The sequence below is a fragment of the Mytilus trossulus genome, chromosome 1 (assembly GCF_036588685.1).
Source record: "Mytilus trossulus isolate FHL-02 chromosome 1, PNRI_Mtr1.1.1.hap1, whole genome shotgun sequence".
NCBI lineage: Eukaryota > Metazoa > Mollusca > Bivalvia > Mytilida > Mytilidae > Mytilus > Mytilus trossulus.
In genome coordinates this window covers 89,169,852-89,241,940 of record NC_086373.1, presented here as the reverse complement: position 1 = coordinate 89,241,940, position 72,089 = coordinate 89,169,852, and the positions used below count along the sequence as shown (strand labels likewise).

At 32.9% G+C, this 72,089-nt stretch overlaps 3 protein-coding genes across 6 annotated transcripts; 1 reads left to right on the top strand and 2 right to left on the bottom strand.

Annotated features, from left to right (window-relative positions):
* Window positions 1–10,225: 10,225 nt before the first annotated feature.
* LOC134689431 (uncharacterized) lies at window positions 10,226–12,438 on the bottom strand. The gene has a single exon (XM_063549519.1). The coding sequence runs from the start codon at window positions 12,427–12,429 to the stop codon at window positions 10,486–10,488; it is 1,944 nt and encodes a 647-aa protein (XP_063405589.1). The 5' UTR covers window positions 12,430–12,438; the 3' UTR covers window positions 10,226–10,485.
* Window positions 12,439–43,306: 30,868 nt separating this feature from the next.
* Window positions 43,307–68,660, top strand: LOC134689353 (uncharacterized). 4 transcript variants are annotated; one of them, XM_063549512.1, is made up of 2 exons: window positions 43,307–43,440; window positions 66,188–68,660. In XM_063549512.1, exons 1-2 carry the CDS (start codon window positions 43,425–43,427, stop codon window positions 68,398–68,400), a joined length of 2,229 nt encoding a protein of 742 aa, XP_063405582.1. In that variant the 5' UTR covers window positions 43,307–43,424; the 3' UTR covers window positions 68,401–68,660. The 4 variants fall into 4 exon arrangements, with proteins under 4 accessions (XP_063405582.1, XP_063405584.1, XP_063405585.1 ...); XM_063549514.1 differs by lacking the exon at window positions 43,307–43,440 and adding an exon at window positions 57,673–57,929; XM_063549515.1 differs by lacking the exon at window positions 43,307–43,440 and adding an exon at window positions 61,983–62,165.
* On the bottom strand, window positions 54,170–57,833 carry LOC134689415 (uncharacterized). Its single transcript, XM_063549518.1, has 2 exons — window positions 57,738–57,833; window positions 54,170–56,653 (listed from the first exon to the last, which is right to left on the bottom strand). The coding sequence occupies exon 2, from the start codon at window positions 55,868–55,870 to the stop codon at window positions 55,013–55,015; it is 858 nt and encodes a 285-aa protein (XP_063405588.1). The 5' UTR covers window positions 55,871–56,653; window positions 57,738–57,833; the 3' UTR covers window positions 54,170–55,012.
* Window positions 68,661–72,089: the final 3,429 nt, after the last annotated feature.

Below are 72,089 nucleotides of genomic sequence, written 5' to 3'. Positions count from 1 at the left end.
ATATAAAGTTGAATTCTTTGATTCGTCGTTTTTACGTGATGACGGCTGACAAATTGGACCTCGTAATTTTAGTATTATAGATATGAAAACAAGAATGTGTTCCAAGTACACGAATGCCCAATCCGCACTGTCATTTTCTATGTTCTATGGACCCTGAAAATGTGGTAAAATCTCAAATTTGGCATTAAAATTAGGAAGATCATATCATAGGGAACATGTTTACTAAGTTTCAAGTCGATTGGACTTCAACCTCATCTAAAACTACATCGACCAAACACTTTAAACTGAAGCGGGACAGACGGATGAACACAATAACGAACGAACGAACGGACGGACGCACAGACCAGAAAACATAATGCCCATAAATGGGGCATAAAAAGTCATATGAAGGGAATGAAAACATTCATAATCAAACCATGACTGAAAAACTTACAATTATTTCTTACGTCACACATAATGTAGGTTAGAAGTATTTTGTCTTTTTTTTTGTATCATAACCAAATTCAGTGATCTTAATTTTAATGTGCACACTTGAATATTTTGATGCTTATCATACTGCTCAATTTATATTTATTATGGAAAGCCATGACTACCCTCATTATATGCAGTGGTCACAGCATTATATGCAATGGTCACAGCATTATATGCAGTCGTGAAAGACTAGTCATAGTCATAACATTATATTCAGTTGTCGGAACATTATAGACAATGGTCACAACATTGTATGCAGTGGTCTATAACATTATATGCAGTAGTCATAAGATTATATGCAGTTGTCGGAACATTATAGACAATAGTCACAACATTGTATGCAGTGGTCTATAACATTATATGCAGTAGTCATAACATTATATGCAGTTGTCGGAACATTATAGACAATGGTCACAACATTGTATGCAGTGGTCTATAACATTATATGCAGTAGTCATAAGATTATATGCAGTTGTCGGAACATTATAGACAATAGTCACAACAATTGTATGCAGTGGCCTATAACATTGTACTTGCTTGTTGGCGAAGGTAATGATCAGTGATAGTGATAGTGAATGATAGTGATGATGATGATGAGTTATTCTAGTGATGGTGGTGGTCCAGTTCGATAAACTTCGCGTAAATTGTTAACAGGAAATTGCTAAATTCATTCATAATTGAAATTTTTGGGTTGTCTTCCTTTATTGAATATAAGACCTTTTGTGTGGGTTGTCTCTCTTTGTAGAATATAAGACCTTTTGTTCTATCAGTTTCTAATTTGAGTTGCAATTTTATACAATGATCACAAAATCTATTAAACATCTGTTTTGTAGATGTTCACTGCTCGCGGCAAACATCACATATAATTATAACATATTTTTTTTTTAAATACTGTCCACTGCGTTCAAGGTCGTCACTATAATGTAATAACGTTGATACCAAGTAAATTTTTGCCTTCATCAAAATGCTGTAATTCATTTTAAAATACAAATGTATTGCAGAAAGAGCAAGGAAAGATTTTCTCCCAGTGTTTTAAGAGCATTATGCGTTTGAAAAACCTTGCAAGAAATATGGTATTTTTATTCAACAGTAGAATTTCTTCTGAGCAAATCTGAACAATTTGGTAATAATGTAACTTTAAGCTCATTGTTAAAGAAAGGTTAAATAGTTCTATAAGTGTGATTATAACTTCAAAATCAGAAAATCTTTTTTTCAATAGAAGATTTAAATGTATATTTCACTATAAAATAACATGCTATGTCAAGTGCAGCATGCAAGCTTTTTCTCCAAGCATGTCTGTAAAAGGGTTCAATAAAAGCAAGTGTGGATAACATTATAAAGTATTGGACAATTTCTGAATAAAAATATTCATGAAACTTTGAGAACGATAAGAAAGTATAAACTCTAACTCCAAAAGTAAAGGAGGAACATTTAATACAGAATCTGGGAAAAAAAACAGATATTTTAAGACTCTCATTGATCCCTGTAATTTGTGATGGTAATCAAATTATAATTAGTTAGCATATATTGTTAAAATATTAACCTATTGAAAGACAATCTAATTAAAATGATTGAAAGAAAGCTGCTGACAAATCAATGAGGATAAAAATATGTTCAACATGTACTTTTAAACCTTAATATGAAATTTGTCGAGCAGAACAGATATATTTTTCCGACGTAGTCGGTATAGTTTCGGTTTGTGCCCTTTGAACTTAAGGACACTTAACCATGGCACCAGAATACGCATGCTCGAAAATCCTTTCTGTGGTTGGACAAAATGCTGTCATGGTGGGTGATATGGTTGTGTTTGTAAAAACGTCTCGTAAATGAGAGATTTCTGCGGGATTTAAATAAAGAGGTCCTGCATCATTGTGCTTCTGAAGGTTATCGAAATGATAGTTTTAAACATATACTCAAACTTAAATATGTACGTCGGATATCTTTTTTAAAGATAGTTCTTGTTTAGGACATTTTTGATAATGCACACAATTGCAAATAAAAGAAACTTTACTACAAATATGAATCTTTTAAAGACTGTAATTTTTAGCTCACCTGGCCCAAAGGGCCAAGTGAGCTTTTCTCATCACTTGGCGTCCTGCGTCCGTCGTCCGTCGTCGTCGTCGTCCTGCGTCCGGCGTTAACTTTTACAAAAATCTTCTCCTCTGAAACTACTGGGCCAAATTTAACCAAACTTTGCCACAATCATCATTGGGGTATCTAGTTCAAAAATTGTGTCCGGTGACCCCGCCAACCAACCAAGATGGCCACCATGGCTAAAAATAGAACATAGGGGTAAATGCAGTTTTTGGCTTATAACTCAAAAACCAAAGCATTTAGAGCAATCTGACATGGGATAAAATTGTTTATCAGGTTAGGATCTATCTGCACTGAAATTTTAAGATGAATCTGACACTCCGTTATTAGGTTGCTGCCCCTGAATTGGTAATTTTAAGGAAATTTTGTTGTTTTTGGTTATTATCTTGAATATTATTTTAGATAGAGATAAACTGTAAGCAGCAATAATGTTCAGCAAAGTAAGATCTACAAATAAGTCAACATGACCAAAATGGTCAGTTGACCACTTTAGGAGTTATTGCCCTTTATAGCCAATTTTTAACCATTTTTCGTAAATCTTAGTAATCTTTTAGAAAAATCTTCTCCTCTGAAACTACTGGGCCAAATTAATTGAAACTTGGCCACAATCATCATTGGGGTATCTAGTTTGAAAATTGTGTCCGATGACCCGGCCAACCAACCAAGATGGCCACCTCGTCTAAAAATAGAACATAGGGGTAAAATGCAGTTTTTGGCTTATAACTCAAAAACCAAAGCATTAAGAGTAAATCTGACATGAAGTAAAATTGTTGATCAGGTCAAGATCTATCTGCCCTGGAATTTTCAGATGAATTGGATTATCGGTTGTTAGGTTGCTGCCCATGAATTGGTAATTTTGAGGAAATTTTGCTGTTTTTTTTTGTTATTATCTTGAATATTATTATAGATAGTGATAAACTGTAAACAGCAATAATGTACAGCAAAGTAAGAACTAAAAATAAGTCAACATGACCAAAATAGTCAATTGACCCCCTAAGGAGTTATTGCCCTTCATAGTAAATTTTTAATAATTTTCACAAAATTTGTAGATTTTCACTAACATTTTCCACAGAAACTACTGTTATAGATAGAGATAATTGTAAGCAGCAAAAATGTTTAGTAAAATAAGATCTACAAACACATCACCATCACCAAAACACAATTTTGTCATGAATCCATCTGTGTACAATGTTTAATATTAACATAGACCAAGGTGAGCGACACAGGCTCTAAAGAGCCTCTAGTTTTTTCTCTCGATATGGTTGCGTAAAAAATTGTTAAATCGTGCACAGAAGACTAAGTTTATGATACACATCTATACTATTAAACGAGAAGACATCATTTTGGGTGTCGCTTCTCTTCTTTTCACAATAAATTAATTAACACGCCTCTGTGTCCTATAGGTACAGTGCATAGTGCCATTTGTCATCCATTCATATGATTATTCAGATTGAGTTATTTTTGGAGAAAAACGAGAAAAAAGGCATCCTGATATTGTCCCGTCATTGGACGAAATTTTAAGTCAGATTAGACTTCCGGTTTGCGTTTTTCTGTATACTTTGAACATACATAACACAAAGAATAAAGTGTTTTTTCATAATTCTATCTGCTATCAATTTTAAGTTTACTATCCACGGCAGTAACATAGTTTATTAAATAGAGAGGGTCTGTATGCTATATCAATGACCACTATGGATCGATTAGTAAACCTAGAATTGAAAGTTAACACACTATATTTATATAGTAATGAATGTTCATAATAAACAGATAAGCGCTATAAATATTCTTGTGAACTTTTGATACCTTTTCTGAAATTCTCCAGTCATTAAAACTTTTACAAAATTCATTGATTACAAAAAAAAGAAGATGTGGTATGATTACCATGTTGAGACAACTCTCCACAAGAGACCAATATGACACAGATATTAACAACTTTAGGTTACCGTACGACCTTCAACAACGAGCAAAGTCCATACTGCATACTCAGTTTGAAAAGGCCCCGAACTGACAATGTAAAACAATTCAAACCAGAAAACTAGCGGCCTTATTTACGTACGAAAAATGAACGAAAAACAAATTGAAACACATACATATAAACAAACAACAACCACTGAATTACAGGCTCCTTATTTGAATGTTCATAACATAGTAAATGTATGTTCATATCGAAATTGATAGAAAACCAAAAAATGGGAATATTGGAAATAAAGGAGGAGGGATAAAAAAAAAAAAAATTTCCTGTCCCCAATAACGGTACCTATGACTTATGATACTTTTGCTGAAATTCTCCAGTCATTCAATATTTTACAAAATTCTTCCAACAACACTTCACATACTTTAAACTAAGCTCTGAATGCCCGCGATTTCGCGGGTGTGTTCTAGTATGCATTGATCATCAAGAATAGGATAAACATTATATATTATAGTCTGACTGTACTTTTATACAAAGATAATACATTAGGCTGTAACATTTATTAAATTGAATTACAATGTACACATCGATCTATTCATTAAATGGTTCGTTCGGAAACATCACTTTTTTTAAATGGTTCGTTCGCAAACATCGCTTTTAATGGTTTGTTCAACAACTTGGCTTTTCTCCATAAATGCAAAGTCGTTGTATAATTGTAGAAGTTCCATCATGGCATACGTAGATTTGTGAAAAACCAACCCTTTGCGACAAAAACCAGGTTTTGAATATTTTTTGTTAATAGCATGAGAAATTTCACCGAAATGTACTATTCTGTTGTTATCCGAAATAAAATTAACCTTATCACTGTATCTAGACAGCCATTCTGCTAGGGAAGTATCCCCAAAGTCTATGTCAATTAAGTCATCTTTATTTTTGCATTTTGCCTGACCACAGTAATGTCTTTTGGAAATACTTGACATGAGATCGCGTCCTAAAAATAGAAACATTTCGTCTACTCTGTTGTGCCTATTTATTTTTCTAGTTTTTTCATGCCTCCAGCCATAGTACAGATTACTCGACTTTATGCTATCTAGTCTATAGAATACTTGTGGGACACACAAAAATGCATCGTCGTCTATTCTACCTCCAAGGAGAGCATCAGGATATATTGTATGAACATATTTAAACCATGTGTACATCTTTTCCCCAAATTTTACCGCTCGTCCATGATTTGTTACATTCAGATATACAATGTCATGATTTAATGCATTTTCTGCAATTGACTCAGTAGATGGCTCGTCTAGTAAAAATTTATAAGTTATTTTAAATGGCAATATATGTTGCATACGAAGCATTGGTTTTATCCAAGTTTTTCTTTGAGTATCTCGAAAACGTTGTTTCCCATTTGCACTCAAAATTCCCATCACAATATGATCACGGTCTTCTTTTGGATATTTAATTTGCATAGTATGTTGTTCAACAATTACATTGTCTAATTTGATTTTTTGACGTTGAAATATCTGTATGCGATTAGTGGGAGAATATGTTATATAGAGCAAGAGAAATCCGCACATAATATACGGAATCCATATCGTGTTCGCAATTTTCCGACATGTTGTTGAAAAACACATGGCTCGAACCAAGTTTGGTGGATTGAGGTTTTCAAAACAATTGTCCTGCTGCCTGTACGTCTGAAAATCAAATTAGATATTTATTTTCTATATACAAGAAATGTTGCTAAAACTGGAACAACATCCTTCTTTGTAAACACAAAGTTAAATCAAAATTTTTTAAAAGGTTGTTCGCTATACTCTGTTTCATAATAACAAGCTTTTAAAAATACTGTTGATAGTATGTAAATTAAGAACTGAACAAAATTAAGTGTCCGTGTGCTTGTTTTCGGGATAAAAGCCATTGAAAAAATTCTATCTAGAATTTTCAAACTTATGATATTGGAAGCCTTCCTCTTAAAAAAAAAATAAGGAGAAGATAACAAGGATTCTATAGGGTTTTCGAATATGTTTATTTTTTAATGGAAGGAAAGAAGGGTAAGTGGGGAAATATTTTTAATGACATTACATGGATAAAACCAGAGGATTTCGATTATCTGAAGAAAATTCAAAAACCAGGAGCAAACATCCTTAATAGCTACAGAAACTCAGGGTTCACCACATAATGAAAATCAAGGTTGTGGGAGAAAGTTCCACTAATTAGAGTTTTTGTGTTGCGTTGTCGAATTATTTGAGCATTAATTATGAATTATAAAATTGAGAATGGAAATGGGGAATGTGTCAAAGAGACAAAAACCCGACCATAGAAAAAACAACAACCAGACTTTAATAAAATATTGAATCTATGTCTCTCCTTTCGGCAGAAAATTCAGCAGACGATAATCTGATGGACAGCACCATTGAACATAGAGGACAGGGCATCACAATAGTCGTAAAACTTATATGTTCTATTGATTGAAGGTCTCAGGGTTCGAAAAAAAGTTGTCAAACTGATATCAAATGACAGTATTTGATAGTGGGTCAGACTGATTTTAGCAGAAAACTTTTTAACATTTGATGACGCCATCAAATAAGCAACACGTAGGTTTCCTCGCCTGCGATACAAAATTCCTACTTAATTATTTGTTTAATTCCATCACTTTTTTTCATTTGTAATAGGTTTTAACTGCATTCGTGTACGTAGATATGTATTTACTTTTTGTACTTCATTATCCGTTTGTCATTTACTAATGTCTGAATACTAAAATGCCAATGCCTTCTCCATATTTTACAACGGTCTTTAAATCATGTTCCCTTTTAACTAGCTATGAAATAAAAATGTCTCGCCTTCTTAACTTATCATTGATATTATGCTAATGGTCCTTATAATAAAGCAAACTGACAACTGTCACATAAACTTAACATTCACAAAGAAAACTAAGAATTGACCAATGAACCATGAAAATGAAGTCAAGGTCAGATGAAGCATGTCAGGCATGTATGAACAGCTAGTAATTCTTCCACACAACAAATATAGTTAACCTATTGCATATAGTTTCAGAAAAACAGACCAACACAAAAAAACTCAGCACTGGACTGTGAAAATGAGGTCACGATCAAATAAAACCTACGTGACTGACATATAGATAATAAATATATCCATACACCATTGCATATAGCACTAAAAAATGACCCAAACTCAAAAAACTTAACTTTGACAACTGAACCATAATAATGAGGTCAAGGTCAGATGATACCTACCAGCTAGACATGCACACCTTACAATCATTCCATACACCAACTTTAGTAGACCTATTGCATACAGAAAAACAGACAAAAATGCAAAACCTTAACTATAACCACTAAACCATGAAAATGAGGTCAAGTTCAGATGACACCTGCCAGTTGGCCATGTACACCTTACAGTCCTTTGGTACACCGAATATACTGGACCTATTGCTTATAGTATCTGAGGCATGGACTTGACCACCAAAACTGAACCGTGTTCACTGATCCATGAAATGAGGTCGAGGTCAAGTGAAAACTGTCTGACGGGCATCAGGACCTTGCAAGGTACACACAAGTATAGTTATCCTATTACTCATAATAAGGGAGAATTTAACATTACAAAAAATATTAACTTTTATTCAAGTAGTCACGGTCTGAATCATGAAAATGAGGTCAAGGACATTGGATATGTGACTGGCGTAAACTTTGTAACATGAGACATCCATATACAAAACATGAAGCATTCAGGGCTTCCACCTTCTAAAATATAAAGCTTTTAAGAAGTTAACTAAGGACGTATCGCTATCCCTGTATCAAGCTTTCTGCGACAAAAGTCGCAGGCTCGACAAAAAAATAGATCGCAAAATGTTTCCTTTTTTGTGTGTGTTTGTTATCTTCATTTTGGTTTTTAAGTTTACCTAGTAACATGATACATTAGTAAGTTTTATTCACAATTAATTTTGAAGTACTTTAGTGTACAAACCTAAAAGAAATATTTCCCTAAATAAGTTAAGATTTTTAAGACAACACAACAGACGGAAGCACTTTTATATCAGTTATTTTTGTGCTTCGTGTCAATCTGGTGGGTCGAGCAATTTCCAATTGATTTATATAACTTGTTTTTATTTTGTGCTGTTACACCATTATCGCAATTGATGGGAGAGACAGATACATGTTAAGCCCTGTCCAATTCTAGAAGTCCCTGTCCTAAGTCGGGAGCTAATAATTCAGTGGTTATCTCTGATTGCTTTCCGCAATATGTGATATGCATTTACTGTTTGTTATAAATGAGACCCTGTTTTCTTTCTATAGCTCACTTTGCATTGTGAGATTGCTGAATTGTAAAACGCCATTTGACGGCCTAAAATAATCAGCAAGTAAAAGGTAGAGAAAAAGTAATTACAATATATATAAGAAAATGTGTAATGAGTGCTAATGAGACAACATTCTATCCAATAGAACTGCATAAGATTCAATAATAATGACCAGTCCACAGGAACACAAGTGTCAGGGGTAAATTTGATAGGGTAGAATGGCATTCTTTTAAAAGGAGATTTCTTGTAATAACGACAAAACAATAATCAACACAAGAGTGCACACGCTGAATCTTCTCGCCTTCATTATTAACCATTGATATTATGTTGATAGTCCTAAACATAAAGCTTTACTACAACTACCACATAAACTTAACATGACCCAAGAAGATGAGTTCAAAATCCTATAAAACAAATGAAAAATACATCTGCACCTTACAATCATTCAATAGACTGCATATAGTTGACCTATTGCTAATAATTTTAAGAAACAGACTTAATAGTTTTGCATTGGTATTATGGGGCCTTTTATAGCTGTATATGCGGTATGATCTTTGCTCATTGTTGAAGGCCGTACAGTGACCATAGTTGTTAATTTCTGTGTTATTTTAGTCTCTTGTGGAGAGTTGTCTCATTGGCAATCCTACCACATCTTCTTTTTTTTATATTAACAAAGAAAACTAGACATTGACCAATGCACCATGAACAAAAGTTCAAGGTCAGATAAACCATGTCAGGCAGACATGTACAACTTACAATCCTTCCATACAACAATTAAAGTTGACCTATCGCTTATAGTTTAAGAAAAACGGACCAATCCACAAAAACTTAACCCTGAGAAATGAACTGGAGACGAGGTCAATATCAAATAAAACATGCGAGACTTACATGAGGATCATAATGTATATTTCCATACATCAAATAAAGTAGACCTTTTGTTTGCATATAGCATTAGACAAAAAAATAAAATTCTTATGACACCTGCCAATTGGACATGTACACCTTATCATCATTCAATACACCAAATATAGTAGACCTATTACATACAGTATAAGAAAATCAGACCAAAACTCGAAAACTTGACTACAACCATTGAACCATGAAAATAAGGCAAATGTCAGATAAGACCTGCCAGTTTGACATGTACATCTTACAATTCCTCCATACACCAAATATACTAGACTTATTGCTTATAGTATCTGAGATATGGACTTCACCACTAAAACTTAACCTTGTTCACTGATCCATCAAATGAGGTCGAGGTCAAGTAAAAACTGTCTGACGGGCATAAGGACCGTGCAAGTACACACATACATGCAAGGCATGCAACATCCATGCATTCTACCTTCAGAAATATGAAGCTTTATAAAAATTGTTTACGGCTCCACAAGCTCATGACAACAAATGGGACCAAAATACCAAAACAATAATCTGTATGCATGTTATTCACATTTATTCGAAAATTCCTTCTCCTTGAAGAACACAACGGTAATATATCACCTATCATTTGCACTTTTAATTGTACTTGATTGTGTGATGAATTCGAAGTTGATAGCGTTATATCTGTTCGTTCACTTTTCAAATTTTAGAATATTGTTCTATCGTTAGGATGACTGCTAATTGAGTCTGTATTTTTATACAACGTAAATAAATTAGGCTTTACATTTATCAAAATTGAAATACAATGGACAATCGATCATACATTACTGCCAGTGACCTTCAGAAATGTTTCCATCCATACCTTTATAAAAGTAAGGTCACATTTTTCAATAAAATTACTACTATAAAGATTTTCATAAACGGAAACAAGATTGTCATCTTTCATGTTCATCACAAGATTAAAAAGAGCACCCACTTTTTCATAAATATCCAGCTCTGCATTAAAATCTCCAGATATTGAATGAATATTTCTCTCTTGTACAACATATGGCACAGAAAAGGCTAGTCTTAAGTCAGACCGATAAAAAAAATATTGTGCTATATAACTCCTCCATATATCGCTAACACGTCCATTTATACTTATCGGTAACGCCATATATTTAAATGCGGACGACGTCCACAGCGTGGCTTGCGCATTGAAGGGAGAAAATGTTTGTTTTGGTACAACAAATGGCTTATGCGTTTCTTTAGTTGCTGAAAAGTTAAATGGCACATTTCGAGTAAATCGAAAAATAGCATCAACATCCGGTTGTTCGTTAGCAAGACACTGTATTGCACCAACTTTTACGGAAACTTTTGTGTCGCATATCTGTGGTATCGTTTTGTTATCTTTGATGGACTCCAAGGGGAAACCTCTTGGCCATACACGTGTTTCAGATACTCCAAAATAAGGATATGGATTGAATAATTTACTTCCTTTGTCATTACAAACTGTGACTGATTCTCCTTTGGATAATCTTTCAATTTCGTTTAAATCAAGTACTCCATTATTGTCGTCGTCAAAGTCCCAAATATACTTTGCTTTGTGGTGAATAGCGTACATGTATCCGATATTTTTTCTCCCAAAATGTTTTACTGGGATAACTTCTGATAATAACGGATACAAAGTTTTTTGTTTGTTAATCGATAAGTATATAACTTTACTTTTATTTTCGTCATTTACAACACTTTTCAAATAAGCGTCTTCTGATGGCGTCGTCACATCTGCTACAATTACGACACACCAGGAGGGGTGTTTTGCTATATTTCGTACCGAGTTAGATGGCTGATGAATGGTAGTAACCACAGCCCAATTATCACAGATCTTAGAGTCACTTTCGTTTGAAAATAGTGTGGTCTTCTCATCTATACTAATTTGAGGAGCTTTTCTTACCACGTCTCCAGAAAATATAGACCCAGACACACCACTTATAATTGTTCGTTCATGAACATCCATTTTAATGGATTCTTCAACTTTGCTTTTCTCCATAAATTCAAAGTCGTTGTATGATTGTAGAAGTTCTATCATTTCATAGGTCGATTTGTGAAAAACCAACTGTTTTAGACAAAAACCAGGTTTTAAATATTTCTTGTAAATAGCGTGGGAGTTTGCTCCGCACTGTACTATTCTGTCATTGTCAGAAATAAAATTAACCTTATCACTGTATATAGACAGCCATTCTGCAAGGGAAGTATCCCCAAAGTCTATGTCAATTAAGTCATCTTTATTTTTGCATTTTGCCTGACCACAGTAATGTCTTTTAGAAATACTGGACATAAGATCACGTCCTAAAAATAGAAACATTTCGTCCACTCTGTTGTCTCTATTTATTTGTCTTGATTTTTCATGCCTCCAGCCATAGTACAGATTACTCGACTTTATGCTATCTAGTCTATAGAATACCTGTGGAACACACAAAAATGCATCGTCGTCTATTCTACCTCCAAGGAGAGCATCAGGATATATTGTATGAACATATTTAAACCATGTGTACATCTTTTCCCCAAATTTTACAGCTCGTCCATGATTTGTTACATTCAGATATACAATGTCATGATTTAATGTATTTTCTGCAATTGACTCAGTAGATGGCTCGTCTAGTAAAAATTTATAAGTTATTTTAAATGGCAATATATGTTGCATACGAAGCATTGGTTTTATCCAAGTTTTTCTTTGAGTATCTCGAAAACGTTGTTTCCCATTTGCACTCAAAATTCCCATCACAATATGATCACGGTCTTCTTTTGGATATTTAATTTGCATAGTATGTTGTTCAACAATTACATTGTCTAATTTGATTTTTTGACGTTGAAATATCTGTATGCGATTAGTGGGAGAATATGTTATATAGAGCAAGAGAAATCCGCACATAATATACGGAATCCATATCGTGTTCGCAATTTTCCGACATGTTGTTGAAGAACACATGGCTCGAACCAAGTTTGGTGGATTGAGGTTTTCAAAACAATTGTCCTGCTGCCTGTACGTCTGAAAATCAAATTAGATATTTATTTTCTATATACAAGAAATGTTGCTAAAACTGGAACAACATCCTTCTTTGTAAACACAAAGTTAAATCAAAATCTTTTAAAAGGTTGTTCGCTATACTCTGTTTCATAATAACAAGCTTTTAAAAATACTGTTGATATTATGTAAATTAAGAACTGAACAAAATTAAGTGTCCGTGTGCTTGTTTTCGAGATAAAAGCCATTGAAAAAATTCTATCTAGAATTTTCAAACTTATGATATTGGAAGCCTTCCTCTTTAAAAAAAATAAGGAGAAGATAACAAGGATTCTATAGGGTTTTCGAATATGTTTTTTTTTTAATGGAAGGAAAGAAGGGTAAGTGGGGAAATATTTTTAATGACATTACATGGATAAAACCAGAGGATTTCGATTATCTGAAGAAAATTCAAAAACCAGGAGCAAACATCCTTAATAGCTACAGAAACTCAGGGTTCACCACATAATGAAAATCAAGGTTGTGGGAGAAAGTTCCACTAATTAGAGTTTTTGTGTTGCGTTGTCGAATTATTTGAGCATTAATTATGAATTATAAAATTGAGAATGGAAATGGGGAATGTGTCAAAGAGACAAAAACCCGACCATAGAAAAAAACAACAACCAGAAGGTTACCAACAGGTCTTAAATTCAGCGAGAAATTCTCGCACCCAGAGGCGTCCTTCAGCTGGCCCCTTAACAAATATATACTAGTTCAGTGATAATAAACGCCATACCAATTTCCAAATTGTACACAAGAAACTAAAATTGAATTAAATACAAGACTAACAAAGGCCAGAGGCTCCTGACTTGGGACAGGCGCAACAATGCGGCGGGGTTAATAGATATAGGAAGATGTGGTGTGAGTGCCAATGAGACAACTCTCCATCCAAATAACAATTTAAAAATTAAACCATTATAGGTTAAAGTACGGCCTTCAACACGGAGCCTTGGCTCACACCGAACAACAAGCTATAAAGGGCCCCAAAATTACTAGTGTAAAACCATTCAAACGGGAAAACCAACGGTCTAATCTATATAAACAAAACGAGAAACGAGAAACACGTATATATTACATAAACAAACGACAACTACTGTACATCAGATTCCTGACTTAGGACAGGTGCAAACATTTGCAGCGGGATTAAACGTTTTAATGGGCCCAAACCTTCTCCCTTTTTCTAAAACAATAGCATAACATCACAACATATAAAAACATACGATAAAATATCAATTAGCAGACTTAACTCAATCAAAAAACGTATGATTACACAAAGAACGAATAAATTTGATCTGCGATATCTGAATACAAATGCACAGTTAATTAAATATTAGAGACAAACAGTTTTTAACATGTTTGTGAGATCTCAACCCTATCCCTATACATCTAGCCAATGTAGAAAAAGTAAACGCATAACAATACGCACATTATAATTCAGTTCAAGAGAAGTCCGAGTCTGATGTCAGAAGATGTAACCAAAGAAAATAAAAAAATGACAATAATTCAGAAATAATTCATGGGGGCTTGAATATATCGTGATTTTACCACGGGTTGGCCCTTTATGACAAATATTTTACCCTGAGCGATAGCGAGGGGTAAAATATCGGCATAAAGGGACAACCCGTGGTAAAATTTAGATATATTCAAGCCCCCATGAATTATTTCGATTCTAATAAGACAAATACGGCAATTCTTTTGGATCGAAGCGCTCTAGGTGGAGGCACATATTTGCCGTTCCCATAAATAAACGCACTTTTAGATTGGCGGTAAAGAACGGGAGCAAACAGAATTAGTGACATGCTCAAACTATTTACAATAACATATTTAGATAGATTTGGATGAATTTTAATGATATTTTTTTTTTAAATATCTTCTATGTATATAAAAAAGGGCTTATACCACATTTTAGCATCGTTTGTTTACGTTTCCTTGTTGTGATGATTTTCGGTATCAGAAGCGTGTATTTTCCCGTAAAATGCTTAAATTATTACGTCATCATTCTATGACGTCGTGAACTTCATTCATAAACAATCATATGACGTGGGAGTACAATCGGAACAGCCAATGCAATATATTCCGATGATATTTTACCACGTGTGTGTACTCAAAGCGTTTGAAGGACGTCATGTTAGAATACATGCATAACATCAGACTACTAACAGTTAACTGACATGCCAGCTCCAGACTTCACCTAAACTGACTGAAAGATTATGATTTCATTATATGAACATCAGGCACAATCCTTCCCGTTAGGGGTTATATGTAATTTAAAAAAAAAGGTATGGTATGGTTGCTAATGAGACAACACTCCACAAGAAACCAAATACTAGTAACACAAAAAAATTAACAAAAGGTCACCGTACTACCTCTAACAATGAACAAAGCCCAAAACGCATAGTCAGCTTAAAAAGGCCCCAAAATGACAAATGTAAAACAATTCAAACGAGATAACTAACAGCCTTATTTATGTACAAAAAATGAACGAAAAACAAATACAAAAATGTATGTAACACATCAACAAATTTAAACGACAACCGCTGAAATACAGCGGGCTCCTGATCTGGGACAGGCACATACATACAAAATGTGGCGGGATTATATATGACATGTATTAGTCATATATATATAGCTTATTTGGAAATGGGGCCTCATATACATTTTGTAGTTGGTCCTATAAGTGGTCAACAGCTTGTACACTGTCTAAACTACACCAGCAAACGATGTTTGAACTCGATCGTATCCAACTTCCTGCACGGTGATTGAACATCAGAAGACAGAGAAAAGTTTCTGCTTATCTTTTATTTATTTTTATGATATTGAAGAATATACAATGTATAAAAATATACAACTATTTTCTATTGTGTGATGTAATATTTTCTACAACCGTTCAGATTAACGGAGAAATAAGTAAAAATGCACGTCAACATAACGAATTGAGTGATCCTTCGGTTTTTCTCGAATATGTTTAATTTCTCGTAACATTGTTTACACTGCACGAAAAGGGTACTAAAAGCGGACCGATATAAAGAGGATAGGTGAGATGAGGTAAGGTGAGGTACGAAAAGAAAGATACTGACATGGAGATTGCAAGACAGGTCACTTTGAGCACCTCAATACTTGTATTTCTGTGTATGGAATGAAAGAAATGGGTCATGTCAAAATGGAAAAATTCGGTTTTGTCAATGTGTACCACCCCGTTTTGTCCTACAGAATTTAACTTCAGCGTTAAAAAGGAGTTTGGTGGCTCGTTGGAAAACGAATTGTTTCACATGACAATGGCTTACTATTTAGCTGAATTTGTAAACACTTGAATTCCTACTTTATTAGAACACATATTAATATAATTTTGTTTTACTTTATATTTAAAAAAAATGTTAAACTGCGAAATAAATAGAAATGAAAGGTTATGACGCAAATTGTAGTTCAAGCTCTCTATAAGTTTTTCACACTAGGGTTGTCTTTTTTCATATGATCGTTAAAAATAAATCTTTCATTGAGAAAGCGCAAGGGTGAGATTTTTTTAATTTTCATTTATTTTCTACAAGAAATGCACTTATAGTACGAAATAATTGTGGTCTCGGATCATATTGTCAACTTGACCATCGTCAAAGTACGATAATCATAACACATGGAGTGGAAATTTTATTTAAGAAATCGAACAGCAAACTATAAAGGGCCCCAACAATTTCATAACACATGGAGTGGAAATTTTATTTAAGAAATCGAACAGCAAACTATAAAGGGCCCCAACAATTACTAGTGTAAAAGCATTCAAACGGGAAAACCAACGGTATTATCTATATAAAAACGAGGAACGAGAAACACGTATGAACTACATAAACAGAAGACAACTTCTGTACGTCAGATTCCTGACTTAGGACAAGTGCAAACACTTGCAGCGGGATTAAACGTTTTAGTAGTAGCAAACCTTCTCCCTTTTCCGAAACAATAGAATAAAATCACAACATAGAAAAACACACTATAAAATATTAATTGGAAGGCTTTTATTAGTTAACTCAGTAAAAAAACGCAAAATCTGATGTTCGTTAGCGTATAGCATAGTAAAACGTTATAGCTTTACTCTTTAAATAAATTAAAACGATGGCACAATCATATCACATCCTCTTATTTTACATCTTTACATACTAGTATAGAAACAAAGAGACATCATCTAATATTTCTATCTTTATTACTAAATATAAAGAGTTGAAATTGGGTGTCGAGTTTTCTTCTTTCACATGAAATCCGCGAATATTGTTTTATGGAATATAGGAATAATTACCAGCGTAGTTTATTAATTGATCATTTCAAGATCTTTTGGGTGGTGGTATTTGGGGGTTAAAATCGAGAAAAGGCTAATTCGGATCGACCGTCCTTCACGACATTCGGTTCTAAAATTTACGTGCCGTCATCAATATTTGGTCTTACACTGAAATGTATACACATACACTGAAACGTATACACATTATTCTGACGCCTTATCAACTTTAAAATTTTTTACACGTGAAGAGCTTTTCCTTTCGGGTGGGATTATATAAGAAAGAAGATGTGGTATGATTACTTCAGTTTTCTGTTAAAAATGGATACCGAAATGCGGCTGGAATCTGACACATCCCCATTCATAAGTGTGACCCATCCCATTCATATAATAATGCATAAAATTTCAGTCCACTCAAATATGGGGATGGCTCTGAGCACGGAAAGACCAGAAATGCAGATTCAAGATTTAATGTTAGGGAGGGGGCAAAAAATATTGTTCTACGGAGCATGTTACGAAATATTTATGGGTAAATTAGCAAAAAATTACGTGCAGTCATCATTTTCGCTTTGACTGAAAGTATAAATGGTCTGTTCAGCAAAAGTTTCAATAAAAGGGCGGGGGATTACTTCGGTTTCCGGTTAAAAATTGGTGCAAGAGCGCGGCTGGAAATTGATATATGTATAAATGGAGAAAACAAATTCACCCAGTCTACATGTCAGTATCTTTCTTTCCGTAACGAAAAATTTTACAAATTTAAGGCTCACTCAATTCGTCATTTTGACGTGCATTTTTACTCAATTCGTCATTTTGACGTGCATTTTTACTCATTTCTCCGTTAATCTGAGCTGTTGTAGAAAATATTACATCTCACATAATATTTTTCGATATCATAAAAGAAAATAAAAAATAAGCAGAAACCTACCTTTCCCTGTCTATTGATGTTCCGTCACAATGCCGGATGTTAGATACCATCGAGTCCAAACATTTTTGTCGATATAGTTTAAGAACGTGTTGTATTGTGACAGATATTTGACATACATTTTGGACTGAGCTGACATTACAAGTTTTAATTAAATGTTATTTAAATAAGAAGGGTAATGATTTTGTTAATAACTATAATATCCTGGGTTTTTTTTATCCTGTATTTTGTGTAATCCTGTTTGCTACAGTCAATTAAAGGTTACTAAAGGACGTTCAGAAATTAGTTTATATACACTGATGAAGCCGCTGACTTAAATCTTTTATATTAGAAAATTATCCTGAACTTTTATTTTAGATTTCACACACACACGACACACTTTGATGGTTCATTTGAGAGGAAGAAGTGATTTGTTGGATAACGTGGTTGCTTGCCTTTATCTACAAATGATGTACAATTTCCAGTATATAAAATTGAACGAAGCTTAATAACACACAGAACAAGTATTAAATGAATACATTTTTATATAGATATAAAGTAAGCAAATATTATTATAAAAAAAAATATATGGAGCTGAGAGTTTTCTGATCTGATATTCGATTATATATATATACAATGTTAAAAGTACAAAGATTTTTGCTCACATTGTTTTGAAAATATATCAAAATATTAACTTTAAAAATGAATGATAAATCTTTTGAGAAGACATATACTTTTTCTTCTTGTTTTGAAAAGTCTTTTGTACATGTATTATAACACATATTGTACGTTGATATTCGTACTGTAGATGTTATGTAGTAGTATGTTGGTCTGCAGAGTTAGTTTTTCTTTGTAGACCGATACTCTCAACAGAAGAATGACTCTGTGAGAGTTGGTACTTGATTTTTACATGTTGTGGGGAAACTAGCTGTGTCTGACAATGCCTATGATGGTACATGGCAATGCTGCCGTTATAGAGGCAGGCCGGGATCGGCTGACACCTAGAATATCAAGAAACTCGCTATTCATTTTATAAAGAAAACATCAACATTTTGAAGTAAAAATAAGTTGAAAACAATGATAAAATACTACGAACAATTCAAGTTAATTACTAAATAATAACAATGATTACTGTGATGTTAAAATTTTTAATTAAAATATTAGTTACTTAATAAAATTAAAAGAAAAATAATTTTCTAAATAATTGATCTAACTTTTTTTTCAAAACCAAACGACTCACCTAGTACGCGACTCTTGTGGTTTTGTACAAAATTCAATTCTGTCATAACAAAATCATTTTTGTCTTACAAAACTATGTGCTACAGACTTGTTTTGTGAGAACTTCAATTTTGTGATTACAAAATTCATTTGTGTAGACATAATTCATTTTTGTAGACAAAATTCATTTTTGTAGACAAAATTCATTTTTGTAGACAAAATTCATATTTGTCATGACAAAAGTCAATTTTGTCTAAAATGTATGCAAATATAAATATTTGCATACAAAATTGACTTGTGTTACCTGATATGGAAATTAAATAACAAAAGTCAATTGTGTGAGGTAAGATTCAATTTTGTGAGACAAAATTGACTTTTGTGAAACAAAATTCACTTTTGTGAGACAAAATTCACTTTTGTGAGACAAAATTGACTTTTGTGAGACAAAATTGAGTTTTGTGAGACAAAATTGAGTTTTGTGAGACAAAATTGAGTTTAGTCAGACAAAATTGACTTTTGTGAGACAAAATTGACTTTTGTGAGACAAACTTGACTTTTGTTGAGACAAAAGTTAATTTTATTAATTTTGTTGAGACAAAAGTCAATTTTGTCAATTTTTTTGAGACAAAAATCACTTTCGTGAGAAAAAATTGACTTTCGTGAGACAAAATTCAATTTTGTCAATTTTGTTGAGACAAAAGTCAATTTTGTCAATTTTGTTGAGACAAAAGTCAATTTTGTGACGACAAAATTCATTTTTGTGACGACAAAATTTACTTTCGTGAAACAAAAATCAATTTTGTTAAGACAAAATTCAATTTTGTTAAGACAAAATTCAATTTTGTTAAGACAAAATTCAATTTTGTTAAGACAAAATTCAATTTTGTCAATTTTGTTGAGACAAAATTTAATTTTGTCAATTTTGTTGATACAAAATTCAATTTTGTCAATTTTGTTGAGACAAAATTCAATTTTGTCAATTTTGTTGATCACATTGGTCAATTTTGTCTCACAAAAGTCAATTTTGTCAATTTTGTTGAGACAAAAGTCAATTTTGTTGAGACAAAAGTCAATTTTGTCAATTTTGTTGAGACAAAAGTCAAATTTGTCAATTTTGTTGAGAAAAAAGTCAAATTTGTCAATTTTGTTGAGACAAAAGTCAATTTTGTGTAACAAAAGTCGATTTTGTATGCAAATTAGTTCACAGAAATCAAACTAAACTAATTTGAATACAAAATTGACTTTTGTCGCCCAATTTTCAAATTAGGTAACAAAAGTCAAGTCTGTGTAACAAAAATGAATTTTGTCATGACAAAGTGACTTTTGTCCGCTGATAGATAATTTTGTATGACAAAATTTTGAATTTGTAGTATGATACAAATTTTGTTAAACTGAACTCATTTTTGTTGAACAAAAGTCACTTTTGTCCGTACAAAATTGAATTTTGAGTACAAAACCACAAGAGTCCCATTCGGCGCCCCGTACCTAGAATATCAAGAAACTCACTATAAATATCATAGCGGCTTGATCAGTTTATATACTAAGTTTTGAATGTCCACTGCGACTCCTATATTTATTTTATCCTAGACCAATTCGACCAATACCCGATCCCTTCGCGACCGCATTTGACTTCTCTTCGATCTCTTCTCGGCTATACACAAGAACACATGAGTGCTATACGATTTCTCTAAAAGTGTGTGCAAATCTGATTAACCCTCATTACTCTGCTTCCGCCAAAATATATTGGCAACATTTTTTAACTGTACAAAAAATCCTCCATGTACAATACGTGTCTTAAATTTTGTAAGAAAAGGTAACATTTTAAAATAAAAGAAAGGCAAACGACACCAAAGGACCAATCAAACTCAAAGGTAGAAAACAAACCGACACACCCATAATGAAAAACCAAAACCGACGAGAAGACAAACAGCAGTACATGGCACATGCATAACATAAAAAACTAAAAACTTAGCATCACGTAACCCAACAAAACCTGGGAAGAACTCATGTGTTCCGGGAGGGACGTAAATCCTGCAATTTCGGCACCGGCGGATATCATTCAAAGTTGGTTTATAAGAATATCAGGATTATATTTTACCTGTTTTATGGACTAGTTTTTGTTTTGTCTGTCCGTATTTTCCGTTTGTCAGAAATGGTTGTAGTATTAAAAAAAAGGGACTAGTGTGGTGCAATTGCTAATGAGACAGCTCGTCACAGAACACCTTATTACACAGAAATTATTTATAACAACTATAGGTCACTTTTTTTCATTCAAACTTTTTGATGTAATTTCACACAAAATTGAGACGAAAGCAAACTATACACTCGCTGCAATGCATCTACAGTGTGTCGTTCGTCGTTTGTTAGTTGAAAAGATGCATTTTTTTACAACTTTAACACTAAATCAATTATCTAAACGTGTTCTCTGTAATAATTCAAAACAATGTCTAAAATACTCAGATTTAGGTATCACTCTCCTTTCTTTCATTTAAATAACAGCTATGAAAGAAAATTTGAGTAATTTTAGACAATATTTTGAGTTATGACAAGCAAGAACATACTTCTTCTTTTTTATCATCACGGCGTCTGGTGTACTAAATTATAATTCTGGTACCTTTGATAACTATTTAAACCACTGGGTCGATGTCACTGATGGTGGACGTTTCGTCCCCGAGGGTATCGCCAGCCCACTAGTCAACATTTCGGTGTTAAAATGAATATCAATAATGTATTCATTTTTATAAATTTCCTGTTTACAAATCTTTGATTTTTTCATAAAACTAAGGATTTTCTTATTCCAGGAAAAGACAACCTACCTCAGCTGTATTTGGCACAACTTTTTGGAATTTTGGATACTCAATGCTCTTCAACTTTCTACTTGTTTGGTTTTATAAATATTTCGATATGAGCGTCAATGATGAGTCTTATATAGACGAAACGCGCGATACTAAATTACAATCCTGGTATCTTTGATAACTATTTATACCACTGGGTCGATGCCACTGCTGATGGCCACTGCCTCACCTAGATTTCTCGCCGCCCGTTGATCTCCACACCATCTGCTATGCACTCTCCAATATTCGTCATTATATTAACCTGTCTCTCTGGGCTCTTATCACCTTGCCCACAAATCCAACTGCTTTATTTCTATGTAGATATTTCATATGTATGATTTTACTCGGACCTTCTACTGTTTATAACCAAATAAGCGTAGAATGTGTCCAGCTAGCATATATAACATTATAAAGGGTCATTACGCAAGAGTAGCCGCCCAAATTCGCATTTGATCTGTGTTTTATGGTTATAAGCATTGTGTATACGGAGTTTCATAAAATTTGGTTGAAGCAAAATAAAATTAAAAACGGAAACTAACATTGTTGGGACGTAGGTACGGAGAAGGGTTACACTTAATGCCCACTCCGAAGCGGAGGGGAATAAAAATTTCGGACGTTTTTATACTTAAATTGTGCATACCCGACCAATTCCCGATTATCCCTACGACCCATATACGATCTCGTCGATCTGGTCTGGTCGAGATCAGGCTGAGATCGTGAATAGTTGATTTGGTCTAGATAGTCGAGTAAATATCGTGAATTGATCGGAATTATCGAATATTATTCAATTTGTTGTCGGAATACAGTTGTGATGAAGTCATCAAGGAGTCGTGAATGGTCGAGTTAAAGTCGTGTAAAGTCGGATGGCGGTCGGGTAAAAGTCGTAAACATTGTTCTTCTTATCTGTATTAGCTTCCTGCAATTAAGTATACAATATATTTAAAGCATGGCAATAAAGAACTTTACACTGATCGCTAACTCACGTATATGCTATATAATAATAAAATATAAAGTTGAAAATCTCTATAGAAAAAAACGAAATAGCTATCCATACGTATAATTTTTTTAAAAGAGTAACAATGATTCAAAACATGAACTCATGTACCTTAGTCTTCCAAAAATTCATAAAATTAATTTAGAAATAATTAATAAGGCTTTGCAAACTGGTCGACTAGTATGATACAATGTACATTAATTAATTATCCTTACGACCGATCATCAATAGTTGTAACTCTACCACGAGATGGAATGAGATTAAGAAATTATTTGACCTAATATAAAACCATCATTGAAAAGGCATAGATACAACAGATTTCATTGATAAAATTGAGTCACACACAAGATAAAAAGGAAATGCCTATGATGTAATGTAAATGTACACAAATATGATCATTAATTTAAAAGAAACTGTTATCAATGCAGTAGAATTAATTGATACACAAGAATATCCTTTAAAGGTTCCCAACAAAAATGGTTTAACAGCATTTGTATATTATTTCGAAGAAACAATGAACTTGAGTTTATTAGACAGTTATACAAACAAATTAAGTTATAAGAGCGCACATGAGTGGTATATTTTCACCATTATGCACATATCTGCTTCAAATTAATGGCATTTTTTTATACTAAACAACGAAAAACAGACACGATAATAAACCAAAAAAAAAAATACAGGTTCCTGATTTCGGACAGGTATATTCAGCAAATGGAATGTATTAGCTGGATCCAAACTTATTTCTAATGTGGAACAGGGTTTAACGGCATACACAAAACAAATGATTAGCAATTAGCTTTTGTCTTATTGGTTGAAATAAACATTCCACATATATGAAACAAAATAATCGTACTTTAATGTTTAATCTTGATGCAAACGTTTGCACCTGTCCTTAGTCAGGAATCTGATGTACAGTTGTTGTCGTCTGTTTATGTAGTTCATACAGTGGAGATCACTTCTAACCTCTCATTAAATCTGTCAGAATCTGTCAGGAGAACTGTTCTAGGACAGTACGTAGAACTGTCAGCCTGACACCTTTTAGTCAGTTCTAGGTTAGAACTGTTCTAGCTAGAACTGATTTGGTCAGTTCTACCTAGAACTGATCCTGACAGTTCTACCCTAGAACTGATTTGGACAGTTCTACCTAGAACTGATCCTGACAGTTCTACTCTAGAACAGTTTTAGTCAGTTCTTCTTCTAGAACAGTTCTGATTACAAATTCTACGGCTAGAATTGATTTATAAATTCTACGGCTAGCATTGATTTATAAATTCTACGGCTAGAATTGATTTATAAATTCTACGTCTAGAATTGATTTATAAGTTTTAAGAACTCTTTGTCTAAATATAAAGGCTTCGGCAAAATAGCGATTAATATTATAAAGAGTTTTGCTATTTTGCCGGTTTTATTTCAAATTTTTCGTCGACAAGAGAACATGTTTAACCCGTCATATTCTGCATGTATGTGGCTGTTCCAAGTCTGGAGCCTGTTATTCAGTGATTTTCTTTTGTTGATGTGTTACATAAATTATTTTTTTTTCTTTCATTTTTTAACATAGATTAAGCCGTTAATATTGGGAAAAAAGGGGGGGGGGGGCATTTTTATTTCAATTGTTTTACATTTGTCATTTGGGGAGTCAGAATGGCTCATTTTACATAAAAAAAAATATCTGACCTTAATCTTTGTGTAATATGTTATTCTGGCCCAAACCACCAGGGACGGATCCAGTAGTTTTAAAAGGGGGGGTCAAAATTTTAATGATTTCAAAATTTTATTTGCACTCAATTTATAGTACTAGCATGTCCTCTTTTTATTTAAAATATTGAATTGTAAACAAATGTGATATCTTTTTACAAGTAGTTTTCATACTTCGGACGGACCTGTTATACAAAAATCTTTTGACCGCATCAATCTAAACTGACCTTATTTGCTCTTTCTTCCTGCAAATCTATATAGCTGCACAGTAATTCAGTTATAAATTTAGGTCAAGAGGGACTGTAATATACAAGTTACAGCAATATTGGAAAACAATGACCTCAAAATTTTGTTCACATGAATTTAAAGTGCTAGCTTGACCTCTTTTTATTCAAAGTATTGAATCGTAAACAAATATCAGTAGTTTTCATACTTCAGACTGAGTCGTGTACTAAAATATTTTGACCTTGACCGCACCAATCTAAACTGACCTTATTTGCTCTTTCTTTCTACAAATCTGCTTAGTATATAGCTGCACAGTAATTCAGTTATAATTTTAGGTCAAGAGGGACTATAATATACAAGTTACAGCAATATTGGAAAACAATGACTTCAAAATTTTGTTTGCATGAATTTATAGTGCCAGCATATCCTCTTTTTATTCAAAGTATTGAATCGTAAACAAATATCAGTAGTTTTCATACTTCAGACTGAGTTGTGTAATACATTCGTTTGACCGCATCAACCAAAAATGACCATATTTTCTTTTTGTTTATGCAAGTCTATATAGTTGGACAGTACATCAGTTATAATTTTAGGTCAAGAGGGACTGTAGTTTATAAATAACTGCAATATTGGAAATCAACAACCACAAAAAGAAATTTGCATTGATTGAGAGTGCCATCATTTCCTACTTTTATTCAAAATATCGCATCAGAAACAAACATCAGCTAGTTTTCATACCTCAGACTGACTCATGGAACAAAAATATGTGTCTGGGCAACAACAACTCAACCATAGAGCAGACAACAACCGATCACGATGGATTGTATAATTCAAATGACAGCATGTCCTCTTTTTATTCAAAATATTGAATTGTTAACAAATTTCAGAAGTTTCGATATACATGTATCAGACTGAGTCGTTTTAATAACAAAATTATTTAACCGCATCAACCAAAACTGAACATATGGGACCTTTTATAGCTTGTTGTTCGGTGTGAGTCAAGGCTCAGTGTTGAAGGGCGTACATTGACCTAAAATGGTTTACTTATTTTTAAATTGTTATTTGGATGGAGAGTTGTCTCATTGGCACTAACACCACATCTTCATGATCTTCCTATATCTATATATTCTTTATCATGTAAATATATATGGCTTCATTGTAAACCAATAATATTTCTAAGTCAGGACAGATATTGTATGATAAAGAGGACACCAAATTTTATCCACATCAGAGCGCCATTATTTCCTCTCTGTATCTATAATATTACTATTTAAGGAATGACTGTAATATTTTTTCTGTCTATGAAGAAAAAACATAAAAAATTTGGTGCACACTGATAAATGCGCGTAGAGGGTTTTTTAACAGTGTGCACCACATTTTTTACGTTATATATATACATGTATAATATAATAGACAGAAAAAATATTACAGTCATTTCTTATAATTTAATTCTAAATTTCATTTTAACAAAATGTTTAAACCTTGGCAAACCATAAAAAAACGTTGATGATGTTACGTTCACATGACTAACTTATGTCTATGGGTGTTGATAACAAAATAACGTCAGAAGACCCGTTACATCCAAACTTAAATTATTAAATATTGAACCGTCACAAAAGTGACTTTTAAGTCAGTAGTTCATGATGTTTTTTTTAAACAAAACTATTTAACGGCATAATCCAACACTCACATGACTGATTCATATACTTTATTTTAAAATGAAAAGTACATGTATGAGAAGTTCTCTTCTTGGACTTGGAATAGTATACTGACTATACTGTTAATATATAATTTGAAGAAGGACAATGATTGGTTTTGTTTGTAGCCAAACGTCCAGTGGCAAATATTTCATTTATGTTCAGATCGAGTATATTTTTCAGACTTTCAGGACTCCAAGATATTATTCATAATCGCTGAGACTACTATAACACATAGGTGTTATAGTAGTCTCAGATAATTGTTATGGGTAAGTTTGGCAACGAGCTAATGCAAATGTACATAGTTTTTTTTACGTTTAACAACACTGATTTCATTAATCCCTTAATCCATCCACTGGCACTGTACAATTTTCGTTTGAACATTTGTCAAAACAGAATCCTAAGTCATGAATGTAAATCCAAGGCAAACAAGGTAAATTAAGATTAAATTTCCATGAATTTCCATGAATTAAATGCAGAGTTATATTTATGAAGAGACTGTTAAACACGGGGAACGAAGAAACGTAAACAATGGTGTTTCATTTGCAATCTTATAAAAATATTTCTCCGATGAGTTGGATAACCTCCTATCCACTTCGATATTTGTACATGTACATTTTGATCAGTAAAAATATAGAAAAATCCGCTATTATATATAGTAAAGTAATTGGAACTGATTTTTTCTTCTAAATTCTAAAGTGCCCTTTCTGCAGTGACGTCATTTAGAACTGTTCTTCAGTCCTGACTGATTTGGTCAGTTCTGCTGACAGTTCTACAGTTAGAACTGATTTGGTCAGTTCTACCTAGAACAGTTTTAGACAGTTCTACCCTAGAACTGATCCTGACAGTTCTACCTAGAACAGTTCTAGAGTAGAACTGTTCTAGCTAGAACTGTTCTAGGACAGGTTAGAACAGTTCTATGACAGATTATTCTGACAGTTCTAATGAGAGGTTAGAACTGATCTCCACTGTACGTGTTTCTCGTTTCTCGTTTTTACATAGATTAGACCGTTAGTTTTCCCATTAGAATGGTTTTATACTAGTATTATTTGGGGCCCTTTATAGCTTGCTGTTCGGTGTGAGCCAAGGCTCTGTGTTAAATGCCGTTCCTTGACCTATAATGGTTTACTTTTTATAAATTGTTACTTGGATAGAGAGTTGTCTCATTGGCACTCATACCACATCTTCCTATATCTATTTAATATGTTTTTTAACAGAAAATTTAAATAAAATGGCTGTTGGACTTAGGTTAAATATTACCACTGCAAAAAAGAACCCTACATGTGTCATCCATTGGAAGTAGTTTGACCTTTCACTTTGGTAAAAATTAATATCGAAAAAAAACATTACTTATTTCTTCACTTTATATTTAACACCACTATCAACATACCCAAATTGTCCTGATTGACAATAAGAAGAAATTATTATCCTCCACACACACGATAATAAAAACACTGAGATATAATTTACAATTCAGTTGAAATAAGATTTGCATAAAAAGTTCGAAGGTTCACGTATTGACTTTTAAAAAAAAATGTTTTGTAAATTCATTGTATATTTCTTGGTTTGAGGTCAATTCGTTATAACTTTGGCTCAATTTAGCCACAGGTGTGAATTCAAGCATACACATGCAGGTACGTGGAAAATAAATGTTATATTTTCCAATTTGATAGGGAGATACCACTGTATGTCTGTTTAATATAGGTGTCATACCACCAATTAAAAGTCCCTATCTGTTCAACCAAATTTTACAATTTTCATAGCTTTCTAAATATTTTACCTTAAGTTTAACTTCATAGAAACCAGGTATATCCTGAATCACACATGTATCAGCTTTCTACATGCCAATTTTCAACAGGTGTTTAAAATCATATAAAAAAGAAAAGGTCTTCCGAAAAGAGGTACCGCTAAAAATAACCCCTGGTTTTCTGGAAATCTTAAATTAGTATACTATGGAGTGCATTAATCCTCAGTTTTGAATGCAAACTCATAAACAAGTAAATTTTAGCTCAAAATGGTCTTAACATATTTCTCTTTCACCAAAAGTTTCATTTCTGCCAATTTGTTGGTTAGTTTAAGTAAACAATGACATCAAATGCACTATTTTTTGTCCGAGTAGGCCTACTTTCTAAATTTGTGGGAGTAATTGGTGGTATGACACCTAAACTTTACCGGAATTCAAAATCTTGTATTTAAATCTGGTAATGTTTAAATGCTAACAATCGTAAAACTATCGCATTTTAAAGTTTTTAATTAAAAAAAGAAATACAACATACAACATGGATGATTTTTTGGCAGCAGTCCTTTTGCGCCAATTGCTGTTTTTAGGGGGTATCATTTCCGCCAATTATTTTTTTCAAATGTATCAATTGTGCCAATATTGGGAACTCGTTTGCGCCAATTTACCTGTTCACTTATCGATCATATATAATTTTTGATTAATATATATTTATTCTTATTTTTGGCTTATAAAGAACCATTCATGAACTAATTGTTACACTAAAAATTAAATGTGTTTAAAACAACAGATATAAACCAGAATCAAGCTAGCAGCCACTCGCTAGCAGCCACTACGCTAGCAGCCAGTTTTCGGATATGTCTATGAACCCAAAATTTGAATAAGATTCAAACGTACTCAAAATTTGTTTATCGATATATAACCAATGTTTAATATATAATTAAGCAATCGGAGAATTATTCGATGATTTAAAAATATTTTGTCGGGTTCATTAATTTTTAAGACAAAAGTAATCGATGTCAATATACCAAACAGGGTGCTCCCCGCTTTTAATTTTAATAGTCAATTATTGAAATGCTTACAAAATTGCTTGTAACAGGGAATTGACATTTAAACCATAAATTAATTTTGTGATATTGTGTCCAATAGCTTTCCATATTCTCGGCATCCTGTCAAATAGTTCCTGAAAATTTAGTATTGTTCTGCATGACAAGAAAATAAAGTTGCACTCGTGCATCAATATTTTTTTTAATGAGACAAATATGTTTTAACCAAACATTCTGTATGGCAATTATGTATATAATTATAGTTTATAGCTGTTATTACCCCCTGGTGCCCCTTTCAAAGAATTTCATCCGCGTGGTCATTCTAGCCTCACTTTGGTTCATTGTACATTACGTCTCAGATTTCAAAACCTCTTTGTTCCTTTCATGTGCAGAGCATAGTTCTCGTTTGAATGTCGATAAATATAACTGAATGCCCTGCTTTTACCGTTGATCAAAAAATTGTGTTCATTAGATACATCTCCTCGTATGACTCGCTGACACGTCTGTTTCGTAGTTGGAAAGTCTGTACAGTAATATGTTAATTTGGTTTTGTCTTCGTCAACTCACTGGCGCGTCTGTAGGCTGGTTCGAGCGTCTGTCGTATATACTAAATTTAGTCCTAATATCTATGATGAGTTCATTTACAACCACTGGGTCGATGCCACTGCTGGAGGAGATTTATTTCCCCGATGGTATTACAAGCCCAGTAGTCAGCACTCTGTGTGCTGACATGAATTGCCATTGATATGGTTATATTCATAAATTTACTGTTTACACAATATTGAATTTATTGAAATACTAAGGCTCTTCTACCTCAGGCATAGATAACCTTAGCTGTATTTGGCAAAACTTTTAGGAATTTTGGTCCTCAATGCACTTCAACTTCGTACTTTATTTGGCCTTTTTAACTTTACTGGATTCGAGCGAGGTCAAGATCAGTAAATGAACTAGTCCATAGATTTTTTTTAAATTTAGAACTCGATTAGATATTGGAAATATACATCAGAAAATGTAAAAAAAAAGTACATGTCGCCGACTTCGTTTTCGAGAATTGGTTAAGGTCGTGTACAGTCGAAAGCAGTTTGGTAGAAGTCATAAACAGGTCTACCTTGCTATTTATCGATCTGACTTTCTACCGAGAGTTTTTGACATGTGACTGTCAAAAACCTTCAAGTAAGGATCGAGAAGCAATTCACTCGAGTAGAGATCGAGAATTCGTCGAGTAACTGTCAAATTGACCGGAAAAGGATCGTGTAGAGATCGAGTTTGGTCGGAATACAAACATTTTACGATCAGTTCTCGATCATTTCGACCTTTGCTCGACTATTAATGTCCGATCATTTCCAGATTGATTTCATAAATTATTGAGATTTTTTCATAAAATATCTATTGATCATTTTTACTGACATTAAACTGAACTATTTCTGTTTTATTTACCGTTGTTATTTTGATAACAATTTCCGTTGTTATTTTGATAACAATTTCAATGCAAATTAAGTGTGAGCAGAATGTGTTTATTATTGCGTGAATCTGAGGGTTCACGCATATCAGGGGTTCACGCATATTTATTAGTTAGAAATATGGTTTATATGGAGGAATATTCGGAAACTTTCTTTTTGTTCATTCGGAACATTTGTTCTTCTTATCTGTATTAGCTTCCTGCAATTAAGAGCACCTACATACGGAGTATACAATATATTTAAAGCATGGCAATAAAGAACTTTACACTGATCGCTAACTCACGTATATGCTATATAATAATAAAATATAAAGTTGAAAATCTCTATAGAAAAAAACGAAATAGCTATCCATACGTATAATTTTTTTAAAAGAGTAACAATGATTCAAAACATGAACTCATGTACCTTAGTCTTCCAAAAATTCATAAAATTAATTTAGAAATAATTAATAAGGCTTTGCAAACTGGTCGACTAGTATGATACAATGTACATTAATTAATTATCCTTACGACCGATCATCAATAGTTGTAACTCTACCACGAGATGGAATGAGATTAAGAAATTATTTGACCTAATATAAAACCATCATTGAAAAGGAATAGATACAACAGATTTCATTGATAAAATTGAGTCACACACAAGATAAAAAGGGAATGCCTATGATGTAATGTAAATGTACACAAATATGATCATTGATTTAAAAGAAACTGTTATCAATGCAGTAGAATTAATTGATACACAAGAATATCCTTTAAAGGTTCCCAACAAAAATGGTTTAACAGCATTTGTTTATTATTTCTAAGAAACAATGAACTTGGGTTTATTAGACAGTTATACAAACAAATTAAGTTATAAGAGCGCACATGAGTGGTATATTTTCACCATTATGCACATATCTGCTTCAAATTAATGGCATTTTTTTTATACTAAACAACGAAAAACAGACACGATAATAAACCAAAAAAAAAATACAGGTTCCTGATTTCGGACAGGTATATTCAGCAAATTGAATGTATTAGCTGGATCCAAACTCATTTCTGATGTGGAACAGGGTTTAACGGCATACACAAAACAAATGATTAGCAATTAGCTTTTGTCTTATTGGTTGAAATAAACATTCCACATATATGAAACAAAATAATCGTACTTTAATGTTTAATCTTGATGCAAACGTTTTCACCTGTCCTTAGTCAGGAATCTGATGTACAGTTGTTGTCGTCTGTTTATGTAGTTCATACGTGTTTCTCGTTTCTCGTTTTTATATAGATTAGACCGTTAGTTTTCACATTAGAATGGTTTTATACTAGTATTATTTGGGGCCCTTTATAGCTTGCTGTTCGGTGTGAGCCAAGGCTCTGTGCCAAATGCCGTTCCTTGACCTATAATGGTTTACTTTTTATAAATTGTTACTTGGATAGAGAGTTGTCTCATTGGCACTCATACCACATCTTCCTATATCTATTTAATATGTTTTTTAACAGAAAAGTAAATAAAATGGCTGTTGGACTTAGGTGAAATATTACCTCTGCAAAAAAGAACCCTACATGTGTCATCCATTGGAAGTAGTTTTACCTTTCACTTTAGTAAAAATTAATATCGAAAAAAAACATTACTTATCTCTTCACTTTATATTTAACACCACTATCAACATACCAAAATTGTCCTGATTGACAATAAGAAGAAATTATTATCCTCCACACACACGATAATAAAAACACTGAGATATAATTTTACAATTCAGTTGAAATAAGATTTGCATAAAAAGTTCGAAGGTTCACGTATTGACTTTTAAAAAAAAATGTTTTGTAAATTCATTGTATATTTCTTGGTTTGAGGTCAATTCGTTATAACTTTGGGTCAATTTAGCCACAGGTGTGAATTCAAGCATACACATGCAGGTACGAGGAAAATAAATGTTATATTTTCCAATTTGATAGGGAGATACCACTGTATGTCTGTTTAATATAGGTGTCATACCACCAGGGTTTCCCCTGGGTCAATTATTTTTTTCGCCACCTCTTTCGCCAAAACAATATATTTTTCGCCACTTTAATATTTTTTTCGCCAAGTAACACAAATATATTTTTTTTTTTAAATTTTCCTTTTTTTCAAGCCCCCCTCCTAAATAAGAAGTGGTTTTTACAACAAAACGAAGCATTTTATCACTTAATTGGAATTGATCCCTCATGTAAGGTGTAGTCATTAAATATAAGGGTTACTCTCATGCCAACCTTTTGAATAGGTTTCTTCATAACGACATTTTTCTTTTCTAGACCATCGTAAATAAGTAAAACTATATGTTTGAAACATGTGTGTCACTGAAACGATTTGAAGTACCCACTCAAATCAATGATCTAAATGAAAGTTAAATGATAAAGTTTTAAATCAGAGACCTTTCTTGCTTTTGATCATATTTCGTCATATTAACAACAATTTTCTTTTCTGGACTTTCATTATAAGAAGGAGAAAAAGCGTAAAAATTTTGCTTCAAACACGTGCGTCAAAAAGTGGTTCATAAATCCCTTTTGTGACATGTGAGAGAAGCCATTTAACCATATAATTTTGTCATATCATATAATCAACGCCTTTATTAATTAGTCCGTTGATGTCGATAGCTATGAATGCAATCAGCTGATTATTGATTATCTGTCAAAATCTTAACGAGTTCAAGGTGAATTCCGAGTATTGTCTGATCGGTAAAGTCAGAGAAACCCGAAAAAAAGTAAATAAACAAGATGGCTGAAAATAAATCGTTGTAGATATTTGTTTCGCCAAATTCTTTCGCCAATGACGAATTTTAATCGCCACAACCGCCAGCGGAAACCCTGCATACCACCAATTAAAAGTCCCTATCTGTTCAACCAAATTTTACAATTTTCATAGCTTTCTAAATATTTTACCTGTGTGATGTTTAAATGCTAACAATCGTAAAACTATCGCATTTTTAAAGTTTTTGATTAAAAAAAGAAATACAACATACAAAATGGATGATTTTTTGGCAGCAGTCCTTTTCCGCCAATTGCTGTTTTTAGGGGGTATCATTTCCGCCAATTTTTTTGTCAAATGTATCAATTGTGCCAATATTGGGAACTCGTTTGCGCCAATTTACCTGTTAACTTATCAATCATATATATTTTTTGATTAATATATACAGAGACATATAAATACAGAGATTGGCAACTTATCGTTACGGCTATTAACCAGTGGTCAACTTCACGCTTGTGCACGAGATTTCTCGAGAGTAGAAAATTCGCCAAATTATCTCAAATTGTCTCAATTCCCCCCCTCCCCCTCCCGTGTAAAGTATATAACTGATAAAAGTATTTCGGAAAACACTAAACGTTCCGTCTTTAGATATTGCAGACATATTGTTGCCGAAACATTTAAGATTGAGGTGTGTAAAAAAAGTATACCTCTCTCGCGATCATTTGCACTTACCTTCCGATATGTATGATCAGTATTTAATCACTTATGTTAAACTGTTTATGCAGTTAGAAGCAAATATAAAATCGGCGCAAAAGAAAAAATGAAAACGGCGCAAATGAATGAATGGAAATTTTAAAAATCGGCGCAAATGTCATACGCCCATCTCATCTAGGTCCTGTCATGCTATAAAATCTTCCTAGATGTATCAATTTGTTTGTACTCATAGTAGATTTTGAATGGTTTTACACTAGTAATTTTGGTGCCCTTTATAGCTTGTTGTTCGGTATGAGCCAAGGCTACGTGTTGAAGGCCGTACTTTAACCTATAATGGTTTAATTTTTAAATTGTTACTTGGATGGAGAGTTGTCTCATTGGCACTCACACCACATCTTCCTATATCTATTTAGGTTTTAAAACGGCTGTGTTTTCAATCCCTTCAGATGAACCGTTATTTCAACTGGGTATCCGCCTGATTATTCGTCACTACACTATAAAAATAGTGTTTAGATCATAAATACTAATCTAAACACTTTTTCTGTGTACGTTTTGAAACACGTTCTGTATCTAAACATGTTTAGATTTTAACAAGTGTTTAGATTCCAACAAGTGTTTAGATGTCAGATGTTTAGAAATATATGGTGTTTAGACGTTAGAGCGGTTAGCCTGCTAGTACTATGATTTCACAGGAACTACTCTTGGTACAGCACTACAGGTTGAATAGTGCACATTCTGCTTAAATGTCTTTGCATTGATTTTTACCATCATATTACTTGTCAATATAGTAAACTAAAGCTGGAAAACTTAAGTAATGATAATAATATTATAAATAATAATAATATTAACAATAATAGGGTAACATTTTATTCTTCCTGGAGACCAAAAACATTTTGTATCAACAATACGATAAAGTTTAGAAAAGTCTGAAAACAATAAGACCAAGTTTTGAAGAGTCTGTAAACAATTTGACGAAGTTTAACCCACTATTATTTTTAAAGGAAAAAGCCTGTACCAAGTCAGGGATATTACCTTTATTTTTTTTATTCGTTCTGTTTGTTTATGTAGTCAAGTGTTTTATTGGATCTTCCACCTCTTATACAAATTGGAGACTGGTTCTTTTTTCTTCTTTTTTCTATTCTAGTCTTGAGGATAACATACAATCTATTCAAATTATTCCCAATATTTATTCATAAGTCTCGCTAAATGCAAACAACAATACAGTTATAAATTTTGATGATTTTTATCCTCAACCAAAACAGAAATTGTCAGTCCATCTCCTGTCATACAGGAAATTTTTCATTGCGGAACAATCTTCTTTGGAAAGAAAAAGGCTCATGTTGGGAAGTTCTTTTCTGTTGTCAGGTGAACTTTTGTATTCTGAAATGAAAAAAAATGAAACCTTCATGTACATTTGTAGTGGAACAGTCCCTTATTCTATTATCATGTATATTAAAATACATTAAACATGCTTCTCGAAAAAGATTATTACAAAGAAAAAAATACAAATTGTACTTAAAAAGACAATACTTTACACCTTGTACAAATGTACACATCAAAAGACCAAAAACATCAAAGGGTACAATATATATAGCAAACTAGCATGCAAGTTTTCTATATTTAAAAAAAATCCTTCCTGAGATTTCTGAGATCTACAACATTTTCTCCTATTTATGATATATTTTTTTAAATTACCCATTTTTACTTTTTGAACAGGACAAATACAAGAGAATGATTCAACCTTCAGTTTTCAATCGTTTTCTAGCTCTATTGGGTACTTAATAATATATATATATGAGAGCCCAGGTGGTCGTGTGGTCTAGCGGGACGGCTGCAGTGCAGGCGATTTGGTGTCACGATATCACAGTAGCATGGGTTTGAATCCCGGCGAGGGAAGAACCAAAAATTTGCGAAAGCAAATTTACAGATCTAACATTGTTGGATTGATGTTTAGACGAGTTGTATATATATATAAACTTATATCTATTGGCTACTTGATAATATACTTATTTATTTATATATTTTTATGTATACAACTGCACTTGAAATGAGCCATCCTTTTCTATCTTTCTGATATGTTCTCCAATTTGATCTATGATATGAGGGGGATATGGCCTTTATCGGGACTCCGGGATCGGGTGTTTTTAAGCTCGGGATTTCGGGATTGACCCTTTCGGGATCCGGGAATTCTTTTTTCGACTTTCGGGACCTCGGGATTTCGTGTTTTAAAGCCCGGGATTTCGGGATCAGGACCCCTCCTATCCCCCCTCTGATATGGATTTATTTTTGGTCTTTCCATTCCCACTACAGTGTCACAGTCCTAAAAATGCATGCATACATACAAATAATTATTAGGTTTAAATAAAATATAACAACTTGTCAGTTTATTTTAGACTGAAGAGTTTGAATGTCATTTTACTTTCAACTTTTTAGCCATGGAGTGGTAAGTAATGCGATTGAATGTCCTTTTGATATTCTTTGTTTCTCTTTGACAAATGACGTGAAACTATAATTTCTGTGTTTTTATGTGTAATGGATGTTGCACTATGGGCTATTGGGATCTTATTCCTTGCAAAGTTAAAATACTTGAAATGAAATTATGATTTTACGTACAGTGACGATTACTTTTACCTGTACAGTATACAAATAAAATCTCAATGCTTCACTATGAACAAAATCAAAGATGACATTAAAATGTGTAAAATTAAGAATGGAAATGAGGAATGTGTCAAAGAGACAACAACCCGACCAAAGAAAAAAAACAACAACAGCAGGTCACCAACAGGTCTTCAATGTAGCGAGAAATTCCCGCACCCGGAGGCGTCCTTCAGCTGTCCCCTAAACAAATATATACTAGTTCAGTGATAATGAACTCCATACTAATTTCCAAATTGTACACAAGAAACCAAAATTAAAATAATACAAGACTAACAAAGGCCATAGGCTCCTGACTTGGGACAGGCTCAAAAATGCGGCGGGGTTAAACATGTTTGTGAGATCTCAACCCTCCCCCTATACCTCTAGCCAATGTAGAAAAGTAAACGCATAACAGTACGCACATTAAAATTCAGTTCAAGAGAAGTCTGAGTCTGATGTCAGAAGATGTAACCAAAGAAAATAAACAAAATGACAAAAATACATAAATAACAACAGACTACTAGCAGTTAACTGACATGCCAGCTCCATACTTCAATAAAACTGACTGAAAGATTATGATTTCATCATATGAGCATCAGGTACAATCCTTCCCGTTAGGGGTTTATAGTATCATACCATCATAACATATATGAGAAGAACATAACCCGTGTCATGCAAACAACTGTTTTTGAATAAATGTGTTAAGTAACGATGCAAAGACCCTATAAGTGAATAAATATTAACGCCAAAATATGCAATCTTTAATGACCTGACAACAGTATCTTAACTATATCCCTTCTTAATAAGTCTGTTCAAAGGTTTTGTTAGTTTGTGAGGTGAATACTGACACCTTTGTGCTTTATAAAGAATATTTCCAAAAAAATTGGATGTGAAATACCTGAACGTATAAGAAGTCTGCATGTTGAGCTATATTTACAAATGATGTTCTAATACCGATGATAACATTTAGTAAATGTTTTGACTAGTTTGTGATATCAAAAACCCTGGCCTTGCGGTCATAAAACTTTCGAGCACGAATTTTGTACTCAGACTTAACAATCAACCAATCAAAATACTGGATTTTGTGTTTCGAGCACTTATTTTGTACTCGGAGTACTGAGTAAAGTTTTATGACCGAGATAATTTTTCAGTAATAACGTTGCGCACGATGTTCCTACAACACGACGTTACACCACCACGACGTCAAAGAGAGTTTTCTGAAACTTTTGACGTACATCTATTAAATTTGCAAGTTTACATAAATTTCTCTCGTTAAAATCTAAAACATTGTTACATTCACGAGCGAATCGTACAAGTTGAGATATACAAACACCGTAAGATGGTGACAAGGGAACGTCACCATCTAAAAAGGGATAAATAACGATAGGAAATGAAAAATCATCTCTTTTATCATAAATTTTAGTATTCAGCTTTCCGTTAGTGATATAGATATCAAGATCAAGGAAAGGGCAGTGGTCATTGTTAGTATAAGCTTTATTTAAAGTAAGTTCAACAGGATAAATTTCTTTAATATACATACTGAAGTCGTCATTATTGAGAGCCAAAATATCATCCAAATATCTAAAAGTATTATTAAATTTGTTTATCAGATGTTGTTTCGATGGGTCTTTGCTTATTTTTGTCATAAATTGTAACTCATAACAATACAAAAACAGGTCCGCAATAAGTGGTGACAGTTAGTCTTCATTGGAATTCCGATAATCTGACGATATACGGAATCCCCAAAGCGAACAAAAATGTTATCTATTAAAAATTCAAGGGCATATATAGTATCAAAGCATGTCCAATTGACATAGTTTTTTATGTTAATTGCTACTTAAAAATGACCTAAAGAGTTTGAACATATATATTCACATTCTGACTTTTTAAATGCCCATTTAATTAGGCGTGTGAATTTTTTCTTAATGAGAATGTGAGGCAATGTGGTATACAGTGTAGAAAATTCAAAACTTTGAACAGATTCAAAATCACCAATAAAAGCATGCAATTTATCAAGTACTTCCAACGAATTCTTGACACTCCAAAAGTAATTAATTCCACTATTTTCGAAGGCCTTATTTGAACAATTTATAATCTGGTTTTTAATTGTACCAAGTGTGCTGGTAAGAAGAATAGACAATTTAGTAGTTGAACAATGGCTTGAAGACGAAATAAATCTATATTTGTAAGGTGTTTTATGTTGCTTCGGAAGCCAATACATAGTTGGGACTTTCATTCTATTTGGCTATGCTTGTAAAGCGGTAGCTAAAAGTTTATGTTTGTTACAGATGTCGTTTTCTGAAAATGGAGTCAGTTGGAATGTTGGTGAATTGGTGATTTCTTTTTTCAGAACCTCAATGTAAAATTTACGTCAAACAATAATAATATTACTAGTAGCCTTATCGGACGGGACAAAAACAAATTCCTTGGCTAGTTCTTTTAGTTTATGTTTGATACGCGAAATAGGTTTATTGTGGGTATTGTTAATAGTAAAAATTTCTTTAAAATGTTGAATACGTATATCTACGGTACGGAGCCCCGCTAGGGACATGCAAAGAAATCAACTATCTTCATTACTGAATTTAATAAATAGTCAAAAGATTTTTTGTCAGCTTTTTCCCGTTTTATCCATTTCATACAGTAAGAATGGAGTGAGTCGTGGATGATATATTACGTGCATGTGTCTGTATATATAGACTGTCACTGACTGTTTCTGCTGAAGATTGCATGTACATTTACATCCAAGGCATTTTGATTGAAATTTTTAAACAATTACTGAATTTATAATATATTATTATATAGACTTATCAATCTCTTGAAATAACGTAGGTTGACAGTTTAATGGATATATTCCTTTTATTAGACTGTTTCATGGTTTGTGCCCTCCCCCTTTTTACGAAATCTGAATCTACTTACCTTCAGCTGCTGTAATAATTGTTAAAATGGTTTTTGATTCCGTTAATATTCTAATAAGAAGTTCTGTATCTGTTGCATCGTCAATAGATATAAATGATTGGTCGAAGGAATCCATTGTTTTAAATGTTGTTTGTCTTTGGCGGGTCCGAAGGAGTCCGTATCAATATAACTATGTTCGCAAATTAATATCAGAACTTATTATCTATAAAAAGAGCATTTTACTGTTTAATTAATATCTCTATATTATTCTCTATTTTTCTGCAATTATTTGTTCCATGGTCTGTTGCACTGGAAATTATCGTTCTATTGCACTTGTGTGCAGTCTCCGGTTATTGCCTCTTATTCTAAAATCTGATTAGTTGAAAGGTTTTCGTGTTGTCCAATCAAAATGGAACAGACTCAGTATGTTATAGGTAATAAAACAGTTATTGAATGTGTAACAGTGCAATGAGAGACATAGCCTGGGGTCCTGGCTAATCTTGTCAGTATACGCAGCTAGATTGGGCCGGATCCCAGATCAAAGTATATTTACCTCGGTATGAAGATCAGCTCATTGTTCTATTGCCCTCAGCCGTTGGCCTCGGAAAATACTTAGTAGAACAATGAGCTGATCTTCATACCACGGGAAATATATTTTGATCTATTGCATAGTTACATATTAAATAACTGTATAATATTCGGATAACGACTCCGGAAATTAGAGAAAATATTCACCCACATCTTCCTTATAAATACTTTTAAGATTCAGTATAAACAATTAAATTGCTTATAATATAAAAAAAAATGATTGAATGTAAATTTATAATCTTACAACACAAAAAGGGAAACTCAGTTGGGGAAGATGATATGTCATAATGATAGTTTCTCATAAGTAAGGAGGCTCATACTCAGACTGATTTGAAAATAATTATCTGTTTTATAATTTTGATTTGGAGACAGCTAAGATATCATAATTTCACAGAATACGTTGGAATATGTGTAACAAACAAAAATGTTCTAGCGTGACATTTGTTCCGCCGGAACAAATTTCATAGGAAATATATTCCACCGGAATCCATATCACAGAAAATATGTTCCAACACTGTAAAATTTGTTCCGTAACTAGTTTTATGACAAAATGTGAAATAAGTTCCGGAACAAAAATCATAACTCGATGAATATTTTTTCAAGTAATAGTTATCCCACGAGGACGCGATGTGTCAGTGTAAGATCACCCCGATGGCCGGATGCCAGACGGCGATCTAAAACTGACACACCAAGTCCGAATGGGATAACTATTTTACATCCAAGCTGTTTAAGATAAGACGAAAAACCATTTAAAATTCATAAAATCTAGTTTAAAACGCCACACAATCATTATAATATACTTGATATATTACTATATAATGTATGACCCCGAACATGAAACAATGTCAATTCGACCCTCTGTCCGATCGGCTCACAATAGATCGCCACCTTTTAAAAAAAATCGACCCACTCTTCTTTACCGACTCGCCTCAATTTTGTATAAGTGTAAAATCCCACTGAATGAATTGTCTGGCAACTCGCCCCACTTAAAAAAATATCTTGCTTCCTTTAAGGTGTCAGACCACCAATTAAAAATCACTATCTGTTCAACCAAATTTTACAATTTTCACAGCTTTCTAAATATTTTACCTTAAGTTTAACTACAAGGAAACCAGGTATATCCTGAATTGTATATGTATCACCTTTCTACATGCCAATTTTCAACTAATGTTTTAAAAAGTCTTGTAACAAATTTCTGAACTTGAAAAGACAGGTACTACCAAAATAACTCCCGGTTTTCTGGAAATCTTAAATTAGTGTACTATGTAGCACATTAATCATGAATTTTTAATGCAAACTCATAGGCAAGTGAATTTTGGCTCAAAAAATTTAAATGGTCTAAAAATATTTCCCTTTCACCAAAAGTTTCATTTCTGCAAATTTGTTGGTCAGTTTAAGTAAACAATGACATCAAAAGCACTATTCTGTGTCAAAGTAGGACTACTTTTACATAAGTTCTAAATTGGAGGGAGTAATTGGTGGTCTGACACCTTAAGTATGTTGAATCGCTGATTGTGGGTATTCAGTCGTCCTCTTGTAGTGGTATGTGTCGTGGGTCGATATGCTAAAGGTTTTTAGTTCAAATCCCAGCAAACACACTGGATTTTTTTACGTAAATTTTTATAGATAGTCTTTTCCGTATAATCAATTATAAGTTTTATAGTGGATTTGACATTCCCGCCAAAATGTTACAGAACAAAGAAAAGCATGCAAAACAAAGAAATTCAAGCTGGGGTGATCTGGTAAGGGTGATCCGGCTAAGATCACCCCTGTTAGAACAAATGAGCTGTGATGTAATTGATATTAATTAAGAGTTTTAAAAAGTTTAATAAGTTCCCGTGATATTAATTTTGTATGACGTATGACCATGTACATATTTCATAGAAATCAATGAATAATTTCACAGAAAATAAGTACTTTTGCAACATATTGCACAGCGAAACATTTGCTTGTCTTTTGATGTTATTGATCAGTCACTTTTTCTTTTCAAATAAGTATAATGTTCATATAAAACTATACTTTCTTCTGCAATATTTCTTTTTCTTCTCTTTTCTGGTTTAACAGACCCATTTTGATATATTTCAATGGAGTATATTATTAAACATTTGTTATACTCTACTGGATCCGAATTGGATGATTTAAATTTTTTAATTCTTACATTTTTGTTATAATCATGATAATAAAATTGAGAATTGAAATGGGGAAATACTTATTTTTATAATGCACTTGAATGATAACTTTAAACTCACTGACGATAAATGCTCAGCATAAAAGATAACTTGTTTAACCAGTGGAACATATTTCAGACAATGAACTGATTTGGAACAAATCTCACAAACCCATAACTTATTTCACAAGGTAAGGAATAAATCTCATAAATCCAGAACTTATTTTACCAGGTTAGGAACAATTTTCACCAATCCGGTACTTATTTCCACAGGTAATGTGTGGAACTTATTTTATAGATAGATGGAACAAATTATACAGAAATCATCTGTGAAAAAAGTTCTCCAAGAACACATTTTCTGTAATATTAGTTCACTGAAACTTTTTTCACAGGAACAAATTTTGGCTCACATATGTATAAACATCGAGTAAAGAGGAGTATTATAATGTGTTTAGGTGCTCAGGGAAGTGTTTTAGAAAAGTGTTTAGATGCCATTTAGTGTTTAACTTACTGATAACATTCACTGATAATAACACTGCAACACGTTTAGGTTTCAATATGTTTACTTTAATATCCGTTTAGATCATAAACGCTTTCCTAAACACCTTTAGACCTAAACATGTTGTAGATGAGTTTCAAATCTAAACGCTGTTTTTACAGTGTACCAGAGAACTTCTAGAGTGTTCAAATAAGCACAATGTGTCCTCCTCAGCTTATGATATTATCGACATAAATTCAATGACAGATTTCAAAAATAACAGCTAACAAAATTACGTGTATACTGGCGAATGTCAAAGCCATTGTCGATACTTCCAAATCGAGTCGACCTAATTTATTACCCGGGTTTATCAAACCGGTTACAATTCCATTAATACTATCATACGATATAATTCATCCGACATGCACATGAAACTATTATATTACCATTTCTTGTGAAAATATGGAAACACAGATAAGTAAGTACAATTATAAAACAGTTCGGGTATATTTCCTTATGCAGTTATACATATTTGCATTAAGGTTCCACTAAAGTCAATATAAATGACATGACAGAATTATATAACCTCTTCTTGTATTTTTCAACCTAAAATGAATAAAGTCCTAAACTACTGGACCATAAGTTCATTTAAAGATACTTAACATATACACACTGAAAATTGTAAATATACTTGAAATTTTTATGTTGTGGCCAAACCGGTTTTTTGGGTGAATACCCAATTTTCCAAAAAACTGGAACCCTGTCAGGTCCCTGTGAGATGGCTTAATTTGTTTAAAATTTTTATGGACGAACACTGTTATATGGTAATAATTGAAGTGAGCTTTTTGAGTGACATGGACAATAGATGGACAATAGATCATACGGTTTTCCTGACAGTAATTGGCGATTTAAACTGTGTACCTGCGTTGACCATTTCAAGTGAAACTCCACTTTTTTTTTCATTTTACCATCTTTTGCAGGGACGAAAGAAAAGCCTTTTAGGGCCATGCTAATTTATTTTTACAATTAAGGAATGACTGTAATATTTTTTTTGTCTATGAAGAAATAACATAATAAAATTTGGTGCACACTGAATCACGCGCGTAGTGGGTTTTTTAACAGTGTGCACCACATTTTTTGTATGTTATTACGAATAGACAGAAACAATATTAGTCATTTCTTATAATTTAATTCCTGATTCTATTTTAAACCGTAGAAAAACCACGAAAAAACGTTGATGACGTCACATGACTAAATTATGTCTATGGGCTGATATCAAAATAACGTCACCCAACCAGAAGTGGCGTTACATCCAAAATTAAATTATTTTGATATAACAAATTATTAATTTGATATAACTAATTATCAATTTGGTATAACAGATTTTCAATTTTCATATAACAAATTATCAATTTGATATAATAAATTATCAATTTGATATTATAGGGTTATTGCATGAATATTGGGGAATATTGTCCCGAGTAGAATTTTATATTGCACGAGCTTGCGAGTGCAATATATGTTCTACGAGGGACAATATTCCCCAATATTCATGCAATAACCCTTTTATTGTATAGCAATATAATATTTGAAAGTAAATAATGGTTTAAAATAAGATTTTGTCGTTGATGACGTAATTAATACTGAAGAAATATTGCACTAGTGCAATATTAGAATTTATTGCACGCTAACTTTTGGTTACGTTCTGTGGGAAATACTATATTGCTATACAATAAAACAAATTATCGATTTGATATAACATATTTTCAATTTTGATATATCAAATTATAAATTTAATATAACAGATAACCAATTTGATATAACAAATTATTAATTTGATATGACAAATTATTAATTTGATATAACAAATTATTAATTTGATATAACAAATTATTAATTTGATATAACAAATTATTTATTTGATATTACAAATTTATCAATTTGGTATAACAAATTTATCAATTTGATATCAAAAATTGTGAATTTGTCTACAAATAGTATGATTTTATCATAATAATGATTAATTAAAAGTTGCATAACCCGAACTGGCGCATTTTGTAATATATTAATTGAACATTCATCTGACGTCCAGTGACAAATATCTAATGCATTTCCAAACTCAATTTATAGGTTTAAGGTTTCTAAAACCAACCCTCCTCCCCTTTTCCCTTTACTTGAGACAGTTTTCTGGACTAGTTTCTCAATTTTGCATGTGGAACCTGGTGCCTTAGAACGAACAAAGATAAGAGAGAAAAGGGGGGTCTATTTGATCATTATATTGCATATTTTCAAGTCAAAGCGAAACGAAGAGTTGTATTGAGATGTTTGTGTTTTTTAAGGAACATGGGAACATGCAAGGATAAAAAAAAATGTTTTTCCTTCATAAAAAAAGGATGGCATGTTGCTTTTGTTTTAAATAAATTTGTTTCAACGAATATTTAGGTCTTTCCACATTTCCTCGGAAAGACCTATTGGATTTCTTCTAATTATTTAGGTCTTTCAGACCTTTTGTTCTTCTGATTATTTTTATTTTTTCTGCCGTCTGAGATGCTTTTTTGTCTTACAACATATCGAATGGATTTTTGGCCAAAAATGTAATGTGGGTTTCAAAACGTATCCTGTGTGACCGAACACTTATTCTTATAGGAGTTATCTCCCTGCGCCCCCTTTTTCTTGTTATCGCTATATCTCTAAAACCGTAAAAGATTTTAACAAACTGTTTCCATCAAACTGTTTGTCTACTCTTAAGAATAGTTTGGTTACTTTTGACTGGAGTGATTGAAATACATCTTATGGGAATTATTTCCCTTTGAAACTTTAAGATAGGCGATATGTTGGATAAATTCAAACTTTATAAATTGTAGAGGCCTAAAGTATTTTGATATGAAGTCCTTGGTCCATTTGGAGGAAATTGAGGTTAAGGTCAATGTCATGTTATTAAATTTGAATTTTGCTTGTGATCGTTATACAAAAGAAACTGTTACAGTAAATGATATAATGTGTTTGCCAAATTACTGGCTACAATAAGGCGCAACTTCAACCTATTTAAGTCGAAGAGTTTTGGTTAACCCTTATAGGAGTTTTCTCCCGATATGTATTTTAAATCAGTATTCCTCCACAACCGAACAAGTGATTGACTTGGGATCTTTTGATTTGAGATCACTGACCTATGACCTCAAAATTGAGGTCAAGGTCAAAGGTCAATTTGACGTTCTAGATATTGACCTTTACAAAAATTCTTTCTGGTTCATTATAAAACAATTAAAATTAAACTTATTTTTTTTTATATCAGTTTGATTTACCACATTACATCAACACGGAGAGACATGTTCCAACATCATTTTTTTTTTTAATTTCTTTCTTATTATCGAGGTGGAAAGACCTTCAATTGTTCCCTGAAGAATTTGTTTTCAATTTATTTTTTTCTTCGGCTTAATTTTTTTCTTGCGGTGTAAAAATGTTTCAAAAGATGTCGATTAGTTTTTTTTTGTACATGATATCATACAGTCTATATGCTTTTGAAACTGACCCTGTTTAACCAAACACGTTTCTTTGTAAGAGTTATCTCCCCAAACACTGTTTTTCTTGTTTTCAGATCTCCTCTGCAACTTAACAAATTTATTTTAAAAGGGTACGTAACATTTAATGCGAGTTTTCCCCCCTTTTAAATCTAATATTATTGTATGGTTATATTACTCATTAACAATATAAAGTAAAGGCCTAGAGTATTTTGATTTGAGGTACTTGGTTGATGACCTTGAAATTCATCTCAAGTTCATGGGTAAATTTAACGTTCTAGATTTCGACCTTTGCCTTTTCCCCTTATGTATACACGTAAAGCCATCGGACTTTTTGCAAAATGTTGCAAGCAATGTGAACTTAAAAAAAACTTCTTTTTTTTAAAGTGACCTTTTGTAAACCGGGAGTAGCCATTTTTTGTACTTATTTAATGTAAAAGTATAAAGAATCATCTATTTTTGGAATCAGTGTCAAGTAACTATTAAAACATACCGGAAGTAACATATTTTAAACCGGAAGTAAAGAATGATCTCCCTTATTTATATCTTTTTGTATAGAAACCATATATTTTTGGAATCAGCGTTCAGTAAGCTCTCTTTTGACGCTAAAATTGACATGTAAATTCGAATTTTAATATTTTCATATAAAAAAGATCCTTACTGGTGGAAAGACCATCAATGGTAATTCGTTTTTAATTTGTATTTTTTTTTATTAAAAATTTAAAAAAAAAAACATGCATGAGATTATGAAAAATTGTGGACTTTCAATTTTTGTTAATAAAAAGTCAACATGAGTATAATCTTAACGCCTGAATAACGTTGTATATAAAGAATAAGGGTTTCAGATCATAAACACTGCAAAAAAAAAGGTATATATTATCTCTACACAGTTTAAGCATTTCACTTATATATTATCTATGTCAAATAGAGAAGGGGTCGGGGATAACCCCAATCCATGCATAAGTAATTTGACATATCACATTTCCTTTTTTGTTATATCAAATTGATAATTTCAACGGTTATATCAAATGATTATAATTTGTTATATCAAATGATTATAATTTGTTATATCAAATGATTATAATTTGTGATATCAAATGATTATAATTTGTTATATCAAATGATTATAATTTGTTATATCAAATGATTATAATTTGTTATATCAAATTGATAATCTCATTCTGTTTTATCAAATTTGAAAAAAAGTAGTTTAGCATGGACCTGAAAGGCTTTCGTAGTAAGGGGATTCTACCACTGTTCCGAGTCTTCAATGGTATTGTATCCACTACATTCAGTGAAATTTCAAATTCAAAACTTTCGAAAAAAATTATTTTACTAACGAGAGTTAATGCACATATAAACATGATATGTATCGCATTGCATAAGATTTGGTGGTGGTATTTTAAGACGAGTGAGGTCACGGAGGAAATAAAATTTGATAATGTGTTACAGTTAAATTGAGTTATTTCCCTTTGTCTGATTAGTAACATGTTACAGTAGGATATTCATTATATTTTTGTCATCCACCACTTAACATCAAATTTATCTTATGGCTATTTTAATTTTAATTTTAATTACTACAACTGAACGGTACAATAAATTCCAAAGACGGAATTTCTGAAACAAAATACTTTTCTACACTGTTAATACTTTGAAATAAACGTGGTTGTTATTACAAATTGTTTTGTCCTGACTCCACGCCTTTTACAAACATTTCATACACTTATAGATCTGTTATACCACTTTTATGTTTGTTTAAACAATAATCGATCTTTTTTACACTATTAGATCTGTTTTTTACACTATAAGATCTGTTTTTTACACGAATAGCTGTGTTTTAACACCAATAGATGTGTTTTAACACTGGATATAATTGTGTTAATCATAATAGGTCTGCTTTAATACTATGATAGGTCTGTTTTAACACTTATATATATATATATATATATATACATAAGTACGTCTGAGTCAGTGACAACCCTACAACAGATGTATCCATCGGATCGCCATCAATGATGGTGATACATGGCTGTGTACATAATGTATATACAACTCGTCTAAACATCAACCCAACAATGTTAGATCTGTAAATTTGCTTTCGCAAATTTTTGGTTCTTCCCTCGCCGGGATTCGAACCCATGCTACTGTGATATCGTGACACCAAATCGCCTGCACTGCAGCCATCCCGCTAGACCACACGACCACCTGGGCTCTCAAAAAAAGAGCTTTCGGTGGCCATATGTTACCTTTCCACGTCAGTTTTAATCTAGCGGCGTACTACAGTACATGATATATAAGGCATGAAGATGTTATTGTTACAGATCAGCTAAATTATCTATAGTAAAGGATCCTACAAATTAATGTAAGATACAGTCACAGAAAATAATTATATTCATAAGTACGTCTGAGTCAGTGACAACCCTACAACAGATGTATCCATCGGATCGCCATCAATGATGGTGATACATGGCTGTGTACATAATGTATATACAACTCGTCTAAACATCAACCCAACAATGTTAGATCTGTAAATTTGCTTTCGCAAATTTTTGGTTCTTCCCTCGCCGGGATTCGAACCCATGCTACTGTGATATCGTGACACCAAATCGCCTGCACTGCAGCCGTCCCGCTAGACCACACGACCACCTGGGCTCTCAAAAAAAGAGCTTTCGGTGTATATATGAATATAATTATTTTCTGTGACTGTATCTTACATTAATTTGTAGGATCCTTTACTATAGATAATTTAGCTGATCTGTAACAATAACATCTTCATGCCTTATATATCATGTACTGTAGTACGCCGCTAGATTAAAACTGACGTGGAAAGGTAACATATGGCCACCGAAAGCTCTTTTTTTGAGAGCCCAGGTGGTCGTGTGGTCTAGCGGGACGGCTGCAGTGCAGGCGATTTGGTGTCACGATATCACAGTAGCATGGGTTCGAATCCCGGCGAGGGAAGAACCAAAAATTTGCGAAAGCAAATTTACAGATCTAACATTGTTGGGTTGATGTTTAGACGAGTTGTGTATATATATATATATATATATATAAGTGTCTAAGAATGTAACTTTAACACACTAATGAGTGTTATAAAATTAGGTGTTATATTTTATATATTATTCACGCAATATTTCGCTAAACAAATTAGCTTCATCGGGCGTGTGCATCTATCTAGGTGAAATCGGATGCATGACAAAAAATATCTTTGTAGCTTGAGCTACACAAAAGTTTAACATATTGATTAATGATCTGTATAAAACAAATTTTTGCCGTTTATTGTACATAAACATTTTTTCAAAAATTCAAACAAATAGTTGTTTTAATTAAATAGAAGTAAAATTTATGAGTTATTCCTTTGGTTTCGGGTAGAACTGTTTTTCATCCCTCTCATTAAGTCCATCAGGTTCAAGAGTACGTAGCTGATGCATCCAGAACCTTTCTCTCTTTTTTCTCATTTCTGAGTCCCAATTTTGGTTTACCTCAATAATTTGAAAGGTGATATTTTCAAAAGTATGTCCTGTTTTTAAGAGGTGTCTCGTAATTGGACAGTTTCTTCCTTTAGTATAGAACGACCGATGATTGTTTAGTCTGATGTTGAATGTGGTTTCTGTTTCACCAACATACTGCAGCTTGCAAGTTCCACAAGTAAGAATATAAATACTATTTTCCGTTTTGCAATTAGATGTAACATAGATGTTGTATCGCTGCTTTGTTACTGTGCTGCTGAAAGAGTGGTCAGTGTTGGCGGCTTTACAGCACTTACAGTTCCTTCTACCGCATTGTTTGTAACACCCAAATTTTGAAGTTTCTTGTTTCTTTACTTTTGATGTCACAAGTATGTCTTTGAGATTTTTGGGTCTGCGATAGGCAATAAGAGGAGGTGATGGGAAAATTTCTTTTAAGGAAGAGTCATTTTCGATTAGACTCCAGTGCTTTCGGATAGAAGATGAAATATTTGTCAAATCGGGATGGAAAATTATGAATGTAAAACTATTAATAAATCTGCTCTTGGGGTCTGGGAAGAAAGAAACTTTTGTATTTCTTTGTCAATATTCACACTGAAATCCCGATCAATATGCAGTAATGCTATGTAACTGTCGTTGTTCATGCATTGTTAATCGTACATTTGTTTTCAATTACATATGTAGTACTGTGACTGAAAGATCTCCATCATGGCATGGTAGCACTCGCGAGATGTTATAAACCAGCGTACGTGTTCGGCATCGAGCGACCTCCCAATTGAATCCGTCAAAATTACATGCCAGGTCAGTTTTGTATGTCTCAGACAATGTTGAGATTTGCTCGTTTGTGATATTTCCTACAACACAATGAAGCAGATACAGCGCAAAGAAGCGATTTTCTGATAATACTTGACGCAACTCCACTTTCCAGTTCCCTTATTATATAGTCTATAAACTCAAAAAATAATAAGAATTTTCAATACTGTTTTGGCATGGTTGCAGGGTGATTGGCTCCGGTAGTCTGTCGACCACATCGCCTCGGCATATTTTCAACGATATTGAAGGAATCTAATAATTCTAATGCCAATTACATCTCATTCCAAACTGATGAACTGTACACTGTAAAATATGCTCCAAAACTACATGTCTTAGACTGAGTATTATAAATTCAAATCTTCAAATCTGAGAGCCCAGGTGGTCGTGTGGTCTAGCGGGACGGCTGCAGTGCAGGCGATTTGGTGTCACGATATCACAGTAGCATTGGTTCGAATCCCGGCGAGGGAAGAACCAAAAATTTGCGAAAGCAAATTTACAGATCTAACATTGTTGGGTTGATGTTTAGACGAGTTGTATATATATATATATATATATATAAAAAGGTGGAATGATTGCCAATGAGACGACTCTCCACAAAAGATCAAACGACACAGAAATTAACAACGATAGGGCCACAGGCACTTGTCTCAGTAAAAAAATCCTATATTCCATATTATAACAAAGAATATAGGATTTTTTTTTCAGAGACAAGTGCCTGTGGATAGGTCATCACACGGCCCTCAACAATAAGCTGAGCCCATACCGCATAGTCAGCTCCAAAAAAGGCCCCTCAATGGTAAATGTAAACAAATTCAAACGAGAATCCTAACGGCCTAATTTAAGCACAAAAAAATGAACGGCAAACAAATAGGTTACACATCAACAAACGACAACCACTGAATTACAGGCTCCTGACTTGGGACAGGCAAAGACATACAGAATGTGGCGGGGTTAAACATGTTAGCGGGATCCAACACTAGTGGTATAACAGGTCAGCATAAAAACAAACTTTAAAAATCAGTTGAAAAAGACTTAACTCATTCGAGGGATAAAAATACAAATATACAATACAAATGAACATGGCCGGGTACTTGTTCATCCCAACAACAAAAATACACTTAAGTACAGATTTGAGAGTACTCGCAGTTACTGACAGCTAGTTCAAAGCCACTAACATTGAAAGTGAAACAAGGGTAACTTTGATATGAAATCAAACCGACTAGAAATATAAATTTGCACGAGTTTGCTATCTATTTAGGTTTATTTTTACACCAGGTTATATAACAGTCGGTAGTCTTCGGAAGGTCAGATCGATTGTTAATTAGATGGCGTCTAGACTAAAATAAACACGAGTTTATGCATCGTAAATTTTAGACTCTTTTTACTTGGATATATACGTTATAGTATGTTATAAGTCGAATAAATGAACTTTAGTTAAATCGATGAAAGCGAATTTGAAAGCTAATGTCCCTTTAATCGTTTGGTGTTGCCAATTGGGATTTTACTTTACAATTTTTCATCTTTAGATTTGTTTAGAGCTTCCAGACAGAAACAATCATTTCCATCGTTTATTAGACTGACATGCCAGAAAACGTCGTTGGCGAACTTTTTGTTTTTAATTCTGAACAAATAGTGTTAAGCATAGATAATTTTAATTAATATTATATACTAGTATTAAACAAATTTTATGATTCAAAACTACGCACAATACTGTTAAAACGTACCAAATTTCAACACATTCGTGTGTAGAATTTTGAAAATACTAAAGTATACCATATTGTTGGTGCGGAGATTTAAATGGAATGGCTGACCAGTTTAGTTGATTGCTTTGCTGAGGTAGATCCCGTGTCCAAACCACCCACTGGCAAACAGGTATGCAGTAATGATAACACGAATTTTACAATTAAAATAAAAGCATCAAACTATTCACAGTAAGTTTATACAAAAATGGCTTCTTTAGATTGCTGCTGGAAATTTTCGTACCCTCCATTATGGTAATATTCGGACAATTTGGAAGTATACGTTGAAGTGATCCATAAAGTTATGTGTATCTCTGTACCAATGTAATTTGGTTTGTTGAGAAATAAAGATATATAAAATACTGCTGGACGTATTCAAATTCGTGAATTTATAATTCGAGTAATAGCGTACATATGTATAATCTAGACTTAACCGGGTCGAATTTAGCTTTGAGGACTTTTATATACGAGGAATCATGAATTACAGAACAATTTATCGGCTTTCATTAATAAGCAATTGATTTGCATACAGAATTGTACTCTGGTGCATACAGAGTTGTAGTACTCTAGGTAGCAATTTTACCTGACCATATCGGGAAATAGGTATTTAGTCGGATCTTAACACGTACGTGTGATTTGTTTAAACCGGTTTTCGATAAAAAAAAAAAAAATATACGAAGAAATGTCAAAATGTTTAGGACTTAATTAAATCCGTATTTCGGTAAGATTGTGAAAGCATATGATTTTTATTGCGTCTTACACTTTGAGAAGCGAATAATCTGTAACTACTTTATTCAAATATTCTGTAAAACGCCCAATCTCATATAAGCCTCATGCAATGGGATATATTAAATGCATAAGAAATAAAATCTCAATAGTTACAAACTGTATTCGTTTTTATTTTTGAAATATATTGAATTTTAAAATTGTAAAATACCTTGATCAAATCTCAACTACTTTTAAAGATATGAATATCCAAAGATAAGCGCTTTCTACTAAACTTTTATCATCAGATTCCTCCATAACAACGAAATGACCCTTTAGGATGCATTTTTTTTTCTTTTAAAACAATCAAAAAATGCTTAGCCAATTTCTGATTTTTTAACTTGTATATGTATAGAACTGATCTAAATTGATGAAAACAGTAAGCTATGATGTGTAAAAAAGTAAAATTTATGAGTTTAATGGATAAATATTTGATTAAATTTGTATTTTTGGATTATAAAACAAACCTTATATGTCATTATCGGTACACAACTGGTTCTACAGCACAATATAAGATTATTAAACATTTTTAAGTTCGGTTAAAACCCTCTATCTGATATAGATATAATGTACGCATGTTTTAAACATATTTTACTTAAATGGTAATCAAGAAGTAATCAATGATATTGTAACGGAGGAATTCAGTTTAATCAACATTTTTGGAAGTGAAATAATATGACGTCCTTGTTGTTATATGCATGTATTATTGAACATTAAACATGATGAAGTTCATACATCTATTTTATGTTTCATGATTGATAGTATCTACTCATTTATTCACACATCAATTTCTGTTACGGAGGAATCTCATATCACTTTTAGAACAAATATTTTATGTCAGTCATATATAGTGTCAAGTATAAAATAGCAACGTTATAAGTTTTCATACAAATAAACATGGACAAACAAAGAAATGTAATAATTGAAAACAATTTGTCAAAAAAAGCAATTTTAGTTCAATGTTCTGTTACGGAGGAATTAGCAAGAAAACGTCTTTCAACTTCGATGACTGTGTCCGGTGAAAGAGAGAAAGCACGTCCACTTTTTCCTACAGGCGATGGTTCTTCTACTGTACAAAGAATCTGACTAGAAAAAACCCACATAATGTCTGATTTTGATGGATGCTTAAAGCTATATGCTCCCCGAAGTTTGGTTTTTGTCATGAAGGATATGTTGTAATCTCCTTCATCAATGTCAATATCAATTACTTGCCCAATATACCAGTCATTTTGATATACTGCTGCAATCCATGCAGTCACCATTGTGGTATTCATCATTTGTTGGTTCTGTTTGGACATTTTGTTCAACTGCCACTGGTGTAGACACAGACTTGATTTCATGTTGTTGCCAACCCTCGCAAACACTATTTGAACACAACTTGCCATCTACAAAGCATTCCTCGCAAAAGCAGGACTTTTCCCTTGTAATTATAGTAGATTCACTGTGTCCAAAAACTGCGTGCAACAACATTGTTCCTTTAATAGGTTTTAGTTCAGTAGCATTTATGTCTATATCAGCTTGAGCGATTGAATCCTTTCCAACCCACATATAATTGATTGATGATTCAGACTGTGAAGCCCATGCAAAAAAGGACTTGGCATCTTGAATGACATGTTTGTCGCTTTTAACTGCATTGTCCGCCATTCGTTTTGCCATGGCACCTACACCATCACAAGGACCTTTGCCGTGACCTGCTTCGAAGTACTGCCAGCTAGCAGGAACACTGAACAGTGATACATGATCAGCAACTACATTAAAGATATATCTGTTTCGGTATTGGGATGTCGGGCTGTCTGATATATAGTGTACACAGGACATATATTAGGAACAAGCTCATGTAGTTTAGGAAGCAATGACCGTAGAAAGGCCAACACTGCTGCTGCTGTATGGGATAGTTCATCTGAAATCATAGCAAATGATTTGTGCTCTATTTTGCCGTTTTCAATATTTCGAAAGTAGACAACAATAGGATGTATAGTGACCATGGTTTTGTTCCAATATATTGATTGTACTTCGTCGTATGTGGTACATGTGTAGTTTTCAGCAAAATCAAGCTGCGCACATACGTGGCCATTTGGTAGATTTTCCTTTAATTTGCGTATCTCATCGTATTGATTAGTAACCATGTCAACGTGTTGCCTAAAGATATCAGCACACTTTACTAATTCTTTCTTGAACTCATTAGCTTCAAGCTCAACATTTACCAATCCTATCTTTTTTCGTCCGTCACTAATATCAATTCTCTTCCATTTACTAAACCCTATTTTCTCTTTGTCCATATCATCAACTATTCTTAGAAGATCTTCATTTGAATTTCTGTAATAAAACTTGTCTAGTGCTCTGTCACTTTTACCAAGACTTTCATTTAGTCCTTTGCTTGTCATCAGGGCCATACTTTGATGCTTTATGCATAAGCACGATCTTTTTGTAGTGAATGAAACTGGCATAATATTACCTGGACAACATCTGTAGAATGTAGCTCTACTGACCTTGAATGTCTGGTTTTCCAAACGTAACTTATCATATAAATTGTCTATATAATCATTAAGTATTCGTTTTGGCTTTTGTTGGTCATTTACTTTTTTTACGTCCTTCTTATTCGGCATGGTGGTACTATTATCACTGCGTTCTAAAAATTCGATGATTGCTATCTAATATTTTCCTTGCTCTTTCAGTGATCTTTTACGTTGATAGTTTTCTTTTATCTTCAGTTTGGCCATTCCTGCTAAAGTATTTCAGGTCAGTCCTGTTTCTTGAGCTGTGCAACTTAACATTCTATATTTTTTCAGGTAACAGACACTGCTAACTGAATAAATTGAACTTTTGGGTTTTGCTTTGAACTTGTACAATTTGTTAGTTTCTTTTAATTCATTTGTCATTGTATAATACAATACTAGTTTTCTTCTAACTTTATCAGCACTGGTCTTCTTTGAGATTACTTCCTGGATATCTTTGTTAGCCTTGCTTCTTGGGGAATCTGTGTCTCTTAGTTTCTTGTTTATCCTCTGCTGCTCTCTAGTTAGTGCTTGGTATTTTCTTTTCAGTTTCAAATTTTGTTCTTCTAAACGCTGTCATGGCTGTAATGCATTGGTCTTTTCCAACAAAATTTTCTTTCTTCTAGATTTACTGCCATTTGCCTTAGCTGGAAAATTAGTTTAAGCACCAATACTTCCTGATTTGAATTTGCTTTCCTTTTTCTACTTTCCCTATTACTGGTCAGCTTTTGTTTATTTCTTTTCTTTCTTTCAGACATACTTAAAGTTCTTTTGATGGAATGTATGCTTTTCTTTTACGAGTTCTTTCCCTCTGCAGGTATTCTTTTTCATTTTTTGCCTTTTGACTTTTTCTGATTTTTTTTTGTCTTTCGGCATTGGTTAGTGCCATTTAAGCTGAAAAATAAATATATTTATTAGAAGGTGTGGTATGAGTGCAAATGAAACAAATCTCTATCCAAGACACAATGTGGTTTGGCATTTATAAAACCATTTAAAAACCATAATTGTTGCTTGAAAATGCCTGTAGCCAGTCAGGAATACTAGGATCGTCGCATATATTTTCATGATTTCGTAGGTGAGCGAGCTCTTGTATTTGTCGCTTATGATTTTTCTTTGCCTTTTGCATGCTTGTTCAGAGATTCTGCTGTCATATGTTTGTTTCGTGTACATTTTATTAAAATTCAAGGCTCCGTGTTGAAGACTGTAGCTGGACATATAATGGTTTACTTTTATAAAGTGTGACTTCAATGGAGAGTTGTCCATTAACACTCATACCACATCTTCCTTTATCTATAGCAGTGTAGTTCTGGATAATCAGTGTAATTCTAATAATAAAATATACATAAACTTGTTATATTTATTAATGCATAGTTGTAGTTCATATTTTGCATCATTACTGTCAATACAATTATGTTACGGAGGAATCGAGGAACATCCTCCGTAACATTGTAGGCTCTTTGTCTAGTCAAGGTCGTTAAAAACTTCCATTTGTTGTATGAAATTACTTCCCTTCATGATAGATTGATTGGGAAATGAGCCAAAGTTATCAATTTGTGATCACAGAGAGGGACTAGCAAGCAAATTTTGATTGCAGCTAATTCATTGTTTAAACAATGTTCCACTATAAACGAATGTTATTTTATATAAACATATGGACTTAGTTAGCTAAATCTACAAATTTTATTTGAAATTATGATTTTTTATTGCAATAGATGAATAGATTAATATGCTACTCTAGGGCTTCCGAAGACATAGTAATGTGTTGATACTACTTCTCATTCAAATATTTAAAGGATCATGGGAAATTTAAACTCCAGGACGGATGAAATTACTTTATTTCAATAAAGTCAATCGAGTGTATTAAACATATCCCTAAGTAAAAAACGGTATTACGCTCTTTTTACAAATACATGTAGTCGTCAACTCGCAAAATGTCTATTATATCGATACCAATTACTTGTATCAAATGCCATTTTACCTCTTTTTAGCCTTAATACAAATCATGCATGCAGTATGAAATCAATTCAGCAATCTTTAACAGTAGACCGATCCGGTTACGGTAGATCAATCAATACATTCTCGGGTACATTTATGTTAAACGTCACGCCTGTGTGAGTTTTGTCTGTGTAAACCTAAATTATATTCCGGAAAGGTAGAATAGTCAGAGAAGGTAAGGTTGATTTTTTTTGTCTTTTCACATATTTATACAGTTAGACCTCTTGTATCTCTTTTCATTTAGGCTTAAGATTGTTCAGCAAAATATAGTTGTGAAAATAAATTGATGGTAAAGAAAAAGGAAAGAAATAAAAGACACAGCTAGGGAAATAATCAATATGCTAATATTAGCTTTAAAAAAAGCTTGTCGGGACTTGACCATGTTGATACCTGTATTTCGGTAATGATGTGCGCATTTTAAATATATACAACAAAAGTAACAATAAAAGATTTTTTTTAAATTAATGTATGGTTCTTTTTAACAAATGGGCAGTGTTTACACCTCGAGAATTACTTTTAGTACAGAAAAACTGTCCAATTTGTGACATTTCGAGGAGGCAAACATCCACTAGAAAAGATTTTTTGTATTTCTGTAAGATAAAATATAGCTATGCAATTTTACGGGAATTTTATTTCCATCATCAGAGAAAATTGTTAAATAAACAAAAAAAAAATTTATATTTGACACTTGATACCGTACACTCAATTACAATGTTTAAGTACCTATTGTTGTGAAGATATGTGTTGTCCTTTTGTTCAAATCAATGAAATTGTTACCCCGAGGGGGACTTGTTAAAGATTTTATCCAACTTAGTTAAGTTTTGAATCCTATTGCTTCTATATAAAATTCTAAAAAAAACTCTGCTCTATATGAAATGTAAACTGTATAATTTGTGAGTCTGTTTAATCATATATATATATATATGAGCAGTATTTTCTTACCTAATGAAGTGTTAATTTATTTTTACTTGAGTAATTAATATGAAACATTTGTTGCAATTTGGGATTCATATGCTTGAAAATTAAATGTTTTTTTTTTTGTATAAACGGGATTCCAAGAACAACTTGGTCATTGCGCGAATTGTTTCTTAACAAAGTTCAGCATTACAAATGGACAAAAATGACTGTGTTGACACCTTAAAACTTTACTCAGACATCTTTAAGATGAACCTGACAGTCCGGAAAAATAAATGTTCCTTGTATTTTGATGCATAAAAAAGTGGCGAATAATGCAAAGCAAGCATTGTAAAGGAAGAACTATGATAATAACATTTTTATTTGTCCTTAAATTACAAAAATACAGTAAAAATTACATGTAAATGCTATTTGATAATTAGTACATATATTGGTATGAGACTAATGATTGAATCAGATGAATGGTGTCTAGTCAAGATATGTGTAGGTTTGCATACAAATTTTGAAATAGCTAAAATTTGTTTACAAACTGTCATAATCATCATGCTTCAGAAATGTCCTCATGGCAATTTTTGAATATATTCCTTTTAATACATCCTTGGAAAAGAATGGTATATCAGTATTGTTAAATGTATACCACATCTAAATTTATATAAGTTTAAAGTATTTTTGTTGTGATGTGATTTTTGCTTTTCGCATCTAGAAGACCAGAACAATAAGAACCCGATTAAAAACGCATGCTCTCCGTCCTGATATGAATTTTTAAATAAAATATTTCTGATATTTCCTATAATTATGACACACTGTAGATGCTTCAGCACAAAACAGAAGCATATTTGATTACCCCCCCCCCTTTTACACTTATCTACTAGTATGCAAAAAGTATAAACTTCACTTCTATAATGTTTTACTTCATCTGGTAGTCAATTTTATTTGATCGTTAAAATCCTATAACTTTTACAATGTATGCATAGCAAAAATAGTGACACTTTAACAAATTTATGAATTATGAGAAAGCACTTGTTCACAAAAAATTAAGACACTTTTATCGTCTCGTCTTTCATTTTAAAAGAGCAGCCTAAATGCATAAATATTTAACAAGCATGACGTTCTGGGACCAGTGATACGAATAATACACACGTTATACAGTAACTATTGACCTATCGTTGAAGAAGATGATCTATTCCGGGTAACTTCATTTCCTTATGTGTATCACTGATTTGTTGATATTTTTAAGGTTACATAAGGGGTCGAGTTTATCCGGGTTTTATTTTGTGATTTTTGTTTTGTTGAAAATTTAAAAAAAAAATGAACAGCAATAGAATAATAACTTATTATTATTACTACAAATTATATATAAAAATTTATACCAGAACTCATAAAGCAGGGTGTAACGGTTTCTCCGGATATTGTAATCTGTCGCTAGACTCTTGAACAGATTACTTTATCATATGTTTAGTAGTGAAAACAGTAGTTTTGCATATTTGATAAATAGTCGGCTGTTTGATCCATATCGCGCAACTTTGATGCACACCCGTTATCGCATACCCTTTATCATACCATATTCTTTATCGCATACCCTTTATCACACTCCTACCCTTTATCACACCCTAATTGTAAGGTAACTCGTGTGCTTCGGATAAGTAATTGAGCAGTTCTTTTATAAGGCTTTTGAAGCAAGACAAAAGTAGAACTGAAGGTAACCCAGTGCTATGGATCAGATAACAGTTCATACAATATAATACTCTCCTGTTGAAATATATGATAAAGCGTATAAAACATGGCAAAATCCGTATCACATGCCGTATCACCCTCGACCAATATCATCCCTCGGGCCTAAAGGCCCTTGGGCTGATATTGGTGTTTCGGGCTGATACGACATATGATACGGATTTTGCCATGTATTATTCTCTATTAATCGCAAATAAAACTACAATTATAGACTGTAGTTATAAAGATCATCTGTGTATTCATGGCCGACCGTGCAAGGGCTGTATAGCCAGTCAAGGTCGTTAAAAACTTCCATTTGTGTGTATTCAAATGTTAAGCCTTTTTCAACTGATTTGTATAGTTCGTTTTTATTTTTAACTGTTACACCACTGTCCCAGGTTACGGGGAGGGGGGGGGGGTCCAGCTAACCCATTTAACACCGCCGCATTTTGTATGTATGTGCCTGTCCCAAGTAAGAAGCCTGTTGTAATTCAGTGGTTGTCGTTGTGTTACATATTTGTTGTTCGTTCATGTTTTGAACATAAATAAGATCGTTTGTTTACTCGTTTGTAAAACGTTGAATTGTTTTACATTTTCATTTCGGGGCCATTTATGCTTTGCTTATTATTGTAGGTCGTACGGTGCCCAATTGTTGTTAATTTCTGTGTCATTTGGTCTCTTGTTGATAGTTGTCTCATTGGTAATCATACCTCATCTTCTTTTTTTTATATATAGAAACATAACAATAAGGTACAATAATTACATGCATGTGACATCGTCCTGCATGGTTGACTGATTATCACATTTATAACTTGAAAAGTTTCATGTGCTCCACAGTTGCAGACTCTATGGCGCTGGTATGGTCTATTTTATATCTTGTGGATATTGAGTTCTGTGTTGCTATTTTTCAGTTGGGTGAATATGCTTAAATGTTGTTTGTCCATGTCTGCTGCTTAGCTAAAGGCTTTAAACATAAGTTTTTGCCATAGGTGTTCTGATCTTCATTGTTCACAAGTTGCTGTTTGATGGGTTTTAGTAAAGGTTTAGATTTAATCTTTGCTATATATTTGATGGGTGTTTGTTCCAACCTTTACTCCTGCTTTTAACCTCGAAAGCTTCTTTGTCAGATGTTATATGTATACCCATGTATTGTATCAATGTTTTTATCTACACTCTGTCAAGTTTTGTTTATGTCATTTGGTTCTGCTATTGGCCATGCTGGGCTACAGTATTCTATGACTGGGCCTACAAGACTATAGTATAATTTTAGTAGCTTTTCTGTCCCAACTTTGCTTATATGTCTCACTAAAATACGTTTGTCGTAGAAAAGTCTCTCCTTATCGTGTGTTTAATATTGAATTAAAGTTTACATTTAGTAGGTTTTAACGTTACAGCCCCATATTTTAGTGGATCACTTTCAAGTTAACCATTTCAACGCCTTTTTCTTAAACAAAGTAATTGCATTTTATCCCTTAGGCATAAGCACATCTACTTGCAAAGGTTTGATTTAATTTTATTTGACAGATTTAAGTTTAATTACTTAAGACTAATCCTCTTATCTATCTATAACAACACACAATTATACATTACACAATTAACATGGTTAATTTTGTGACATGTGTTCAAATGCGAAGTAATTAGTCGTTCTGATATTTAGTTTTTCGGGAATTCTCCAATCTTGAAAATTCTCATTGTGACATTTGCTTAGATAAATGAAACATTTATTCATTTAATACATTGTAACACAATAGTTCTTACATCTCTGTCAGTCGAGTACACCGAGGAGGTTAGTAATAATATATCATAAGAAATTCTTGTCTATGCAAACTTACAAGGCAAATGCAAATAATGTTTAAATAATACTGTATATACTAAAATGTAGTTTGTTGAAACTAGCCTAAATATGATGGTGTAGGCAGCATAAGGGTGAGCTGAATTTACACTGTATGCCAAATGAATTTATATTGTATATGTCAAATGAGTTTATAGTATATGTCAGATGAATTAGTAAGCTAGATATATTTAATATAATGTATGCAAGATCTATTTATGCATTATACGGGACTAGCATATGTGGTCATTATGGATAAGATAAGATAAATAATAGTTTATTAAAGTGTCACATATTGATCTACATTGAAGTACATAAAAAACGTTAACATCATAAAAAAAAAGGATCAATACCCAGCCTATAAAGACTTACGAGACACTGTATATACAAATAAAAGCTATAACAGTTATACTGAAGGAAAATGTTTTTTTTTATAACAAGGCATATTCATGCATTACATGATTTAAAACTCATTAAAAATGTACACACAATTATAAAATATCTATTCATGACTGCTTCAAAATAATAATATAGAACTTACTAATAAAAATCAACAATAAATACAAAAGAGGTATAATTACAGTTTAGTTCGCTTAAAAACGCCACTAGGGTAAAGGTTAAATAAAAAAAATAAAAAAATCAGTAAGAATTCAGTTATAGTTCAGTAAAACTTTTAGTAAAAATTACAGTAAAACTTTTAGTAAAAATTACATTAAAACTTTTAGTAAAAATTACAGTAAAACTTTTAGTAAAAATTACAGTAAAAATTTAACGATTAATTTAAAATAAATTCGTCAAGTAAAGATTTACAAAGTAAAAATACAAAAAAAGGAAATTTAAATCAATACATTTAGTTTAAACAATATTATATAAATCTTTTACGTCTCATAAAACATTTATGGAGTGTATTAGCCAAAAGTGGTTGGATCTCATCACATTTCATTAAAGATGTAAACTTGTGTGCAGTTGTTAATATTTCAAAATTGTCAATTAACTGTTTAGCATTTTGAAAAAGTTCAAATCTAATGTCTGAATAAAGCGGACAGTTCATCATGAAGTGTATTTCATTTTCTACGGTTGAATGGTCACATAGTTTACATAATCGTTCATTCAAGGGTATCTGCGGTCTGGAATATCGTCCCGTTTCAATAGCCAATGGCAACGCTCCACTTCTAAAAAGTGTCATTGTTCGTCTTACGGAACGTGGGATGTTACGCTTTATGTATTGTTCAGTTTTAACATTTTCTTTGTATAAGCGATAAGTTCGTAGTTTATTTCCGTTTGGCTGATTTCTGTCATTAAAAATTTCGGATAAAAATTCATTATTATCTAGAATTGTCAGTTTGTCTTTAATTAGATGTACTGCTGTTTTTAAAGATATTTGAGTGTTATTGACTAAATCTGCACATTCAATAGAGTTTATAAAACCGGTCACTTGCTTGTGCCATCCTTTCCGACGTCTTGAGGCCCAGTCCGACACCGTTGAAATAAGTCTGTCATCATCTGTGCGTTTCAGCCTACATAATAGACGGATGCATGACAATTTTTGTTTATTGAAACACGTTATCTGTCCTAAATCGCCACGTACTGCGGAGTTTGATGTTCGTTTTCCTACAGCTAGAAATAATTTGCAGGCTTTGTTTTGAACACTGTTAATCACACTATATTGTTTTGTTCCCCATATACCACTTCCGTAGAATAGGATAGGCTCAACTGTTGATTCATACAGCTTGAAAAAAACACGCTGAGTCATACCTCCACTACTTATAAATTTTCCGTATAGGGCGCCTAGTGCACGACTAGCCGACTTGGCCAATTCTCCAACCGCTTTTTGCATGTTCAAATATTCATCCAGCCAAAGGCCTAGGTACTTATATGAATCAACATATCCGATGTTGGTATTAGAGCACGTAAATAAATAATTACTACGACTAATTGATGGGTTTCTAAAATGCACAATCTGTGTTTTGCCTGCATTAATATGAAGTTTCCATTCATTACACCAAGATGTTACCACGTCCAACATTTGTTGTAGTTTCGATTCGTCAGGTGCACTGTATGCCAAATGAATTTATATTGTATATGTCAAATGAGTTTATAGTATATGTCAGATGAATTAGTAAGCTAGATATATTTAATATAATGTATGCAAGATCTATTTATGCATTATACGGGACTAGCATATGTGGTCATTATGTATATAAACAGTTTAAATTTGACCTGGACGCTTAAACGGAGTTTTGACGTGCTTACTCGCTTCAATGATGGGGAAAAGGAGACATATTTTGCATGCAGAACATGTGGTCTAAATTCCGAGCCGAACAACTTTTGATCTACTATATACCACTTGTTTCAGTTAGAATTTCCCAAGTATCGTAGCACACAGATTTTCTTTGGTAAATAACTAATTAAGATGAAACAAATCCTCATTTAAGAGATCTGAAAAGTAGTATGAATTTTCTATTGTAACGTTCATTGTAAAATGTTAAGATACAACATATTATCTAAACAAATTTAACAGCAATGCATTATCTAGACATTTTAACTGTAATATCATGTTTCAGTAAAGCAGGGACATCCTATACTAACAGTTAGGCCCCAAAAAAATATAAGTCTGTTTAAGGTTACATCATCAAATTAAATAGGGTAGGTTGGTATTTCCATTTTATTATTTTTTTCTCCTCATTTGGTCTCTTGTGGAGAGTTGTCTCATTGGCAATTATACCACATTTTCTTTTTTATATCTATATGCATACAAGATTTAAACCCGATTTCGAATGACATAAATATTTATGAGTTCGTGTAGATGGGTAATAATTCAATTTAGGATTGTGATTGTGGACAGATATAGCTTTTTGCCCATCCGTCTTGATGTGGCAGATGTTTCGAATGATACTCAAAATATGCAGTTAATGGTAGCATTAAAACCAAATTCGACATGTAGTGTTGTGGGGGCCTGCCGTAGCTAAATATAATCTTTTCTATCTTTGAAGTCATCACTATATTCCTGCACCTTATCAAGGAATAGATAAAAACTTAACAGAGTTCTTTTTTATCATGTATAGGGGCTGAGACGACTATAACGCATGTTTTATAGTAGTCTCAGATAGGGGTGAGTGTCAAGAATAGTTTGATAATGTGAATTTTCATAGGCAAAACAAAAATCTACTTTCTACATATTATATATAAATATAAAAAGATGTGATATAATTGCAATTGAGACAATTCTCCACAAAAGACCAAATAAAACAAAAATTGGCAACTAGAGGTCACAGTACGGACTTCAACAACCAGCAAAAACTTTTCTCGTAGCCAGCTTTTATAAAAGGCACCAAGATGTCAAATGTAAAACAATTCATACGAGAAAACTGTTTGTTAACCTTCACATTGAAATTTAAAAATTGCCATTATTTATTAACATCGTGTAAAGAAAAACATCCTTTATATATTTGTGTTGTTTCTGTTGTTTAGGGGATATATAGCGTAACATGAATCTTCCACCTTCCTACAGGTAGTGATTTTGATTTGAATTATGATGCAATTTAACGAAGTTGTTCAGAATACATTATCGAAACCTATTCAATCAGTGTTTAATCTAGATCAAATAGTTTTTCATAATCACGATCCTTAACTAAGAAGACGTGAGAATACGAGAAGACATACTTTTAATCAGCCATAAACAACTTTTTTAATTCTTTCTTTCTTTTTTTAAACTCCAAACCCGAAAATACGGACGTACATTAAAATCAATTCTTCAGAAACAGTATACTTAGTTTTTTAAATCAATAGCACCTATTCAATAAAAATCTACGAGGCGAAACATGTAACCTGTAATATTTTTCGGTTAGATTATGTGTTAATAAGGGTAAGTTAAGCATATTACTATAGGACAAGGATTATAAAATACATGTTTAGCCTTACAAGGTAGGACTCATTTATTTAATATATATAAACATATTTTTTTAATTCATTTTCAGACGTACAGGCAACAGGACAGTTGTTTGAAAACCTCAATCCACCAAACATGATTCGAGCAATGTGTTCTTCAAGTACGTGTCGGAAAATTGCGCAAACAATATGGATTCCGTATATAATGTGTGGATTTCTCTTGCTGTATATAACATATTCTCCCACTAATCATATACAGATATTTCAACGACAAGAAATCAAATTAGACAATGGAGTTGTTGAGCAATATACTCCACCAACCAAATCTCCTATCGACGAACAACGTGATCATATTGTTATGGGAATATTGAGTGCAAATGGAAAACAACGTTTTCGAGACACTCAAAGAAAAACTTGGATAAAAGCAATGCTTCGTATGCAACATATATTGCCATTTAAAATAACTTATAAATTTTTACTAGACGAGCCATCTTCTGAGTCAATTGCAGAAAATGCATTAAATCATGACATTGTATATTTGAATGTAACAAATCATGGACGAGCGAAAAAATTTGGGGAAAAGATGTACACATGGTTTAAATATGTTCATACAATATATCCTGATGCTCTCCTTGGAGGTAGAATAGACGACGATGCATTTTTGTGTGTCCCACAAGTATTCTATAGACTAGATAGCATAAAGTCGAGTAATCTGTACTATGGCTGGAGGCATGGAAAATCAAGACAAATAAATAGAGACAACAGAGTGGACGAAATGTTTCTATTTTTAGGACGTGATCTTATGTCCAGTATTTCTAAAAGACACTACTGTGGTCAGGCAAAATGCAAAAATAAAGATGACTTAATTGACATAGACTTTGGGGATACTTCCCTAGCAGAATGGCTGTCTATATACAGTGATAAGGTTAATTTTATTTCTGACAATGACAGAATAGTACAGTGCGGAGCAAACTCCCACGCTATTTACAAGAAATATTTAAAACCTGGTTTTTGTTTAAAACAGTTGGTTTTTCACAAATCGACCTATGAAATGATAGAACTTCTACAATCATACAACGACTTTGCATTTATGGAGAAAAGCAAAGTTGAAGAATCCATTAAAATGGATGTTCCTGAACGTACAATTATAAGTGGTGTGTCTGGGTCTATATTTTCTGGAGACGTGGTAAGAAAAGCTCCTCAAATTAGTATAGATGAGAAGACCACACTATTTTCAAACGAAAGTGACTCTAAGATCTGTGATAATTGGGCTGTGGTTACTACCATTCATCAGCCATCTAACTCGGTACGAAATATAGCAAAACACCCCTCCTGGTGTGTCGTAATTGTAGCAGATGTGACGACGCCATCAGAAGACGCTTATTTGAAAAGTGTTGTAAATGACGAAAATAAAAGTAAAGTTATATACTTATCGATTAACAGACAAAAAACTTTGTATCCGTTATTATCAGAAGTTATCCCAGTAAAACATTTTGGGAGAAAAAATATCGGATACATGTACGCTATTCACCACAAAGCAAAGTATATTTGGGACTTTGACGACGACAATAATGGAGTATTTGATTTAATCGAAATTGAAAGATTATCCAAAGGAGAATCAGTCACAGTTTGTAATGACAAAGGAAGTAAATTATTCAATCCATATCCTTATTTTGGAGTATCTGAAACACGTGTATGGCCAAGAGGTTTCCCCTTGGAGTCCATCAAAGATAACAAAACGATACCACAGATATGCGACACAAAAGTTTCCGTAAAAGTTGGTGCAATACAGTGTCTTGCTAACGAACAACCGGATGTTGATGCTATTTTTAGATTTACTCGAAATGTGCCATTTAACTTTTCAGCAACTAAAGAAACGCATAAGCCATTTGTTGTACCAAAACAAACATTTTCTCCCTTCAATGCGCAAGCCACGCTGTGGACGTCGTCCGCATTTAAATATATGGCGTTACCGATAAGTATAAATGGACGTGTTAGCGATATATGGAGGAGTTATATAGCACAATATTTTTTTTATCGGTCTGACTTAAGACTAGCCTTTTCTGTGCCATATGTTGTACAAGAGAGAAATATTCATTCAATATCTGGAGATTTTAATGCAGAGCTGGATATTTATGAAAAAGTGGGTGCTCTTTTTAATCTTGTGATGAACATGAAAGATGACAATCTTGTTTCCGTTTATGAAAATCTTTATAGTAGAAATTTTATTGAAAAAAGTGACCTTACTTTTATAAAGGTATGGATGGAAACATTTCTGAAGGTCACTGGCAGTAATGTATGATCGATTGTCCATTGTATTTCAATTTAGAGAAATGTTAAGCCTAATTTATTTACGTTGTATAAAAATACAGACTCAATTAGCAGTCATCCTAACGATAGAACAATATTCTAAAATTTGAAAAGTGAACGAACAGATATAACGCTATCAACTTCGAATTCATCACACAATCAAGTACAATTAAAAGTGCAAATGATAGGTGATATATTACCGTTGTGTTCTTCAAGGAGAAGGAATTTTCGAATAAATGTGAATAACATGCATACAGATTATTGTTTTGGTATTTTGGTCCCATTTGTTGTCATGAGCTTGTGGAGCCGTAAACAATTTTTATAAAGCTTCATATTTCTGAAGGTAGAATGCCTGGATGTTGCATGCCTTGTATGTATGTGTGTACTTGCACGGTCCTTATGCCCGTCAGACAGTTTTTACTTGACCTCGACCTCATTTGATGGATCAGTGAACAAGGTTAAGTTTTAGTGGTGAAGTCCATATCTCAGATACTATAAGCAATAAGTCTAGTATATTTGGTGTATGGAGGAATTGTAAGATGTACATGTCAAACTGGCAGGTCTTATCTGACCTTTGCCTTATTTTCATGGTTCAATGGTTGTAGTCAAGTTTTCGAGTTTTGGTCTGATTTTCTTAAACTGTATGTAATAGGTCCACTATATTTGGTGTATTGAATGATGATAAGGTGTACATGTCCAATTGGCAAGTGTCATAAGAATTTTATTTTTTTGTCTAATGCTATATGCAAACAAAAGGTCTACTTTATTTGATGTATGGAAATATACATTATGATCCTCATGTAAGTCTCGCATGTTTTATTTGATATTGACCTCGTCTCCAGTTCATTTCTCAGGGTTAAGTTTTTGTGGATTGGTCCGTTTTTCTTAAACTATAAGCGATATGTCAACTTTAATTGTTGTATGGAAGGATTTTAAGTTGTACATGTCTGCCTGACATGGTTTATCTGACCTTGAACTTTTGTTCATGGTGCATTGGTCAATGTCTAGTTTTCTTTGATAATATGAAAAAAAGAAGATGTGGTATGATTGCCAATGAGACAACTCTCCACAAGAGACTAAAATAACACAGAAATTAACAACTATGGTCACTGTACGGCCTTCAACAATGAGCAAAGATCATACCGCATATACAGCTATAAAAGGCCCCATAATACCAATGCAAAACTATTAAGTCTGTTTCTTAAAATTATTAGCAATAGGTCAACTATATGCAGTCTATTGAATGATTGTAAGGTGCAGATGTATTTTTCATTTGTTTTATAGGATTTTGAACTCATCTTCTTGGGTCATGTTAAGTTTATGTGGTAGTTGTAGTAAAGCTTTATGTTTAGGACTATCAACATAATATCAATGGTTAATAATGAAGGCGAGACGATTCAGCGTGTGCACTCTTGTGTTGATTATTGTTTTGTCGTTATTACAAGAAATCTCCTTTTAAAAGAATGCCATTCTACCCTATCAAATTTACCCCTGACACTTGTGTTCCTGTGGACTGGTCATTATTATTGAATCTTATGCAGTTCTATTGGATAGAATGTTGTCTCATTAGCACTCATGACATATTTTCTTATATATATTGTAATTACTTTTTCTCTACCTTTTACTTGCTGATTATTTTAGGCCGTCAAATGGCGTTTTACAATTCAGCAATCTCACAATGCCAAGTGAGCTATAGAAAGAAAACAGGGTCTCATTTATAACAAAAAGTAAATGCATATCACATATTGCGGAAAGCAATCAGAGATAACCACTGAATTATTAGCTCCCGACTTAGGACAGGGACTTCTAGAATTGGACAGGGCTTAACATGTATCTGTCTCTCCCATCAATTGCGATAATGGTGTAACAGCACAAAATAAAAACAAATTATATAAATCAATTGGAAATTGCTCGACCCACCAGATTGACAGGAAGCACAAAAATAACTGATATAAAAGTGCTTCCGTCTGTTGTGTTGTCTTAAAAATCCTAACTTATTTAGGGAAATATTTCTTTTAGGTTTGTACACTAAAGTACTTCAAAATTAATTGTGAATAAAACTTACTAATGTATCATGTTACTAGGTAAGCTTAAAAAACAAAATGAAGATAACTAACACACACAAAAAAGGAAACATTTTGCGATCTAATTTTTGTCGAGCCTGCGACTTTTGTCGCAGAAAGCTTGATACAGGGATAGTGATACGTCCTTAGTTAACTTCTTAAAAGCTTTATATTTTAGAAGGTGGAAGCCCTGAATGCTTCATGTTTTGTATATGGATGTCTCATGTTACAAAGTTTACGCCAGTCACATATCCAATGTCCTTGACCTCATTTTCATGATTCAGACCGTGACTACTTGAATAAAAGTTAATATTTTTTGTAATGTTAAATTCTCCCTTATTATGAGTAATAGGATAACTATACTTGTGTGTACCTTGCAATGTCCTGATGCCCGTCAGACAGTTTTCACTTGACCTCGACCTCATTTCATGGATCAGTGAACACGGTTCAGTTTTGGTGGTCAAGTCCATGCCTCAGATACTATAAGCAATAGGTCCAGTATATTCGGTGTACCAAAGGACTGTAAGGTGTACATGGCCAACTGGCAGGTGTCATCTGAACTTGACCTCATTTTCATGGTTTATTGGTTATAGTTAAGGTTTTGCATTTTTGTCTGTTTTTCTGTATGCAATAGGTCTACTAAAGTTGGTGTATGGAATGATTGTAAGGTGTGCATGTCTAGCTGGTAGGTGTCATCTGACCTTGACCTCATTTTTATGGTTCAGTTGTCAAAGTTAAGTTTTTTGAGTTTGGGTCATTTTTTAGTGCTATATGCAATGGTGTATGGAAATATTTATTATCTATATGTCAGTCACGTAGGTTTTATTTGATCATGACCTCATTTTCACAGTTCAGTGCTGAGTTTTTTTGTTTTGGTCTGTTTTTCTGAAACTATATGCAATAGGTTAACTATATTTGTTGTGTGGAAGAATTGCTAGCTGTTCATACATGCCTGACATGGTTCATCTGACCTTGACCTCATTTTCATGGTTCATTGGTCAATTCTTAGTTTTCTTTGTGAATGTTAAGTTTATGTGACAGTTGTCAGTATGCTTTATTATAAGGACCATCAGCATAATATCATTGATAAGTTAAGAAGGCGAGACATTTTTATTTCATAGCTAGTTAAAAGGGAACATGATTTAAAGACCGTTGTAAAATATGGAGAAGGCATTGGCATTTTAGTATTCAGACATTAGTAAATGACAAACGGATAATGAAGTACAAAAAGTAAGTACATATCTACGTACACGAATGCAGTTAAAACCTATTACAAATGAAAAAAAGTGATGGAATTAAACAAATAATTAAGTAGGAGTTTTGTATCGCAGGCGAGGAAACCTACGTGTTGCTTATTTGATGGCGTCATCAAATGTTAAAAAGTTTTCTGCTAAAATCAGTCTGACCTACTATCAGATACTGTCATTTGATATCAGTTTGACAACTTTTTTCGAACCCTGAGACCTTCAACCAATAGAACATATAAGTTTTACGACAATTGTGCGGCCCTGTCCTCTATGTTCAATAGTGCTGTCCATCAGATTATCGTCTGCTGAATTTTCTGCCGAAAGGAGAGACATAGATTCAATATTTTATTAAAGTCTCAACATATTTCTGT

What these genes read in the sequence shown, in the direction of transcription:
- LOC134689415 (XM_063549518.1), bottom strand. Translation starts at nt 55,870, where the DNA reads ATGCCGAATAAGAAGGACGTAAAAAAAGTAAATGACCAACAAAAGCCA.
- LOC134689431 (XM_063549519.1), bottom strand. Translation starts at nt 12,429, where the DNA reads ATGGGAATTTTGAGTGCAAATGGGAAACAACGTTTTCGAGATACTCAA.